Source organism: Neofelis nebulosa, chromosome 8 (assembly GCF_028018385.1).
Source record: "Neofelis nebulosa isolate mNeoNeb1 chromosome 8, mNeoNeb1.pri, whole genome shotgun sequence".
NCBI lineage: Eukaryota > Metazoa > Chordata > Mammalia > Carnivora > Felidae > Neofelis > Neofelis nebulosa.
Genome location: NC_080789.1, coordinates 134,655,410 through 134,727,498, shown reverse-complemented (window position 1 = coordinate 134,727,498; position 72,089 = coordinate 134,655,410).

Below are 72,089 nucleotides of genomic sequence, written 5' to 3'. Positions count from 1 at the left end.
GACATTGGAAAGAACTAGAAACATGCATTGTTACTTTCTTGGCTCCAGTCGTTGAAAATACACTTAAACCTTTTTGTTTGTTTAAGGAACAACTCTCTGTGTTCTCAAATAATTGAAAGTAAGCATCAACTTATTCTGGTTTTGGACATCTCAACTTCACTGAAACTTTAAAAAATATAATGGAGGTTGGGGGCCTTGGCATTCACTAAGGGGAGAAAACTGTAAGGCTCAAGATAAGAGTTTTGCTGATAGACCAATCCAGACTTTCATCTCTCAGTAACTACAGTAGTTCCCTTTTAACATTGGGATCCTTTACTTGTGGACACACAGCCCATCAGACAAGGCAATAATTCTGTTAAAGATATCTCATTTGGTTTTTCAGAGTATTGAGAGTAACAGTAGAGTTTGTGTCAAATTCCACTTTGTAAATACACTAGGCAACTAGATAATTGAGTCTGGTTTCCTTCCATTTATTCTCTGTATGTCAGTGAATACTAGTTCAGTGATTCCTTTCTTTCCCAGATTCATATGTCATATAGAATTTGATGTTGTTCTATGATGATTAAAACAGTTTAGTTTTACCAAGTTGGAAAAAAAAGGGGGGACCGCCCAAGATGATTACATTAGAAATAAGGACTAAAATCTTTGCCCCAAGCAACACTTGCCTCATAGCATGCCACTGATGTTTGAGACTCCATTCCACTCCAAACAATTGTTATTACATTTACCTTATCCATTTCATAAATCCAGAGTCAGACACTAAACTATATGCAATGGAAAAGTGTCAAACATCTGAAACTTTATAACAAATTAACAACTCTTCATTTTTCTCTCTGAAAAGTTTATCATGCTTTCAACAGGAAGTGTATGCTAAGAGATGTTTTAGCTTTCCCTAGTTTATTCCTCTGTTAATAAAATAACAATAGCAATACTGACATAATTAATACATCTATAGCCCTTTTTATATACCAGACACTGTTCTAAGCACTTTGCATGGAACAATGTCATTATCCCCACACAGTCCAATGAGCTAGGTAGTCTTTTTATCCTTATTTTACAGTGAGGAAACTGAGGCACAAAGGTTTGATAAGTTGCCCATCAATATATTCCATAGCGAAACCCCAGGCTACCAACAGATCAGCTAATATGCCAGTACATTTTATACAAGAATTAGCCTGGGGCGGAATCCATTATGGGACTCATGGTTTTGATGGCCCAGTGAAACAGTGCCAATATATTATGTGAGTGTGACTTATAAACATGAGCTCACTTCCTTCGGCTCTTTGTTTACAAGTTGTCTTCTAAGGGAAGCTTTTCCTGACACCCTCTTTAAGATGACCCCCTCCCCAGCTTGCTTATTCTCTTCTCTGGTTTATTTTTGTCCAAAGCCTTTCCCATATAAGTACTGGATGTGTTTTCATATTTTTTAAAAATTATGCGTCTCTTTGCACTAGAATGCAAGCCCCGTGAGAACAGCGTTCTTCAGCTCATGCCTCGCATAGTGCCTGGAAAAATAGTAGATGTTCCCTAAGTGTGAGTGGAATAAAACAATGAATGAATATGTTGAATATGTTAGCATCTTTCCTAATCTTATAAATACTATGGAGATTATTTTTGCCTCGATCTAGTCAGACTTTCATTATTTAACACTGCAAGATATTTTCTCTTTAGGGATAGTTCCTTATACATGAGTAGGGAGCCTCCGAAGATAATTTAATTTATTTCTGTCATTGGATAAAGTTAAACTTTGGAAATGTTGTTCCTTGAACCTCTGGAGACTTTCTCTGCTAATCCTTTGGCAGGATCATGTTCCCTTGGTCAACTTTAACACCTACCCCTCCTAATAACAAGGAAAAAGAGGAAGGAAAAAAAAAAAAAAAGAATGTTGACCTGTGCCAAGTAGCCCTTTGTCTTGCGTGTATATATGTCAAAAGCTGCTTCTATCTCTATCATTTCTATCTATAACCATATCCATATCCGTATCAGCCTTTTATAATTAAACTACAGCACAACGTGATTCCACTGTCAGATGGGTCCCGTGACTCAGGAAGGCTGAGGGTCCTGTCAGGAAGTTCCTGTTGGCTACTTAAGCAAACCATGGTGCCTTACAAGCCCTAAGAAAACCAGCGTTGACAAGTACATTTTGCTCAGGGCAAAGGGAGTAAGTGAGTGAGAGCAGAGGTGAGCGCTGGAGACCATGTTTTACAGACACTCAGAGAAAGAGTAAATTCAATAGATATGCAGGTGATCAAAACAATTTAACAACCCAAGTACCTATGCTCAATACAGATTTAATGTTGTTGGTCACATGTTTCTGAAAACACCACCAAAAATGTTACTTTTTCTCCTCCTCACCTCTTCATCCAAGAATTCTTTTTTTTTTTCTTTCCTATTTTTCTGCAGTTTATTTTACTATATTTCCATGAGGTTGTGATCACAGTTTAAAGAACATTTTTTTTTCCTGGAATACTTCTGACTTATGTTGGACTTCCCTAACCCCAAGAAGGGAGCACCCCTGACCAGCTCAGAATTCAGAGGCCAGGTACTCACCTCCATTTCCCAGAAACTTCTGGACAAAGTGTTAAGAGTCTGGAGGGACAACCTAGGCCTCAAAGAAAGATTATTTTAAAAAGCAACTGGAGTTCTTACTAAAGTCCATGTACCTCTCTCTTATGGAAGAACAGAAGAAAGGAGAGAGAGGGAGAGGGAGAGGGAGAGGGAGAGGGAGAGAGAGAGAGAGAGAGAGAGAGAGAGAGAGAGAGAGAAACCATCTTCTAAGGTGGTAGAAATTGGTCAAATAGTGCGTTATGACTTTGACATATATATATGCGCAAGACAAAGGGCTACCATTATGACCAATCTTCTTGTTTTCTTTTTCAATGATTTCAGTGTGTCACCAAGAATCCTAGCCTGTATCTTCCAGATGAAAAACTTCAGCCATCCTCAGCTCCTGTATTTCATCCTTCAGCCTTCTACCTTTGAGACCTGTTCTAGGCCCCATTTGCAATATTAGCCCAGCTTTATGATTCCTTCTTCTTTGCCCCTGCCAACATTTCCTTTATTCAGAAAAATGTGAATAACCTGTCAAACCATTGTACAGCATCCTCTCCTTCTAGGGCCCTCCATTTCTTTTCTCTTATCCAATCCTTAATAATCTCCAGTCCCTGTCTTTTCCCATCACTGCTCCTAGATTAGCCTTCCCTTCTTGGCTGTCCGCACCTATAGATCATGGTTACTTTCAGTCAGGCCCCAGTAATAACTTTTGTGAATGGCTCTTGAAGTTTTCCTTTTATGTAAGTTCTCTTCTGAGGGAGGCTGTGAGCTTTCAGGAGTCAAGGACCATATATGCCCTTTATGTGTCCCTCAAAATGTCTCCTACAGCTTGGAGCATGGAGAGAGTTCTTTGTGGGTGATTTTGGAATAGTCTCAACCATGTACGTAAATATTGTAAGAGATATGTTAGTCTTTAGTCTTCATTTCTATATTTTCATATTTAAAAACCATGTTTTGGGGCACCTGGGTGGCTCAGTCGGTTGAGCGCCGACTTCGGCTCAGGTCACGATCTCACGGTCCGTGAGTTCGAGGCCGCGTCGGGCCCCTGTGCTGACAGCTCAGAGCCCGGAGCCTGTTTCAGATTCTGTGTCTCCCTCTCTCTGACCCTCCCCCATTCATGCTCTGTCTCTCTCTGTCTCAAAAATAAATAAACGTTAAATAAAAAAAAAAAATTAAAAAAAAAACACCATGTTTTGCTAGCTGAAATCATTTATATTCGATTTACTTCTCTAGAAGTTGTGGTAGCTCGAGTTCCTTCATCTCTCCATTTGTGGACAGGCCTAGAGAACACTAATCTGGGTCATAGCAAACCAATTTTATGGGAACTACAAGAAGCACCTCATAGTCTCTAAATGCATTAATTTCCTGTCTCTGATTCAGCTCAATGGAGATACCTTTAAAATAGAATCAATGTCCTCTCTATTGTCTGATATTCAACTCCTAGGTAATTTTCCTCTAATTTAAACTTATCCTGTCATTTACTCTCCTCCTTTATCATGTCACCTCTTCTTTCTTTCTTCCTTTTTCTCTTTCTCACTTCCCATCTTTGATTTTTCAATTCCTACTTACTCTTTTCTCCCTCCTCAAGGTTTTCCCTTCGCAAAGCACCATGCAATTCCATTTTCCCAAGTGATACAACATGTAGACCTCCCCTATCACGTGAATTAATTCATGGATTCATGCTAGCTTTCTCCCAAATAAAGTCAGCTTAATTCTGAAAATGACCTACAGGGCTAACAACCGTTAGAACTGGGGGGATATTCTAACAAAGGAGATGTTTCTATGGAGAAATTTTCCTATAATTTATAATGATGAGAAAACATCACTTTAAAATACATGTACTGGGGGCGCCTGGGTGGCGCAGTCGGTTAAGTGGCCGGCTTCGGCTCAGGTCACGATCTCGCGGTCCGTGAGTTCGAGCCCTGCGTCAGGCTCTGGGCTGATGGCTTGGAGCCTGGAGCCTGTTTCCGATTCTGTGTCTCCCTCTCTCTCTGCCCCTCCCCCGTTCATGCTCTGTCTCTCTCTGTCCCAAAAATAAAAATAAAAAACGTTGAAAAAAAAATAAAATACATGTACTGAAGATTTATCTACTGAAATATTTGTTAAATACCTATCACATGTGTTTTACTGTATAATAAAAGTGTTTAATACATGTTCAGTGGGATAGAACTGAACTAAAGCTATTTTTTGATGTTAATTTTGAAACTATCTTATTTGTGAACTTTCATTCAATGACCAGTAAGTAGCCAAATTAAAATCCTTTTCCCCCCACATTTTTCTTCAACATTCCATACTTAACATTTATATTGATGAATGAATATTACCTCTAGTAAAAACACATAACAAAATTTATCATCTTAAGTGGTGCATAACATAAAAATTACGTAATATAAAATTTATCATTTTTAAGTGTCTAATTAAGTAGTGTTAGCGTTAGCTATGCTCACATTGTGCAACAGAACTCTAGAACTTTGCACCTTGCAAAACTGAAACTCTTTAACCATTGAACAACTCCCCATTTCCTTTTCCTCCTACCCCTTGGCAACCACCATTCTACTTTCTGTTTCTAAGAATTTGACTGCTTTAAGAAACACATGTAAGTGGGGCCACACAGTATTTGTCTTTTTGTGACTAACTTATTTCACTTAGCATAATGTCCTCAAGTTTCATCTATATTGTAGCATGTGACAGGATTTCTTTTTGTTTTTAATTTTTTTAATGTTCATTTATTTTTGAGGGGGGGGGCAGAGTGTGAATGGGGGAGGGCCAGAGAGAGAAGGAGACACAGAATCTGAAGCAGGCTCCAGGTTCTGAGCTGTCAGTAGAGAGTTGGAGCAGGGCTTGAATCCACGAACCATGAGATCATGACCTGAGCCGAGGTCAGACACTTAACCAACTGAGCCACTCAGGAGACCCAATAGGATTTCTTTTTTTAAGGCTAAATAATATTTCATTGAATGCATATACCACATTTTGTTTATCCATCCATCTGTTGATGGACATTTGTGTTCCATTCACCTTTTTGCTATTTTGACTAATACTGCAATGAACATGGATGTGTAAGTATCTCTTTGAGATTCTGCTTTAATTCTTCAGAAGAAATTACTGAATCCTGTGGTTATTTTATTTTTAATTTGGGGAGAAACTCCATGCTGTTTTCCATAGCAATTGCACATTTTACAATTTTACTAATAGTGTACAAGCATTCTACATCCTTACTAATGCTTCTTTTCTTCCTTCCTTCCTTCTTTCCTTCCTTCCTCCCTCCCACTGTCCCTCCCTCTCTCCCTAACTTCTTTCTTTCTTTCTTTTTCTTTCTTTCTTTCTTTCTTTTCTTTCTTTCTTTCTTTCTTTCTTTCTTTCTTTCTTTCTTTCTTTCTTTCTTTCTTTTCTTGTTCTGTTTTTGGATAGTGGACATGAGGTGATGCTTCATTGTGGTTTTGATTTACAGTTGTCAAATGATTAGTGGTGATCAGTATCTTTTCATATGCTTTTTGGCCACTGTATATCTTATATGAAGAAATGTCTATTCAACTCTTTTGTCTATCTTTTAGCTGGATTATGTTTTTCTTGTTGAGATATTACGGTTAATCCTTTATATGATTTGTAAATATTTTCTCCCATTCTGTAGTTTGCCTTACACTCTGTTGATTGTGTTCTACGGTGAGCAGATTTTGAGTTTGATGCCATGTTATTTATCAACTTCCTTTTTAATGCCTATGCTCTTAGTTTCAGATCCAAGAAATCACTACTAAACCCAATATCATGAAGCTCTTCCCTTATCTTTTCTTCCAGCAGTTTTATAGTGTAGGTCTTACATTAAAGTCTTCAGTCCCTTTGGAGTTAATTTGTGGAAAAGATGGGCCTTTCATCACTGTGCATTCTTGGCAACCTTGTGGAAGATCAGTTGATTGTATTTGCATAGGTTTATTTCTGGGGTCTCTTGTCACATTAACCTATATGTCTGTCTTTATGCCAGTACCACACTGTTTTGATTATGGTAGCTCTTTAACATGTTTGGAAATCAGGAACTATGAGGCCTCCAGATCCATTCATCTTTCTCAGGATTGTTTTGAATATTCAGGTTCCTTGGGATTACATATGAATTTATTTTTTTTTCTTTTCTTGCCCCCCAAAAACCCAAACAAAAACAAAAACAAAAAGACACACACACAAGTGCCATAGGGATTTTGAGAGGGTTTACATTGAATCTGTAGATCGCTTTGGGCAGTATGGACACTTTGACAAGATTGAGTCTTCCAATTCATGAACATGGGATGTCTCTATTTATCTGTATCCTCTGTAGTTTCTTCAAAAGCATTTTGTAATTCTCAGTGTGAAAGTCTTTCACTTCCTTGGTTAAATTCATTCCTAAGTATCTTATTATTTCAGATGTTATTTTTTAAAATTTCCTTTTCATACTGTTAATTGTTAGTGTAGAGAAACACAACTAATTTGGTATGTTGATTTTGAATACTGCAGCTTTCTTAATTTATGAGCTCTAACAGGTTATATATTTTTTTAGAATTTTTAGACTTTTCTACATATAAGAATCATGGCACCTTTCTTTCAGTTTGGATGTCTTTTCTTTCTTTTTCTTGTCCAATGGCTCTGGGTTGGACTTCTAATACTATGTTGAAAGTAAGTGGCAAGAGAGAACATCCTTGTTTTATTCCTCATCTGAGAGTTAAAGCTTTCATTGTTTTTAATGTTGAATATGACGTTAGCTGTGGAATTTTCATATATGGGTTTTATTATTTTAGGTACTTTCCTTCTATTTCTTGTTTGGTTGAGTGTTTTATCATTAAAGAGCATTTGGTTTTATCAAATGCTTTTTCTACATCTACTGAGACGATCATGTGGTGTATCGTATTGATAAATTTCATGCATTGAACCATTCTTGCAGGAATAAATTCCACTTTGCCCTGGTGTATGATCCTTTTAGTATGCTACTGAATTTCATTTGCTAGTATTTTTTGAGGATTTTTACATCAACATTCACCAGAGGTATTGGTCTGTAGTTTATTTTTTCTTTGTAATGTCTTTATCTGAAGTTGGCATCAAAGTTCTATCTGTAAAGTACACATACCCTAAACCATTATGTTAATAACTTTGAGAGCTGAAAATGTACATATGTTGCTATTAAGTCATGAGTATTAAAAGACAGTCGTCTGTAGGCCATTCAGAGATTCTCCATAGCTTGCCATTAAGAGGAACGTATGGAGATAGGAGCATGGAGCGTGGAGTTAGCCTGTATTTCTCAGCTTTCCTGGGGCTCCTGGGTGGCTCAGTCAGTTAAGCATCTGACTTGGGCTCAGGTCATTATCTCTCAGTTTGTGAGTCCGAGCCCCACGTCGGGTTCTGTGTTGACAGCTTGGAGTCTAGAGCCCGCTTTGGATTCTGTGTTTCCTTCTCTCTCTGCCCCTCCCCCATTTGTGTTCTGTCTCGGTCTCAAAAATAAATAAACATTAATTTTTTTTATTCTCAGCTTTCCTACATTGAGAAATTTACTTATCTTTGGAAAAGTGGGATCAATGTGCCTACCTTCAACGTTTGTTATAAGCTCTAGAGGTAATATATATGGATAGCTCATCTTTATTACTTACCAAAACAGGTGCTGCTTACATGCATCAGGCTTGTTATCTCATTTGATCCTCACTACAATCCTAGATGGAAGGCTCTGTGATTATCCGCATTTTGTGAAGAAGAGGAAACTATAGCCTGAGGCATTGAGTCACTTGTCTGAGGTCACAAAGCTATTACATTAGTGCAGGGCTTGAACCCAGGCATCCTACTCTCATTTTTCCTTTTTTTAATTGCCATGCAGTAGTACTTTCCATGTTCAGTGTGTAGCAAAATACATAGTTAATCACTCTCCTGTCCTACTCTTTCCCTTCTTTTCCTCCCCCTCCCCCTCGTCTTTCTTCTCCTTCTCTGCCTTCTTTTTCCTTTTCAAGACCCACGTTTGAAGATTCAGATCATTGTAGCACCTCTGCTTTCTAAGCGAGCTGGGGAAACATCGCCATCAAAAGAAAAATATATTCATGACAATTAGTTATTAAACTAAGTAGATTACACTTTTCATTTTGGTTGCTCTATCTCTGGTGTTTGAGACTTATTTTATGGTAATAATCTCAATTATACGTTCTTTGTGTCCGGGGCCTCAAACCATTCAAGGTCACACTCTGCATGTATATTGAGCATCTAATATTCCAAACCCAGTGCTCGGCATTCCACAACCATTGTTTTATCTGAATCTCACACCAGTCATGGAAAGGCTCCAAGTCAAGAACTTATTGTCTTATTCCACGCTGGTCTCATGTGGGCGTAGCTATTTAAAAACAGCCAGAATAAGGGCCCACTCTTTTAAAACTCCCTGACGAGTTTCTTTTCTGTGTATTTGGAAATTCAAAAATCCACAGTGGTAACTTCTTTAAGGGTTTGGTATAAACATATATACTTCACAGTTAAAATGTACACTGCGACACGAAGAAAGAATATGATTTTGCTGAAAACATTTTTTTAAAAACCGGGCATTTAAAAAGACTGCCCTGAAATCAATATTCATAGAATTTCAACTTCCTTCTCAGCAACTTTACTCAGTACAGACAAAGCCAATTCTTGTCCCGCTCAAAATAAATCCCCTTAAAGGAAGAAATGATGTCAGACAGTGTGGTCGTTATGGAATAAAGGTTTGTTGTCCTCAGGTGCAGATGGCTGCTTGGGAAACCCCTGACTCAGCTGAGTGTCCACAAGGCAGGTGTTATTTCTGTGTGCTCAATGCATGTACCCATTTACCAAGCGATTCACCAGCGCATTGCAGGCAAGCACTTCCCTGAATCCCTGGCAAAACTAAGGGTGTGGCTCTGGCCTTGGCATCAGCAGCAGAAGTGAAGCGGATTAGTAAAAAAGGAAAAGAGGGCCAGAACGAAAGTACATGCTGGAGATCTTATCTTCACTCACGAAACTTTCCAGCGTCTGGGTGCCCAAAACACACGACAGCAGAGGTTCACAGAGATATCAAAGATGGGGCAAGACAAAAAACAAAACAAAACAAACAAAAGACCACAAACGATCCAAATTCATCCAAACGGGAAGCTGCACTGCTCTGGTATGAGACAGTGCTGAGAGTCGACAAAAATCCTGAAAGTGAAAGTGGTTCCCTTTTAAGTTTTGCAAACTCTGGGAGGTGATGACAGCTTCCTGCGGATTGGCCTGTAGCTGATCAGATTTCAGGGGCTCGGTCGGCCCCAAGGTCAAGTTCTCATCCCGTGTCACAGTGGAGGGTGCACTTAGACAAGAGCCCATACGGCAAGGTAGCTGTACATTCTCCCTCTACCCACCCCACTGGCCGTTTAGGCGAGAGGCCAGCTTCTCTGATGCAGGCCTCATTCTGAGTTTGTTTTAGGCTTACAATTGCAAGTGAGTATTTTCATTAGACGGGCAATGGTGCACCAGGAGTTAATGTCCCCAACGTTAAAGACTAAAATCACCTGGCAACAGTGCTTTCAGAATGATAACTTGCAACATGGAGACACCACTGGCTTTGCAAGTCTTTTATTATAACTCATTGGCTCAGAGAAACACAAATTTAGGTGGCTAGAAAGTCAACATTCCATACTATTTCTCTTGTATATTGTATTGTATTTCTCTTATATGATAACTACGGGAAACAGATATTTTGAAAAAATATAGGAGATTCAATTCTATTTTAGGCGATGCATGATTCTTCCCCAGGGGGGAAGAAAGTGTGTGTGTGTGTGTGTGTGTGTGTGTGAGAGAGAGAGAGAGAGAGAGAGAGAGAGAGAGAGAGACAGAGAGACAGAGAGATAGAGAGACAGAGGAATGACAGAGAACATGTATTTTGCATGTCTGAGTTATGTCTTTCAAGACATGTGACGTTTCCCTGCTTCTAAAATTTTCCAGGGTTGCCATCCAGAATCAACACGCTCAGTGCAGAGACCATCATCACCATCTCGGGGCCGAAGGCCTAAACAGTCACAATTGTTCAATACGACCAGGGAAGCCTTCTTTGGAAATTGTCACTCACAGGCAAGAATCCCTGCATCTCAGACAAACCCTCCGAGATTCTCAGTCTCTCCTGCTGTAACTTCATCTTCCACTTCTGCCATGGGGTCATTTCCAAACACCGGGGCACCAGACATGCTACCTTCTGAGGCCCCAAAGCTAAGCACAAGAGAATGGAGTTTCACTACGGGCTCAAAGCCTTTCTACCTTGGAGACTTCACAGTCTAAGTCAGGACCCGGCAGTAACATGATCATTTGTTGTTTCAGAATGTTAATTGCTCCACTGAGTTATCTAGCTATTTAAAAAATAAAATCAGAACCCCATTAAAATAAATGAATCCATCTTTCCTATGCCATGTCAAGAGTTAAAAGATTATCGAATTACCGAATATGTTGCTCATTCTCTTCTGACTGTTCATGGTTTCATGTTTAGGGTTGAAGTCAGAAATAACATTTGACTAAATTTCCTTTTTCCCCCCCTAATGTTTATTTATTTTTGAGAGAGAGAATGAGAGAGTACGAGCCTGGGAGAGGCAGAGAGCGAGAGGGAGACACAGAATCCGAGGCAGGCTCCAGGCTGTGAGCTGTCAGCAAAGAGCCCGATGAGGGGCTCGAACTCATGAACCATGAGATCATAACCTGAGCCGAAGTCGGACGCTTCACAGACTGAGCCACCCAGATGCCCCTAACTGAATTTACTTTGATTCTGATTGTGATCCTGACTCGCATTTGCAAACGTGTGCAAATCACGTGGAGGCTGCCTTCGACGTCTGACTTACATGGGTCTTCTCCCTCTTATTTTCACACAGATGAAGGTACAAGCCACCAGTGTTTTGAAATCAAACTTACAATATCATCATTGCTGCTCATGAGGATGAGGAACTTGGGCCTTTGTCCCCAGTTGCTGGTTTTGTCCCCACTGACTGGCCCTGCCCATTCTTCTGGCTGGTTTGACAGGAAGGGCACATAACAAGTGTTAACCCCCAGGATTTGGATGGGAGATAGGATGTGGAGTTGGCTTTGTCTTCAGACCTTTGCAGAGAGTTGCTGAAGCCACGGTGACAGCAGGACAAGCCCCTAGTGCCATTATCCACAGTTAAGAGTTCACCCTGAGAACGTGTGCGCCCTCTCGTTCCTTGAAAAGCGAGAACCAGCACCCTTTCCGTGGCAAACCTGAGCAGAAAGGGCTGAGAGAGAAACAGCGAACAGGTAAGAACTGGTAAGAGGAAGAAAGGAACGTATTGTCAACCGTAAAAGTTTTGCCCAGAGTATATACCTTTTTCTCCCACTGTTAAAGAAAGAAACTTTATTCTGTAGCCATGTGGATCAGCCTTTCCCGATTTAGACTGAGATTAAGGCCCCTGGTTTAGGAAGAGTGTATAATGAGGATATTGCTGTGTTCATCACAGTGTTCTCTAGTCAAAACCTGGATTCTCATTCTAAAGAAAATTGACATTTCGTTAACTGGAAATGTACTCGTTAAGGGTCCGCTAAGGACGAGGCTGAGAGTTCGTGGGATTATAATATAATTGTTTTAAGTTTATTTATTTTTGAGAGAGAGAGAGACAGCACGAATAGGGGAGAGAGAGAGAGAGACAGACAGACAGACAGACAGACAGAGACAGAGAGACAGAGGGAGAGGGAGAGAGAAAGAGAATCCCAGGCAGGCTCTGCACTGTCAGCACGAGCCCAACTTGGGGCTTGAACTCACCAACCACTAGATTATGACCTGAGCTGAAACTGAGAGTCCGATACTCAACGAACCGAGCCACCCAGGTGCCCCTGGGGGATGTACTCTTAACCACTAAATAACTTAGCGGCAAGAAAAAAAAAATCAGATTTACTTCATAAATAGCATAACTAAACAAGTACTTTTAGAAGTCCGTAAATAGATTACGGAATCAGCTACAGCATATATGTTAAGCATGGTTTTGAAAATAGTTCCTTTAAACCTATGATATAGAATAGTTTAATCATATCCTAATTTTTTCCCATGACGTCCTATAACCAACAATAAGTTGCTCAAGAGATGTCAGCGCATAGAGCATGCACTGGCCTTCGCCCTTTACCATGTCCAAAAACCTGTTCCATGATTGTGATAATTACTTCCTCTTTGACTTTTGTGTCATACTGAAAGCCATTTTCTGCTAGATCATTGCCTATCTGAATATTAAAATATAGAAATTACTGCCAGACTGGTTAACTCTCAATAGCACACATCTTTCTCAGTTAGACTGAGGGTTCTATAAACTGAGGGGTTCTATAGGGGTTCTATAGACTGAGGGGTTCTATAAACGATGTGCAACATCTTAATAGTTCCTAAGCTGAAAACCTCCACATCTCTTGGTCTCCCCCACTGGGAACAAGCCACGGTCCTACAGAATTAGAAAGCCAAAGTTGGTCCAAAAAAAGCAACAGGGTGATGCCACACAATTTCTTTTTCGTTTCTTTTCTTTTCTTCGTTTTCCTTTTCACTTTCCAAATACTGAATCATGATTTTCCTTCTCAAGAATTTGGCCAAATCCCTAGGGAGGCAAGAACACAATGTTTTTACTTGCATTTAGATTCATGAAAGAAACATGGGGCATAGTTTGGAAGACCATCAAGATTTCTGAAACTTAACAACATGTTCCATGAAAATGAGTAGAGGGTTCTGACTCCCTACTGGAGGCACCATGTTGTTTCCTCCTGTGCCTCCTTCGGTTAATCATTAATGTCTTCAAGAGCCTGGTAAGGTTTCAGAGTTGATAGCCAGTGCGCAACCCATTTAAAGGAGATAGAACCTGTAATTGCATAATACTTCCCTAATTGCTTCGGTTGAAAATAATAGCATATTTCTCTTCTCTCTTATGCTTTAATACGGAAAGATTGGGAGATGCCACAAATTCAAAAAAATGTTTAAAACTAATTATGCCAATAACTTAATCTGAATACTGTCTTATTTTTGAAAAATGTAATATTGAAGTGAAAAGATGTTTCTCTTTTTTCCTAAAAATATCCAGTTATTTTTAGAGTTTAGAAAATAGGTATGTATTTCCTACAATATATGAGATATATCATCCATTTACAGTTTTTTTTTTCTACTTGGACTTTCTAAGTTTTAGAAAACAGAAATCATATCGTTAAGGTTAAATATACTACAAACATTGCAAACTTCTGTAGTAAATGGAAATTAAATATAAAGTGAGACTTTTCTTCCTTTTAATCTAGAGAAACTTTAAAATATATAAAACAGAGGGGAGAACCAGACTTTCTGCTCCTTTTTATTCGTCTTCCTAAAACACATTCTGTAAGTAGTACCATCAGTCAATTTATCTGAATGTATTTTTCCTCTGGCATCTTACAAATAGGATGTGTTAAGACTTTGCCTTAAGTGGAACTTGTAAATCCACTTTGACACAAGTGCTAATTTCAGCCCAGATCTGGCACTAAAATGCATCCACTTGATTTTCTTTATCCTTAGTATCCTACCCATTACTTGAAGTTGTCCTTCTAACTATCTACTTAAAAATTTTCAGTAGAATTCTCATTTCTCACACTGAGGTCTGGGAACTAACTGCTGAGACTCACCTTGAGTGTTCATTCACTGTCACTGACTTCTCCCTCTCATCTGAAGCTAGTGAATCCCCATTTCTGGGATGCGTCCTGGAACGTGCATTTTTCAGACCCTTAGAAAATTGAGAATTATCGATCAATCCATTTCAGTTTGTCCATATCAGTTGGTTGATGTAACACGAGACTAAGTGATTATGCCCGTGGAAACTAGTACATCATCACTGGTGTCCAAGCCTATTTTTCTTAACCTTCTTCTGCTGTGTTCTCATTCCACCTTCTTGTCCTTCCTTAAACTGGACTTTGCTCAGATGATTGAGTATGCTCTACAACCTTCACCATGGAGATTTCACCTTTCCCTATTTTCTTCAACTTGTTGTATACTGTGTGTCTTCTCTGGTCCAATTAAGCTCTGTGACAGCAAGGATTTTGTCAGTCTTGTTCATTTTCATATCCATGGTCCCCCCAAAAGGGTGTCACACATTATTAGATATTCCATAAATATCTGTGAATGAATGAATGGATTGAGGAGAGGTTTTGCTCTTGGTTCTCACATGCTTCTTCTATAACCATGTGTCTCCTCATTTGAAGTACACCACCAAATTATATGGCATCCCTCTTCTAATTTAATTAAGGCACCAACGCAAAAGGACTTTTCCTGCCTAGGTACTGTGGATATAAAGATGAATAGGGCACACTCCCATGTGCTGGAGAGGTTCAGAATCAAAAGTGAAGGCTCATGACCCCCATCAGCTTCCTCTCACCTTAATTCAGCACCTGATTCATAGTTTGCTCTCTGTTACATCCTTGAGCAACATCTCTGATGAACTTTCTGAAAGCTTGAGCTCAGTCTTCTGCTCCAGGGACACTTATCATCCTTTGACACTGGTCACCCATGGACAGAATACAGCTCATGCAATTCAATAAAATGTGTAACTGTACCACAAGATCTCAAAATACAACGTTCCCCCATTCCAGATACGATTTATGAATTCAAATAATTTTAATAATACTTACTAAGCACACAGTATTTTTAAAGATTTAAAAAAAAGTTTATATATTTATTTTTGAGAGAGAGAGAGAGAGAGAGAGCGAACAGAGGGGGCCAGAGACAGGGGAGACAGAATCCCAAGCAGGCTCAGGGCCGTCAGTGTGGATGGAGCCTGATGCGGGCATGGAACTCACTGACAGAGAGATCATGACCTGAGATGAAACCAAGAGTTGGATGCTTAACTGACGGAGCACACAGTATTTTTAATGCATCATGCTAGAAGCAGAATGAGAGAAACATGTATGTAGTGTATAGTATATACGACCATTATAATATATAAATCTCTCGCCATACAAATTTGCTATCAATTTTAACATAAAGATTTACATAGATATCTACATTAAATATCTCATTTGATCTGTAGAGTGGTCTCATCGTACAGATGGTAGAACAATGGCTGAAGTGGCTGAGGGCCCACAAAGGTGTCACTTCCGTTACGGCGTATTGCACCCCCTCGTTGCTTATTTCTTCTGCTAGTCCTGCTGAACATGCTCTTGACTGGCCCTTTGGGTCACATGGTCCCAATGAATGTATCGAGGATTTGAGGTTCTCTTCTGGTTTTAGTTTTCTCCCTTCCTGCCTTGTGCCACCTGGTGTCAACTTGGCCACAGCCCTGGCTGACTCCCCGGCCGACACAATCTATTCATCTTCCCCGGTGACAATTCTCAGACCCAGGTAACCTCAATCGTGGGCCTTCTTTACACATACACTTGAAGGTACAGCTGATAAAATGAACCCATTTCATTGTCAATGTAAGCTTTTGAAATTGAACCAGTCCATTTTTGCTGTTCAAAAACCCTTTTATTCACGATCTCTTGCTGATTCTCTGGTGAAGTCATCAACTTCTGACTCTCATACCGGCTGTATGTCTCTTCACTTTCTCAGGTACAGAACTCTTGTCTTTTTCTGCCCCATGAAAACGCTGCTCGAATATAACGTTGTGTAATTCAGTAGTCGTATTGCATCAGGCTGGTCTCCCGCCACACGTCCTTACTTTTGTCAGAGCACCGCTGTTCTCATTTACATAAACTCAATCTGACATATCCTTAGCCAAGAAGTTCCCTTACCTGCTCCGCATTTTCCCCAAGTGCCCATCTCATTAGTCCAGAATTGCTTCTTCTGTCATGTTCACACTGATGTCACCACCCAAGAATTATATAATGATTTCATAACCGCTAAGGATATATTCAGACATTCTATTATAAGACAGAAGGTGGACATATTTGTGGAATAAATTAACGAGCACCCTACTGAATACATATTTGACATATGGACAAATAAATAGCTGTGGTACATACCCCATGCCCCAACCCCCCCAGGCATTTTTACGCTAGGCCTTTTCTAGGTAGAGGTCACGTCTTCTTATTAAGAAATTTTCTCCTTTATTGCCCTCAATCTCAAGGTTCCCTGTTTCTTTTTTTTTTTAATTTTTTTTTAACATTTATTTATTTTTGAGACAGACAGAGACAGAGCATGAGCAGGGGAGGGTCAGAGAGAGAGGGAGACACAGAATCCGAAACAGGCTCCAGGCTCTGAGCTGTCAGCACAGAGCCCGATGCGGGGCTCGAACTCACGGACCGTGAGATCATGACCTGAGCCGAAGTCGGACGCCCAACCGACTGAGCCACCCAGGCGCCCCAAGGTGTCCTGTTTCTAATAAGCACTCCGGAATTTCATTTTATTTAGTTGATTTTAGTTTTGAATGTTCAATGACCTTGCGGGAATGGAATACAGTGTTTGTGGATTTTTATTAAACTCAAAACAATCCAGAACTTATGTATCATACAAAATCCAAAAAGACCTTGAAACTTCTTGTGATAAAGAGGCATGAAGATAAATTAATAACTACTGGTAGGTATCTTGCAGTGAGTAAATAATGAATATTCGGCGGGGGGGGGGAAGTTGAATCATGTTCTTGGAAGATGCTTGAAATCACCATGGAAGAATCCCTAAACAGCTCTCAGGACCCCTTCAAGAAGCTAACTCTTTACGGTTCTGATACCTGAAGTTTAATACTTTTTGCTTTAAGTGCAATCACTTTCCGATATATACTGTGTCCAAATCTGTGCCTCCAAAGGGTTCCCTCTTCTCTGTTTCTTTCTCTCAGATCTTTATTTTGCTTTTCATTTACAATTGGCAGTTTCATATGAAGAGTTATTCAATCAAGTATCTTAAATGAATTAGGGGAATGATGGTAACTATTGAATACAAATGTAACTCACTCCATGCCCTTTTTTACTACCAGTTACAGAGTTTTGCATCAAATCAAACCTGACTACTCCAAACCACATTCTTGAATAGCTTACTATTTTTAGTTACTTTACATTTTTGCAGAAATGAGCCAGTGGACCTCTTGACTCTCCAGCATTCTTTCCCCAAAGCGGGCTGCAGAGCTGTGGCTGATCTTTGAGTCACTAAAGACATGTTGTTATGTGTGGGTGGTTTTTTTCTTTTCCTTTTTTTTTTTTTTTCTTCCCAGAGACTGGTAAAGTCGCACCGGCTCCAGAGTTTCACCCTCATGCCCTAGCAATAGAGGTCATCAGTAGTGTGGAGTCAGTTTGGGATATCTCCCAATCAGAAACAAATAACACTGACTCCTCTGGGAATCCACTGAGACCATGGCAGGCCTTCCAATGAACAGTTAAGCTTTGTAGTGTGCCTCCTTGAGAAACAGCTGTTTGCCTAACCTTTGAACTGACCGATACATTAATCTGAAACATAATTTAGCTCTGTCTGAGCTTCTGGGGATGGCATAGCTTCCTTACATTCTACCAGACTCCAAAATAATACTTTTTGTGCTTTTTTTTTTTTAAAGGCTTTTTCCCTTTTCCAATTTAATTATGTATGATTATTTGATAAGGGAATGTCAGTGCTGGTGTATACTCCCTATACCCCTGCTCTGATAACTCTACCTCTATCTTTTTTCTGATCCTGCTGTTACTGATACTCATCAGAATCCATAAACCAGCTATTGCTGTCTGTCTCTGGAGCCCCTTTTCACACCAAAGAGAAGGCTGTGCTCAGGGCTTTCCTCTGGTGAGGAGAGGTTGAGAGGAGTGGCCCATGTATACAAGTGTCTGCATTGTCAAGTGGCTGTGTTTGTCAAAGAACACTGTAGCTTTCCACAGGAAAGCCCCAGTTGGAGGCAGCCTCCTGTGGAGTCTCCTTTTCCAAGCTGGAGAAGGTTTAGAGTGCTTGAAACTACCCAATTCTGTGATTCCTTTATTACAGCTAGATTCCTATCGGTGCAGGGGGAAGAAGAGGAGAGAAACCCTAGCGACTGGGAAGATACTTAGACAACAAATGTGTAACCGGAAGACTACAATCCCACTATTCTGTGGTTGGAGGCAAAGGACATTGTAAAATCAGGAAAAACGAGCCTGTGACTTGAAACAGTTTCAAGTGAGAGAGAGAACAATGAAAACGCAATTGTGAGGTCCTCCCAAACCTCAGAGATGCGGTGGTCTCAAAGAGTCAGGGTTCGTTTGTCTGCGTGCTTTTAAAGGGAACCAGGAAACACAACTCTGTATGACTGAGTAGCAGCTGAGAGCTGATTCAGAGGTACAAAAGGGTCCACAGGCCCTGAGTGTTACGGGCTGATGAAAAGATCGGGAGCACAGATTGGGGAGACCGCACGCCGCCTGTCAAGTTTGAATCTCAGCCCCTCTGGAGCCACAGGAACTTTTGTCAACCTCGCCCCCCACCCCCTTGGATGTATCATCTGTAAAATGAGAACTGTCCTGATTCACTTCTCTTATAGAAATGCTGTAGGCATCAAAAGAGGTAACGCGTGTAAAGGAAGAGGCTGGCATAGAGTAAATCTCAATAAAATACTGACTAGAGACCTTTCATTCACCATCCACATGGCGGTGGATGAGGCATTCCACATTGCTTCACATGTAACAGGTGAAGGGACTAGATACATCCCCAAATAACTTCTAGCCACAGAATGCCACGAATCCCATGAATGTTTTCAGTGTTCAACATATCTACTCGTTAATATTTATAACGGTGACAGTAATCATGAATGTTAGTGTTGTATTTATCAGTTTAGATTACGCGTGCTCGTACTTTTTTATTCTTACAATAGTCCTTCAGGATGGGCATTCTTATATTTCTGTTTTGCAGATGAGGAAGTTGAGTTTCAGAAAGTTTACATGAGCTGCTCAAGTAAGGTTGTATTCACATTTTTGTTTTGACTATAATCCCAACAATTTTGATACCCTTGGGGTTGGCTATATTACCACAATGCATTTAAGATAGGTACACACCAAACTTAAATGCAAAGCAAATTTAATTGTCTCTGTGTATGTAGGATTAAAAACATGCAAAAGGCCTGAGCCCTGTATTCCTAGGACCTATAGTTCAGGGCCTCAATTTTCTCATCTTTGGGATAAGGAGGTAGTACCAGGTATTTTCTAAGATCCTTCACCTTTGAGAGTGAGTTTTGCTGTTGGAGCAGATCTCTCTGCCTTGCAATTTACCCCTGTGTTTTCTTTTCCAACGAGGTATGTCCATTCTAGCAGACTCTATGCATTAACAGACCATCTTGCTCATTTCTAAGGATTTGGGTGAAAGACTATGGGGTCTCCAAAGAATCAGGCAGAGATTTCTCAGAGAAGATTCACTCACTGTTCACTTGAAGAGCCCCCCCCCCCAAATCTTGGTACCTCATTTGTTTCATTTCTATTATTTCCACACACGATCTTCCTGGCACTTTTTCTTTTCTCACAAGGAAAGAAAGTTTGATTGCTGAGGTATTATTAACTCTCCTTTCCTGGAATATAGGCTTTAATTGTTTTTGGCAGGAAACTTAAAGAAAGGTCTCCTTCTGGGAACTTGGGTTGTGAAGAACATTGGAATGAGTGGAAGTTTCTATTTGCAATTAAGGGAGGTGATCTCCCATGTTTTCCCCGTCTAATCTGAGAGCTAGTATTTCCCATGAGAAAACCAACGTCAAGATACCCAAACACAAATATCACCAACAAAATTCTGTAGAATCTTGAAATCAGTGCCATTTTAGCTTCTGCATATCCTAACAACAGTACTATTTTCTGTTTGCTTTAAGGGGCCGGGGTGGGGGCAGGGGGGACAAACAACAACAGCACCAAGGAAACAGCCCTGGTATAGACTTTATATAGACATTAGTGAAGGATGGTTTTAAAGTCAAAAACCCAACTCCATGTATCGGTAGGATAATTTAGAGTTGGCAGATTTATGGATTCTTTGGATGATCCCGTTTTTAGTTTAAATCCCATTGTCTACATGGTAGCTGTTTCATTTTCCTTTAGACCCTAATAAAAAGGAAGCCATCAACGATAGCCTCATACCAATCAGTTCCTTCAGGGAGTGATATCAACAAGATGGCAGAATAGGAAGTCCCAGGCCTTCCTTCCTCCCATGGAGAAACCAACGTCGTCAATACACAAATCAATTCCTTCTACGACAAACCCAAAAAACAGTTAAGAAGGTTTGCACCCCAAGGTGAGTACAAAACCCACCATGTGGATGGTGGTTAAAAAAAAAACTCATGGTACTCTCTCCCCAGCAAACAGTGCTATATCATTGGGAGAAACCTCACAGCTCTTTGCTTTTCCCCTGAGGAGTAAAAGAGTGGACTGTACATCCAACATTCTGATTTTTAGGGTCTGCCCAACGGACTAACTTTTGTCTTCACTGGTTTGAAGCACTGTCACAACCCAGCATATACCAGGTGCCTAGGGGGAGACTGTACTAATGGTGTAAAAAATTTGTAATTTTAATTCTGGTGTAGAAGATAAAAGACCAAAGTATAAAAATAGCCATAACAATACAAATATGTTAATGGATACAGACCACAAAAAGGTATAATGTGTAACATCAATAACATAAGTGGAGAAGAAGATATAACGGTTGTAAATTGTATCTGCACCCAACATCAGCACCTAAATATATGAGGCAAACTGACAAAACTGAAGGAGAAATAGACAAGCAACACAGTGATAGTAGAAGATTTCAATAACGTTCGAAACATCCAGACAGGACGTCAGTGAGGAAACAGAGGTCTAGAACACTACAGGTCAAATGGACCTGACAGAATATTCCATCCAGCAGCAGCAAAACATACTTCCTTCACGAGTGCATGAAGAACATTCTCCAAGAATAATGGTAGGGGACAGTATAAACCCAAGAAATGTAAAGAGACTGAAGTCATACCAAATACGTTTTCCAGCTGGAAAGGAATGGAACTAGAAATCAGTAGCAGAAAGAAAACTGGAAAAGTCACAAATATGTGGAAATTTGATAACACACTGTGGAATGACTAGTGGGTCAAAAAAGAAATCAAAAGGGAAATTGGAAAACAGCTTGAGGAAACAAGGAAAAGGAACACACAACATACCCACACATACGGGATGCGGCAAAAGCAATAATATGAGGGAAGTTTATAGCGATAAATGCCTACGTTAAAAAAGAAGAAAGATTTCAAGAAATACCGTAAGACTACGCTGCAAGAAACTAGAGAAAGAAGAAAAAGCAAACCCCCAATTTGACAGAAGAAGGAAAATAATAGAGATTAGAGCATAAATAAACCTAATAGAGAATAGGAAAAAAAAATAGAAAAAAAATCAGTGAAACCAAGGATTTGGTTTTGTGAACACCAACGAAATTGACAAACCTTTAGTAAAGTATCTAAGAAAAAAGAAAGAAGACTCAAATAAAGCAAATCACAAATGTCAAAGAAGACAGCGTAACTGATGCAGAGGGTTCAAATACATACTTAAACTGATGCAGAGTGTTCAAATACGTCTGTAAGAGGCTCTTCTCTAGAGGCAAATGGAGAGGGGGCAGTTTGGAGGTTGGGGACAGACTGCCATGAAGACAAACCTTTGAAGACGCTATTGGAGTGTTCCAGCAAGAAATGCCAGTCTGCAAGATGGCAGTGGTGCAAGAAACAAAGGGAATACGTCAACTCCAGTGGCGCTAATAAGGTGATGATATAATGAATACCCTCTAAGTGCCCCTAGTGAGGGATAGACACCGAGGAGGCAATAGGAACGTGACCAAACAGCCCAGGCCTGTACTTTCTGGTGTGGTAGGAAAACAAAAAGCACAAAAGCAAATACGTTAAGAAGAAAATTATACATGTTGAAGAGTATCATGAAGGAAATAAGTTGGGGAGTAGTACCGTGAAGACATGGAAAAATATTAAAGGTAGATTATGTCAAAGAAAAACCAAAGCTAGATGGGAAAGTGGTGAAACCAATTTACTCAGGATTATTGCAGTAGGGGAAAAGAGACCTCAGTATAGAATCGGATATAGAATTTAGAATCTTACTAAAACTAGTTTTACAAGGGAGTACACAGAGGGGTGTAGGAGAAGGTTCTGGAGCCTTGACTAAAGTTTGATCAGGATACAAATTTTGTCAACAGTAAGAATATTTGTTGTATTACATTCTTTGTCTAACTATCTTTTAAAATGTTTAAAAATGGACACTGATTTATGTGCTTATAAAGGAAATGTTGCACCCATTTTGTTAAAACAGAAAAGTGAAAGAGAAGAAGAGAAAGAGAAAGTGAGAATCACTTCCACCTGGTTTCTAGAATGGAGTATTTTTATACTTACACAATAGGCCAGCGATTCACTATGCTGTTACTTAAACATGTCAGATCAAACATATCCTTAGATAGATTAATTTTGTATTGGTTACACTATACCTGCAAATTAAAAAATTTTAATGCAAAATATGAAAATTATGAAATATGAAAACTTAATTCATATCTTATTAATTAAAGATGTAAAGACATATCTGACATGCAACTATATATTCCATTTTCAGAAAACAGAACGTGGGGAGGCTGCATAACGAAAGAGAGGTCTTAATGAGGGTTAAAATGGAGGTGGGAAAACCTTTAATTCAAATCAGGTCCATATTTATTAAACCTACTCTTGCAGAAAGTGTGCTCAGCCCTGGGATATAGGAAATCCCATCACTGTTCTCTAGGAATAGATTATCTGATGATTTAGGATCTGATGACAGTACATCAAGATATGATGTTACATATAGTTGTCAGGAGACTTCCTTTCTCCCCCTCTCTCTGTCTCTGCATCAGACCTTCCTTCCTCATCATGCTTATGCTTATTACCATCTACAGGTCAGCTTGCGGGTGTTTACGGGGAAATGTAGGGTGTTGCTGATTCCAAGTTTGTGATGGATGCTCCTTTGGGTTGAGAGAGCAATTCTCATATAATTTAGAGGGAAATTATGACTTTTGGTTCTATGGTGCCCATTTATAAGGGATTGGTTAGAAATGTCAGACTGGGAGCAGCAGCATGCTTATAAATGTTTAACAATTCATTCCCTGTGTGGGAGTAGGAAGGAAGCTCCGATTGACAGCATTTGCCAATTCCCATCGTATAAACACTCCCACTGTGGTTTATTTCAAGTCACCAACATGGCATTACTGAATGCATGGAAGGGAAGAGGTGACCCTTGTCAGCTTTTGGAAGCTTGTAGGGGCAGCTCTGCACCCTGCTGAAGAGTGGCAAATAACTTGCAAAATTTGGTGGCCTGAATGAATGTCAAAGATAGCCTTTGTCACTAATAACTCATTATGGGCACCTAAAACTCAAAACAATACCAACAAGTGTATGAAGAGGAAACAGTTTATGATGAAAAATGAATCATTCACAAGGCAGTGTAGATTTTATATAGGCAAAACTAAAAACTTACCAATGTTTCATTTTCAGTATTTTGGTTGGGGCACATTGCCAATTCTTACTGCCTAAAGCAAGGCTTTCTCCCCCTTGCCAGACAGGATTCAAAATATTGTCTTAAGTGCCAATGTGAAATAATATCTAGTTACTATATTCTAATCTACTAAATATCATACACTAACAAAATCACTGACAAACTAGATTTCATACACTAACAAAATCATTTGTAGGCAAAATTTAATGTTGAAGATGATCCAGAAACACAACAACGACAAAGGTACAGTGGTTAACTATGTACTTTCACCCTGGAATTTCCAAAATCTTGATATATCATCATTAGTTCCTAAATTATCAGATAAATTAACTCCTGGAGGAAAAGGCTGAGTACGGCTCATTCTTAGATTTCAGTGGCTAGCACAATTTCTGAAACAGAATAGGTTTAATAGATTTTGAGTTCATTTGGACTAGTTTTCTCTAGCTTCCAGTATCCAAATTGATTCTCTTATTAACCCTGGATTAAGGAATGTCTTCCCTTCTTATTCTTTCCATTAGCTTGGATTCACAGAAGAAAATACAAATCTATAAAACCTGACAAAGTAAGCAACTGGACCATTAACATATCAGCAAATGCAAATGTTAAGGAAATACATGAAAATTTTTCAAGAGTTTTATTAATCAAATATATGCCAAGCGAATAAATGCTTAGGTTTCATTTTAGCTCACTTAATAAAAAATTAAAACCTAATATCTAATTGTAGGGATCTAGAGGTAAAATTCTGAGTTCCAACACTTTCTGGTAGCACCGGAAGATAATTCAAGTGCTGTGCAGAGCAAAATAGATCAAGAGATGTAAGCCATCGGAAAAATACATATATGTATATATATAGTTGACGGATATATGTATCAGATGGGTAGCAGAGAGTCTCCTATATGACTTAAGGTGCTCATTGACTATTTTGTACAACTCAAGACATGAAAATAACCAAATATTTAACAAAGAGGGAAGACTAAATAAATGATATGATTCCATGCCAACAGACAAGTAATGGATAATTTAAAAAGGGTTCATCCATGTTGCTACAAAAGGCCATATTTCATTCTTTCTCATTGCCACGTAGTATTTCATTGTGTATACAAACCACAATTTCTTTATCCATTCGTCAGTTGATGGACATTTAGGTTCTTCCCATAATTTGGCTATTGTCAAGAGTGCTGCTATAAACATTGGGGTACACGTGCCCCTATGCATCAGCACTCCTGTATCCCTTGGGTAAATTCCTAGCAGTGCTATTGCTGGGTCATACGGTAGGTCTATTTTTAATTTTCTGAGGAACCTCCACACTGTTTTCCAGAGCGGCTGCACCAATTTGCATTCCCACCAACAGTGCGAGAGGGTTCCCGTTTCTCCACATATTCGCCAGAATCTATAGTCTCCTGATTTGTTCATTTTAGCCACTCTGACTGGCGTGAGTGTGGTTTTGATTTGTATTTCCCCGATGAGGAACGACGTTGAGCATCTTTTCATGTGCCTGTTGGCCATCCGGATGTCTTCTTTAGAGAAGTGTCTATTCATGTGTTCTGCCCATTTCTTCACCGGATTATTTGTTTTTCGGGTGTGGAGTTTGGTGAGCTCTTTATAGATTTTGGATACTAGCCCTTTGTCTGATATGTCATTTGCAAATATCTTTTCCCATTCCGTTGGTCGCCTTTTCGTTTTGTTGGTTGTTTCCTTTGCTGTGCAGAAGCTTTTTATCTTCATGAGGTCCCAGTAGTTCATTTTTGTTTTTAACGCCCTTGCCCTTGGGGATGTGTCAAGTAAGAAATTGCTGCGGCTGAGGTCAGAGAGGTTTTCTCCCGCTTTCTCCTCTAGGGTTTTGATGGTTTCCTGTCTCACATTCATGTCCTTTATCCATTTTGAGTTTGTTTTTGTGAATGGTGTAAGAAAGTGGTCTAGTTTCATCCTTCTGCATGTTGCTGTCCAATTCTCCCAGCACCATTTGTTAAAGAGACTGTCTTTTTTCCATTGGATATTCTTTCCTGCTTTGCCAAAGATTAGTTGGCCATACTTTTGTGGATCTAGTTCTGGGGTTTCTATTCTATTCCATTGGTCTATGTGTCTGTTTTTGTGCCAATACCATGCTGTCTTGATGATTACAGCTTTGTAGTAGAGGCTAAAGTCTGGGATTGTGATGCCTCCCGCTTTGGTCTTCTTCAAAATTACTTTGGCTATTTGGGGTCTTTTGTGGTTCTATACAAGTTTTAGGATTGCTTGTTCTAGCTTCAAGAAGAATGCTGGTGCAATTTTGATTGGGATTGCATTGAATGTGTAGATAGCTTTGGGTAGTATTGACATTTTAACAATATTTATTCTTCCAACCCATGAGCACGGAATGTTTTTCCATTTCTTTATATCTTCTTCAATTTTCTTCATAAGCTTTCTATAGTTTTCAGCATACAGATCTTTTACATCTTTGGTTAGGTTTATTCCTATGTATTTTATGCTTCTTGATGCAATTTTGAATGGAACTGGAGAGTGTTATGCTAAGTGAAATAAGTCATACAGAGAAAGACAGATACCATATGTTTTCACTCTTATGTGGATCCTGAGAAACTCAACAGAAGTCCATGGGGGAGGGGAAGAAAAAAAACAACAACAACAGAGGTTAGAGAGGGAGAGAGCCAAAGCATAAGAGACTCTTAAAAACTGAGAACAAACTGAGGGTTTATGGGGGGTGGGAGGGAGGAGGGGGTGTGTGATGAGTATTGAGGAGGGCACCTTTTGGGATGAGCACTGGGTGTTGTATGGAAACCAATTTGACAATACATTTCATATTAAAAAATAGAATATTACCAATAAAATAAATTGAAAGTAAAAATAAATAAATAAAAAGGGTTCAGATGGTAGAAATTAAGAAGTATTTTTGAAGCATTAACAAAAGTATAATGCAAAATCTGTAGCATTGTATCATAGTTCTAAAGCAGGAGTTAGCAAACTTTTCTTTTAAACTTTATTTACTTATTATTGAGAGAGACAGAGAGAGAGAGAGAGAGAGCACACATGTTGGGGAGAGGCAGAGAGAGAGGGAGACACAGAATCTGAAGCAGGCTCCAGGCTCTGAGCTGTCAGCACAGAGCCCAACACAGGGCTGGAACCCATGAATTGTGAGATCATGATCTGAGCTGAGCTTAACTGACTGAGCCACGCAGGGGACCCAGGACATATATTGTTTTCTGAAGCATACTGTGAAAATGTACCTCCAATAATATGGAAAAAATAATATGGAAAAAAAAATCACACAAGACTGTTCATGGTGACATTATTAGTAGTAATATCAAAATACCTAAAATAATATGGATCTCTAGATGCATATGTTTACACATGTATGTGTATATATACATATATATGCATATAATATATATTTGGTATACACACACACACACACACAAACACACACACACACACACCCATATATATACATATAGTAAAGTAGCATTTAACTAAGAAAGGGATTGTTTTATAAAGCTTTACTTTTGAAATACTTTCCATTTCAGAAATTAAATTCTACTTTTGTGATGGTAAATTGAATGTCTAGATAAACTATTAATATATATCAAATAGATAACATAGCAACATACACACACACACAAACACAGAAATCCAAGTAACTTTGACTGCATCACTCTTTCTGAACACCCTAAGTGGGCTATATTTGGGGGACAAAAGTATTACAAATAAACCTCATTGGGGTGCCTGGGTGGCTCAGTCGGCTGAGCATCCAACTTTGGCTCAGATCATGATCTTGCGGTCTGTGAGTTCAAGCCCTGCGTCTGGCTCTGTACTGACAGCTCAGAGCCTGGAGCCTGCTTCATATTCTGTGTCTCCCTCTCTCTCTGCCCCTCCCCAACTCACGCTCTGTCTGTCTGTCTGTCTGTCTGTCTGTCTGTCTCTCTCTCTGTTAAAAATAAACATTAAAATAATTTTTAAACCTCACAATATCTTTCCTTTTCTCCTTCTCCTTCTCCTTCGCCTTCTCCTCCTCCTCCTCCTCCTCCTCCTCCTCCTCCTCCTCCTTCTTCTTCTTCTTCTTCTTCTTCTTCTTCTTCTTCTTCTTCTTCTTCTTCTTTTTCTTCTTCTGGTAGGCTTTCATTTTACAGTGTTTGGGAAGTAGAAATCCCCCAAAGTTTGTGTGTTATAGGACTGTGCTAATAAATGAGTAAATGTATTGGTTGTGCTAGGACCAGTGTTATCTCTGCAGAAAAAAAGGAGATACAAAGAAGACACAAATAGGAACAAAGAAAGAAAATAAAGAACTCAGTAATTTATGTGCAATAGATTAAAAAAAGAAAAAAAAATCTAAATGAATAAGCAATGCTACAGCAACAATGTTAACACACACACAGTTGAGAATCATGGACCTATATAAAAGAATGAGAACGTTCTCAATGAATTGACACATTTTCATGAAGGGGCAAATCCGTATCGAGTGACACCATACAAATAAACCAGACTGGACTCTTCTGAATGTCAAAGACAAGAAAGACAAAACATATCAACGAATCTAAGAAAACTGAAACGAAACAGAACCACCAAATATAATGCACACTTCTTTATGGGACTTTGGATGATCTTGAATATACACAGGTGCAGAAGGCATTCTTTCACAACGAGAGCTCAAGTATGGACTATACAGGACATGTATCAGACTGTATTATGTCAATGTTAATGATCTGGAGTGCAATCATGGTTTAATGGTTTTGAAGGAGAGTATCTTTGTTACTGGAAAAAAATACGCATACGCAGAGGCAGTGCAGGAGTAGTTAGGAGTGAAGTGTTCTGGAGTCTGGGAGAGATTCCAAGAACTCAGGAGAAAAAGTCTGTATGGACATAAGTAGATGAATCAATTCAGCAAAAGGAAAAAAAAATGTCGAAAACTGTGTTGTGATTCTCGGTAATCCATAGACCATGTTCATCGCACTTCTTTGAGACTTTTCTGAAATTTTGAAATTGTTCAAAATAAAAAGTTGGTGTAGGAAGTAAACACTACTCTATTTTCCCTTTAAATCTGAATGACAGTTCATATAAAATTCTCAGAAAATCATAATACCATTATTTTCCCTGAGCACTTTGAAACCATGATTCTAATTTTTGCAGACACTAACTTGTTCTCAGCCTGTTATATATTATTTAAACACGTAATCCGTTTTCTTTCTTCAACTGTTACAACTTTTCTCTCTGCCTTTGAATTTCTACTTTTTGTTCTAGCTAGGCGTGTTGGTTTATACCGACCCTACTGGGCTTTGGAGCAGCCTTCAACTAACGAATTTATTTCTAATTTCAGATACGGAAAATGAGGAGTCATTTGCCTTAAAACAGTCTTCATTCGGGGGCATCTGGGTGGCTCAGTTGGTTAAGCATCTATGATCTGACAGTTTGTGGGTTTGAGCCCCGCGTCGGGCTCTGCGCTGATAGCTCAGAGCCTGGAGCCTGCTTGGGATTCTGCGCCTCCTTCTTCTCTCTCTCTGCTTCTCCCCTACTCACATTCTGTCAACCTCTCACAAATAAAAAACATTAAAAAATTTAAAAAAAATCTTTTTTCAAAAAATGTTTATTTATTTTATTTTGAGAGAGAGAGCAGTGTAGGGGCAGAGAGAGAGAGAGGGAGAGAGCAAATCCCAGGCAGGTTCTGCACTGCCATTGTGGAGCCTGATGTGGGACTCAATCCTACGAGCTGTGAGATCATGACCTGAGCCAAAATCAAAAGTTGGAAGCTTAAACCACTGAGCCACCCAGGCACCCCGCCTTAAAACAATCTTTAAACTTACACCGTCTCTCTTCAGCTGTGGCTAGTCTATTGCTTAAGCACATTGCTCAAGCAGATATGTCATAAAGTCTTTAAATTTCTTTGTCTTTAGTTGTTAAAGGATACCTTCCTAGTATTTGCTTTACTGATACTCCCTAAAAATGCCCTCGTGTATGATCTAGATTCTATGCCATATATTTGCTTTGTCTGTAGCACTGGGGAATGTATCTGTGTCTGACCAGTGCTCACGTCAAATTATCAGTCTGATGTATGTAGTCACGTATGATGCGATTGGACCTACAGCTGGTTGTAGCACCGGCTTGGGTTCCCTGATTTACAAGGATGTCTTTGCAGTTTCCCCAGATGGGAAGAATTTTTTGTTTCTGTTTTGGACACAGATCAGTATCTTGTGACCCTGCACTTTATGCATAGCTCAGTTGTAGATCCCCATATTTTAGGGCCTAAGGCTCTGGCTTTCATTATTGAACTCCATCCTCCGTAGAATAGAAGGGTTTAGACTTGCAAAGTAAATGCACAGGAAGTGATCAGGCAGGAAGCGAGCAGAATGAGATCTATAGAACAAGTTAAAGGTCACAAAGTGATCAAATGAGGCAAAAATATTTTTCTGACATCATCTCATGCACATGAGGAACATCACTCATATATAGCTTTATTGGCCATCTATATGTATAACTTTACGTCCCTTTTCTGTTACGGCCACTTGTGTGCAATAGAATTGGCTCAATTATATTTATTTAACAAAATCTTAAATTTTCAGTTTGTAAAGGCACATTACAGGCATAATGCTCTTCCCCCTTCGCAAGAAATTACTCCTCTCTTCCAATGGTGAGGTCAACGTGGGATTTGCTGTGTTCTTGAAGCTCCTTCCTCCATGACCACACTATCTTGGCCAGGAGGGTAAGCATCTAAATTGTTCTTTCCCTGGAGTTCTGTAGAATCTGCTACTCGCTAAAAGTGATCCAGCCCCTTTCTGGAAGTGAGCCTGAGAAAACGGAGACATTTGGAGAAGATCCGAGAATAACAATCCCGGAAAGAGAGAGATAGACCAAGAGACTGTCTTCAGAATGGATTGCCCAGCACTGCCTGCCCTAGCTCAAGTCACACGAATTGGTGATGAGCTACCTGACCAAGCTCCCTTCCAATTCTGACCCGGAAATCATGGGCAGAATGATCATTTATAGGGGGCTGTTTTTCACACAACAATAGACAACTGGACTATTGAACAGAAAAAAAAAAAAAAGATCCTTTATGAAAGAACTATTTGCGATTAATAGACACATCAGCTTGCTCATATCCACTTTTTGACGCAAAACTACATTGAGAGTAAAGGGGACAGTGCTCATTAGCCGAGTGATACTTACCGACAGAAGTTCTGTTAAGTGACAGAAATGAAGACATGCCTCATCTCATTACAGACTGACACACTCTCCGAAATTCTGAGAATATCACACCTGGATGCCGAATTCAATTTGAGGCCTCTAAGCCCCAGATGGCCTGGAAGCAGTTCAGAGAAGAGTAATCCCATCTCTAAGCCACACCTCCCCCAATTAGGAAATTTTTTAAAAAATGAGTAAAAGAAGAACCCCAACGACAGTCTACCCCACACATAAAACCACAGCGATTAACGAAGGAAGGTTTGGCTAGAGATGAAAGATAAAGCATGGAACTAACTACATGAAAATACACCTCAGGGCCAGCAACTGGTAACTGCAGGAAAGGGATGATCTGAGGCTAGAAATATTTGAAAGTTATTTTGTACCAGCAATAGAACAACGTTTTATGAGGTGTTACTAATAAGGTAAATACATACATATATGTGCATTTTTTCAAATTCTTTTCTTTTCCTAAGCCAACATTAATAATCTTGGAGCAAAAATGTAAACTTGTGGGAGTAGCAGATTTTGCTGAAGGTTGCAGGAGAGAAAACACACATTTGTGTCATGATAACACCAGTAAGCTAATCAACGTTCCCCCCTAATTCCTACTTGGACAAAATTTTCCACAGGCCCCAGCCTCTCCCAATCTTGCCCATCACCATGTTTCTCCTGACTAGGCTATTGTTTGCGTGTGACCAAAAACTAGTTTTTAAACTCCTCCTTCTTAAATTGTGCACAGCACTTTATCCTAGCCCCCAAATTTCCCTCTACTTCTCTCTTCACATATCTACAGACCCCTTAAGGTAATTGCCTAAAGCATCGTCAACTTGCTGCAGGTTTGACTGCCACTTTTTACAGCCTGTGCAAGGAGCCAAAAATAGATTTGCCCAATTACGGCAGCTTCTTAAAAAACTAGCACCTTCAGTCAATGTTGGTTTTAAATAGCGCTTTCTCTTTTTTTTCTGTGAATCTGTAACAGGCTATCTGTTTGAGGTGTTTATTGTGGAGTGTCTCTGGAATCAATACCTCCATGTGGGGTCAGGGGAAGGATTGCTAATTGGGAGACCTTTTCACGATGGAGTGTGAGGTGGGGATCTAGCGAGCATGATGGTAAATATCATATAATGCACAGGCCAGCCCCTGATAAAGAATTATCCGGCCCCAAATGTGAATTGTGCCAAACTTGAAAAACCCTGTCTTTAGTTGATCCCCAGGATCTAAACTAAATGTGGAACTCAATGTGGAACCAAATGGCCTTTATAGCCCCTCCTCCATCAAAAAATGAATACGGACAGGCCATCGGAGAAGAGGCTGACAGCTGAAGGCTGTCCAGTGGCCACACTCCCAGAAGCTGGACAATCACAGCTTCACTGGAGAGGGAAGAAAGCAGCACACTTCTGTTCCTTTGGTTCTTTGCCAAGATCATGTGGAAGAGTGCAGAAAACCAGTATTTCATGGTACTCTCCGTTTTGCTGAAATAAAGAAAAATCCATGCATAACTGAATGATCAATTTCTACTGGAGCAAAGCTAACTGTGTGACTGACAACGTATTGAATTTTGATTGGTCTGTAGATGCTTTATCTGTCCACCATGCTTCCTGTATCTTTTCTTGGGATCAGGCAGGGAAAATTAGAACCAAAAATATTTAGTTTTCATTTTCAGTGTTGTAACACAATAAATAATTTATTTTTTAATAAAATAAATAAAATAAAGTAAAAATTATTACTATTTTTTTAAGAGAGAGAGAGAGAGAGAGAGAGCGTGAGCAGGGGAGGGGCAGAGAGAGGGAGAGACACAGAATCCGAAGCAGGCTCCAGGCTCTGAGCTGTCAGTACAGAGCCCGACACAAGGCTCGAACCCATGAACCACGAGATCATGACCTGAGTCCACGTTGGACACTCAACTAACTGAGCCACCCAGGCGCCCCTAAAAAATACTTATTTTTTAATAAATACTACACATCATGTATCTTGGTGCCGACCATTCTGAAATCTGGTAACAACAAATCTGTAAGTACTTGATAAGTTTTCTATCTCTGGCCAATTCAGTGCTACTCTCATAAAACCCTTAATCTTCATTCTGTGTAATCAAAAGCAAAATGTAGATGTTCTGGCTTTTAAAACCATGGGATGTAAGTAGAAGGGACCCTAGTATTCGAGTCCAATTTTGCAAGCAAACTACACATATATCCACAGCACCTCTCACAAATTATGATCTCCTTAATTATCCTCAGTGAATGCAACTTGCTACCTCGGTAGTATCTCATTCCATTTAAGACATATTGGTTTTATTTTATTTTTTCTTTATATTAAGTCCGAAAGTTCCCATCTACAACTACTTTTCACCACTCATAATTATGTCTATGGATACTTGTTTTCTATGAAACAATGCTGACAACTATTTTGTTTCCAAATTGATTATTTTTTCCAAATGTTTTCCTGATCAAAAGATTTTCCAAACTAAATATCTCTTTTTTCCTTCAACCTATATGCTTCATAAAGCATGGGCTTGACTCTGCTCATGTTCCTGGCTCTGGTAAACTCCAACAAGATATATTTTTGTTCTCTAATATCCCTTTGTCTTTCTCTACACTGAACAATTTTGCCTTATTGTTCAGAAAAGAAATTCAGAGTAACATTTTCTCTGATGGAACAAATCATAGATTGACAATCGAACAAAACTACCTTATTACATAATGTTATCGTAAATTATTGTTCAACATCATTTACAAAACAATAATCACTGTGTTTATTTTTATAATGTCTATATTGAGAAAGTAATGTCTGAAAATAACACAAAGATAGAGACAGAACAAATAATGGAAATTTTGTTTTTGTCATTATTTTCATTAGGGCAGTTTTAAAATTGCCCTTGAATATGTTAGTTATTTCTCTGATATTTTAAATGGTTAAAGCCCAAAGCATACAAATGATATTTGAATGTAATGAGGTTTTCCTTTCTGGAATGTAGTCCCTGTTATAAAAATATGAATGATAGTAGCAATGAATAGAATATGTTAATAATTATTCATAATGGTTAATTCTAGGTTTAATAATTAACATAAAATTGCAAAAAGAAATATTTGGTCATGTATAATGTGCATATTGTAAAATGACATTGCATAATCAATCCAGAGGTAGTTAATGGGTTCCATTTGAAATCCCTACTCGTTTATGTTTATGCTTATTAGTATATAGTAATTAATAAAATAATTGGTGATAAGAAAATGGAGCATGCAAATAGTTCTCTATATGTAAGCCCCCAGTGATGACACTTTCTTGGGAAAAATGATTCTCATATGTCACATTTTTAAGAGTCCGAGTTTAGTACATCCATTTCGGTCACCAGAATCAACTTTTATGGAGTGGATTCAGGACTCTCATTTTCTATTAAAAGAAATAAACATGTTTCTCCTCTTGGACTTTAAGAGAGTAGTAACCACAATGTATTATTGGCATAAAGAGAGAAATCCTTTTTTCTACAGTTCTCCAGGTTTTATGAATTTGGTGTCTCTTTGGCTCTAATTCCTACCTTCAGGGAATAAAACTAATGTTCATTTTCATCACAAATATTTAAGAGAGAGAAGAGGCTCAGAATGCTGTATCACAAAGGATAGGCCACCCGTTACAATCAATGATCCCCAAATCTTAGTAGATTCATCCAATAGAGAACTATTTTTGGTTCTGAGACAGTCTAACAGCATGTTTGTTGTAGGGAGGGATGTCATGCCGTAGGACCTTGAGGTCTCTGATTTTATACTGTGTGGAAGATTTTAGGGATCTGGCCCAAAAGGGACATATGTCACTTTCTCCCACACGAACAGAACTCCATCACTGAATGCTAGGAAAGCACAGGAAGGTCTAGCTGTGTTCCTTCACAAAAAGAAAATGAGATTCAGGGGTGCCTGGGTGACTCAGTTGGTTAAGCATTGGATTCATGGCCCAGGTCATGATCTTCCAGGTCCTGAGATTGAACCCCGCATCGGGCTCTGCACTGACAGAATGGAGCCTGCTTGGGATTCTCTCCCTCCCTCTCTGCCCCTCACCTCTCTCTCTCAAAAATAAATAAACATTTTGTTTAAAAGAGTGAGATTCAGTGAATGGCACTGTCTCTCCCACAGACTGCTTTTGGAGAGTTATTTCCCTCAATTATGTTTTGCTGTAATTTCATCACCTAACTCTCTATCCCACACTCTATCCCTGGCCCTGGAAGGTGTTACAACCTTGGGTTATCCTAGCCTCCCAGTCCCCAGCCAGTCTGCAAGGAGAACTGGGACCAAAGAGGACCACTGAGGATTGTTGAGGGCCACCCTGAAGCAGAGTGGTCTCCCGGTCTTCAGAAAAGTGCCGTTCTGCCTCACCAGCTCTCTCCTGGTTGCCACTAACCTGTCTGGCCAACGACAGTCGCCACCAACACGTTATCTCACAACCTGATATCTCTGTCAGCTCACCCACCCTTTTTAAACCTAGCACACAAATCACTTTGTGTATGAACTATGAGTGAGCTAATTTTTTATTATCTTAGGTTACCTGATAACCCAGACAGTAACTGAGACAGAGGAGAGGAAGTGGCATCACTGGAAGAGGAAGGAATTGATACATTGCTTTGTCAGCATTGACTGAAATTCAAGAGAAAATGACAGAGGAGGAGGCAAGGACATGAATTCTGATTCAACCTGCCCATCTAAACGATCTCCAAAAGAACTGAATGACAGACCAGAACAAATGAATGACATTTTAACCTGGATTTTTATGATGTTTTGTCCACTTTGGTGATTATAATATAATCTGTGTCAAATTGACAAAAAAAAAAAAAAAAAAAAGCTGAATCTGTATTTTTCATGCTCTACAACTTTTACCCCACAGAACAGAATATGTGAACTTGAAACAACAAAAGCAAAACCCACATGGTTGGCCAAAAAGTAGTTCAGTTAACTGTTCTTCAAATACTCATACAACGTCTTAATAATATTAGAGCCTAAAGCACACATAAAAGTATTGATGTTATTTGGAAAGTCCAAGCTCAGCTGGTGAGAGACAGGAGAAAGGTCGAGGCAAGATAAAGATAAAAGGCATTGGGATGTCATTCACTACTGTGATGAGAGCTCCTTTAACACAAGCCATGAATAGATACAACTCTGCTCAGAACATATGTTTGCTTGGCAGGTAGGACTTCTTTTTGTGAAAGGTTTGCGAGGAGATTTCACACACAGAACACCCCATGAAGGACAAAAGGAGGGGAAATGTATCTATTCGATTTCTTCTGGTCTTCCATTTCTCACTGTCAAAATTTACCCGATGGAGAGCTAGCTTGCTCAAATGTTGAAAATGGGTCATTCAGCTCCTTGTCACCTTCTGAGGCAACTGAATGTCGTGTTGCCTCTTGGGACGTCGCAGGAAAGTGTGGGAATGGAAAGGAAAATCGGCACAGATAAGTTGTGGACCATGAGAAAGAAGAGACAAGGAAGAGGGAAAAGGAGAAGGTCTGGAAGGCTTTCACCCCACATGTGCCCATTCATACTTCTCATACCCATCTATGCCCTTCCAGTGCATCAGCTCCCTGGGGAAGTAACCACAAGGTGAGCCCATAGACCTGTGAAATGACCTCAGACCAGAACTGCGTTTATCACTTGATCTTCATCCCCATTCTAACTGGTGAACCATGGTGGCATTTTCAGTCTCTGGGTATCAGTGTCATCTAGAACCCCATACCTAGCATTCTTTTAAAAATCTCAGTATTTCCTATTCTCCAGTACACAGTGATCTTGGCAACTAGCCATACGGTTCTTCAGAGGAAAAACTGGAGGAATATTTACCATAAATTCTTGCTATGGAATTGCAGAGGTAATCTGCTCAAAGTCACTGCTCAAGGTAGATAAGCTTCCCCTTCCATCAGTGCGCCTGGGTATCTGGCACAGCCGAGATTTGGAAACTGGGTAAATAGCTCTGGCTTTTCATTGCACTAGTTGTCATTAGCCCTCTGCTAACATGATCCTGATTTATTTTTCTAATTGCATAAAACATATAGCATCCTGGGGCAGCTGGGTGGCTCAGTCGGTTAAGCATCCAACTCTTTGTTTTGGCTCAGGTCATGATCTCATAGTTCATGGGATCGATCCCTGCATTGGGCTCTGAATGACACAGTGTGGAGCCTGCTTGGGATTCTCTCTCTCTCACTCTCTCTCTGCCCCTCCCCTGTTCATGAGCACACACACGTGCTTTCTCTCTCAATAAAGAAATAAAAATACAAAAGAGAAAATATACAGCATCCTGTTCAGCTGCTTGTCAGTCTCACTCTCATGAGAATGCCATAATCTGTTGGCTGTTGGGAGAGATCTCTGTGGGTCAAGGTCCTGTTTGCCACTTTGGCCCTACTGCTTATGGTGATGATGAGCTCCATCTGGGTCCTGAGCTGGTGATTCATTGCTCCTACCTGAGCTATGCCATTCCAGAATCCCATCTTGCCCAGAGAGACTAGAGAGGCCAGGTCAATGGCGGAATTCCCTACCAAAAACCTCACCCTAGAGAGGACAGTCTCCCAAACTCTCAAAGACTCTGGTACCTATCACCACTGCCAATGGTACATACTTTTACTTCCTGGTGGACAGAAGATTCTTGATCTACTCTTGGGGAACTTGGTCATGTGGTGCATTCTTGAACTATACGTTCAAAAGAATCACTATAACATCCTCATGTACTAGAATTTTCTGATTTCCTAACATTTTTTCCAAGGAAGTTCTTATATTTCCACTTCATTTACTTCTGGCCATCATAAGACCGGGGAGCTAACAAAACAAATCATTAGGGCCCACTCCTGTCCTTTCTAAAACATTAAATCCTGATTCATGAGATTCTGAGCCCATCTAGTCTTATGTTCCAGACTAATAGTCTCAAGATCCAAACCCATACATAATTTCTGGTTTCTTGCTCTTACATAGCTAGGCACTGCCATTTCTTTTCCAATATAGGTTATCTCTACCTGGAGCAAGGCTTTGATTTCCCCTTTTGAAACCATGCTGAGACCTGACTTTGGGTATGGCCCATAGACAACGTGTGGTGATGGGAGCACATCTCTAGGGGAGTAAGTGTCTTATTGCCACACCTTTCGTGTGTGAGATCATCACATTGCCTCCAGGTAAGAGGCAACTGAAGTATATCCTATGACAATTGACAAGGGCTGAAAATTTGGGGTTCTGTGCTGGTAGGTCCATCCACCCATTACCCCATCCCATGTCTCAGTGCCCCACTCTTTCAATGCCCTAACTTTCTCATAGAAAAACTACCTACCAAGCCTGCAAATGTAGTGTGTTCTAGGTTTCTGAGTGTGGATTACTTTGGAAAGTATCTTCCCTGACTCTTTTAACCTAATAGTTAAGGTCTGTACTGTTGACATAGGTGATTTCTTCATTTCACAATGCTAATAAATATCATGGCTCCCCAAATTATTAAGTTCCCTTGCCCTCCACCTGCACATCATCGTTAACCACAGGTGGATGCTTCGGTAATTATGATACCACTTAATGCCAGCAGTTTTTGTTTCCAGAGAGCTGAGTAACTTAACTCCAAAGCCATATCCTAAGGTACCAATTGTGTTGACCTTGGGTCTCTGGAAAATAAAGCCTAAGGCAGAGAAAAAAGTGCTGACAGTTCATGGGGACTTTCAAGCACAGGGCTCTAAGACAGGAGGGCACAAATGCACCTGAGTGAGGAAAGAAGCAAGCCAGGGAGGTGGAGGAGGTGTACAAATACTGGAACCCACAGATTTAAAGCAAAATCAAATATTGAAATGCTTAGTCATTTTTAATACACTTTCTGTGGTCATGATCTTCTTGTGATCTGAATCAATATAGTTATATTTCGGGCGTATCACTTTCGTGCTCTGCTTTACACAAGAATGAACAACAAACCTATTTACACATGAAAGCAGGAGACGGCGCATATTTAGGACCAAATTACCTAGAACCTGAAACAGACGCAATGTCTTCCGGGTCATCTGAACTAGAGGCAGAAGTTCACACACATAAAGGGGTGAGGACAATTACACACGGTGCGTTATCCAGGAAATGCCTGTAGTAGTGATTTCCTTAGATGACACATCATCAGTATAAAATCAATAAAACGGGCACTTTCAAGCTGTTCCTAGCATCTTCAAAACCTCCCTCAAAACATCCCTCCTTTTGGAAACTTGCCCCAGATAGAGCTGATCACTTTCTTATAGGTATTCATTTAGCACGTATCACATCGTGTCATGGATTTCCTCTCTCTTCCCCAACTTGAAAATCAGGACGGCATCTTTGATCTGCCCTTATGCCCAAAACAGGAGCTCATCTGTGCAATGTTTTAATAAATGGACAAATGAAAAAAAAAAAAGACACTTTAATTTTCAAATGCCTCTAGCTGTTGGGTCTTGCACTTTTGGCCTTTGTCAACAATTTCCCAGGCATTCCTCCAGGCATTCTTATACTTTATTCTGGCAAAATATTTTCTCAAGGGAGGATATTAAAGTCCGTTTCACTTAAACATAAATGAATTACAACAGTTTGAGGATAACATAATCTATAATATATATAATCAATTTGAAATCTATTACTATTTCAAATACCTTGAAAATGCAATAGACAAATAAATAAATAAATAAATAAATAAATAAAGATCATCTAGAAAAAGGAGGGAGAGAAATCAGTTCCAAAGCATCCGCATGTACTGCTTTGCATCTGAGCTTGTGTGTGTGTGCACGTGCATGTATATAGAGAAATTAGCTTTTCCCTAAACTGGAGAATTAGAATGCTTCGTGAAATTAATGAAAAGAGTATCCTAGAAAGAATAAAGGAGGCCTGGATAAATTAAAGATTTTATCTTCAACCAAACTGGAGTAATTGGCTAAATTAACTTGTCTTAAAGAGACACGTACTGAGACATTGCAAAATAAAGAAAAGATAAAAGGAAATTAGAGAATGTAATATGGAATACAAACAGCAACAGTTAGAAATGAAGGGGAGACTGAGAATCCCACTGTGGAGGGGAAAAGGTTTACATGTGTATCAGTGACTAAACATGTCAGTCCATCATGGGAAAGAATCCCAGCTTCTTTCAAATGACATATACGCAAAAATCTTGCATTCAAATTTTCTTCCCATCCCTATGTGGAAAAAGATCTATATATAAGTTAAAACTAAAAATGCATAAATATAAGAAATGGCAACTCTTTCCTCTTAGGCTATCCAAATTGCCCAAGATTATGCTCTTTACAGACATTTATATATAAATTTGTGCATAAAGTTTTTTGCATTTTTCAACCGCTGCCTGATGACTTTGGTGCTCTTTCTTTTTAAGTCTTGATTACGGAGTCATCATTGTAATTCTTCAGAGTTAGTTAAGGAAAAGGCACTATGAGAAAAACTGAAGTGGTATTCATGAATCATATGTTATAGAATAGACTACTGAGTAATATTTGTAAACATGCTTCTCTCCGTAAGAATCTCACAAAATGGAATGAACATGGGAAAAAAAAGTAATTAAAACTGTATGTCCTAATACTACCTCATAAAAAAAAAAGATTCAACCTTTGCCTTTGAATTTGGACTATTCCATGATCCCAAGGTCATGTCTAATGTCTATCCCCTTAGTGTAGCAAGGAAGAATAATTTAAATATTCACTTCACTACTTAGCCATTGTATTACTACTTACTGCTTTAAATTGAGAAGCTAAATGTATCTTTTATTTTATTAGAATGATCACTGCAAATTTAGATTTCATAGAAATATTCAATTTCACATACCTCACAATTTAAAGGACAGAAGCAATCTTGGTTCTCATTTAAAAAATATATTTGTGATGAGTTTAAAGCATGAAGAAAGGCAAATCATGACCCTTTTTCATGTGTGTTGATACGGAGAATTAATTTACCACTTAGTCCTTACCTGTAAAGTTACCAGCCTGATAATCATACATCCTTCCTGCCCTTTCTCTGCTTTGTATTACCCATGAACATGTTTCTTCCTGGCAGTTTTCCCAAGAATCCTATCATTCCTCTATATTTACCCTGTGCAGGTATCATAATGGTAGCTCCTGGAGACAATGACCCAGTTTTGCAATCCAATGCTTTTGTGACTCTAAGAACGAGAATTTCAGTTAAAGGTGGTATCATGGCATTATGTTAAGAAAGCTAACATGACCCTTTTGTTTAGGGCTGGCCTCCCAAAAGAAAACCTGTGAATCAAGTCATTGTTATTACAATATGAAATATCCCAGGTTTCTAGTGGAACACATGATTAAATGTGGTTATAGAGTTCACACAGTCAGTTTCTGCCAGGTTCTTATGATGCATAACAGATTACAAAGTCATAGAAATTTGCATGGATAACAAAAAATTTTCAGCCAAAGACATTGCACCCCTCATTGTCCCTGGGAGGCAGCAAAACTAGTCTCAGCTCCATCGGGGCCATGTGATCCATCGAAGCCCCACAGATACTCCCAATGTTGGTGTTAGGGAAACGCATAAGGGGAGAGTGCTCAAAACTCTTTTTAAACTTTCCAAACTCTTTCTTTTTTTGTCCAGCTTGGGTAATAACTTGTGGCAACCTTAATGGGGTCCCTAAACTATTCGCTGTTCAATTTTGAATAATTTATTTAAATTCTTCTTGACTATTTTTGCCCTAATATATCAGCAAGAGCTATTTTCCTCAGGAAAGGGGAGAAATACCATTCACATAACTTACACACCTCTGACTTACAATATTGTTATGGGTTTTGGTTGAAACGAGGCTTGAATATTCTAAAAATATGTTTAGATAACCTTCTCTTTCGGTCAGACTGGGAAATAGTCATGTCTATTCTCTTGCACATTGCTTAAATTTTATATTATGAACTGATTTGAGACATAGTATAAACACAATCCAAATGCTACGAGAGCCAGAGCGTGGATAGTGTAGTATAGGCAGGGCAAGGTCTTCCTGAAGGAAGCAGGGAATTCATGCAGATGTTGAATGGTCACTAGGATCTACACAGGTAGATGTGGGTGGACAGAGATATGAGCGTGAGCACAGAGGTAGGAATGGGCATGTACCAGGCATGATTGTAGCTCAGTATTATATGGTCTTGATTTTTTTTTCTTTTGGATTGTAATGAAAAATCCTAAACGTTGCGTGAGGCTCGATCTTAGAATTCTCTTCTCGTCTGTTCAGGAGAGTAACTATTATTGTGAATAAACCTAGAGAGGAGGCAGTTTTGGATAACACACTGGTGACTCTCCACTTTGCTAGGAAGAAGATAATGTCTGAATATCTGCATGCGTATACATTTATTTGCTAATGTGATGATGATTAAAACAGGTACAACATACTGGTTACTAAATGCTTCGTATGAAAACTCATCTCTAACATACGAAGTAAGTACTGTTTTCATCTTTATTTGAAGAGAAAAAAAAACAAGCAAAAGAAACAGAGGATTAACTTTTTCATGGCAACACAATGTCAAGTGTCCAGCTGACCTAAAGACCCTGGCTCTTAACCATTCTGTAGTCCTTCATGTGTGAAAGACAGCATTTCTCTAGTACAAAGTTCTGTACAGTAATGCCTGTTTCTCTTCACCTCACACATAAGATCATACAGACCAAGCATGTCAAAGGCACATGATTGTAATTAGGGTTCTTGCATGATTGTAATTCCAGGAGCACTGGAAGGAGCTTCCTTCATACATGTGTCTCATCGGAAAACCGGTGATGAATATAATAGCAACAAGCATGGAATAGTGCCTTTGTCACTCAGACGCCAGGTATATTTACCCCAGTACATCTCAACCCTGACTGTACATTTTTATCACTTGATTCACTGAAAGAGAGAACAGATAAAAAAAATTTTTTATTATTTTTTTTTTTATTTTTTTATTTTTATTTTTTTTATTTATTTTTGGGACAGAGAGAGACAGAGCATGAACGGGGGAGGGGCAGAGAGAGAGGGAGACACAGAATCGGAAACAGGCTCCAGGCTCCGAGCCATCAGCCCAGAGCCTGACGCGGGGCTCGAACTCACGGACCGGACCGTGAGATCGTGACCTGGCTGAAGTCGGCCGCTTAACCGACTGCGCCACCCAGGCGCCCCAAAAAAATTTTTTAAAAAGCTTGGGGTGCCTGGGTGGGTCAGTCTGTTGAATGTCCGACTCTTGATCTCAGCTCAGGTCATCATGATCGAGCTATTGGGATCGAGCCCCCAGTCGGGCTCTGTGCTGAGTGTGGAGCTTGCTTAAGATTCTCTCTCCCTCTCCTTTTGCCCCTCTCCCCTGCTCATGCGCTCTCTCTCTCTCTCTCTCTCTCTCTCTCTCTCTCTCTGAAAAAAAAAAAAGTGTTGGGGCCTGTGCCTACAGACCCTGACTATTTGAATATTTGGCATGGGTATGGCCTGGTTATTGATATTTTTAAAACCTCTCCAGTTGATCCAAATGGAAAACTAATAACACCCACCAATGTATCTTTAACCATTTGCATATTTTTTAACCATTTGCATAAAAGGAGGACAATATCTGGCCGCCTGGGTGGCTCAGTCAGTTCAGCTTCAGACTCTTGATTTCGGCTCAGGTCATGTTCTCATGGTTTCTAAGATCAAGCACTGCATCAGGCTCTGTGCCGACAGCTCTCTCCTCTCCCTGACCACCACCTCCCCCCAAAATAAATAAATAAAATTTAAAAACAAAGGAGGATAATATCTTTACTGAATTTTCTAAGGAAAGATGGGAAACCAGGAAGTAAAATAGTGAAGTCGGATTGTTTGCTTTCACTAACCCTTATTTTTGTCACAAGCCCCTCATCCGCCATAAATTATAGCTACATGCTTCCTTCAAAGACCATTCTAGCTAAGCAGAAGAGCAACAAACCCAGCTTAGGGCAGGACTAGTATCATTTGATTAAAATCAAAATTCTATACCACTGAATTCTTGAGAAAATATAACAGATTTCCCTTTACCGGTATGTAACATGCGGTTGAAAAGATTTCTGGTGAATACTTTTACATTTAGATAGGTATACGTATTTTTGCACATGCAGAAACAAATCATGAGCTTAAACAAGTTAGTAAAACATTACATATATTTTCCCTTATTGAAAATTTACAGCGTGCGATAACTAAAATTTTGATTGTGAAGCTAAAAATTGTATTTAATGTTAAATTTCCCAAGATAATTTGACAAATGCTTTTCACATGAGAGTTAGCTTATATTGTGAGGAATCAGTATGCTATGGAGAGAAGATTGTTCAAAGCACACATAAATGATGCAGAAAATCATTCAGGTGCCAGCACTATAATTAATACTAATAATCACGTCGCATTTTGTTACAAACTTCTAAGTAATGATGATATTCTGCCCGGGAGTTTCTAGGTCATGGATAACAAAATGAATTATAGATATTTGCAGGATTTGTTTCAGTGTAGTACGAAAATCATTGATAGAAGTAGAAATGATACTCCACTGTGAGTTCAATGGGATGGTCTTAGATTATAAGAGACTGAAAAGCTGGGTTTATATCTCAGATAAAAGATTACAGACCTTGTGCGATTTTTTCTTAATCCTTGCTGTCGTATTCACTGATTATCTGTTATTATTAGTGTAGCCACTGGACCAAAAAATGTATTTAACATTTTTTCCATTCAGCTTAAATGAATGCTTCCTATTGTTAACATTTCAGTTGATAATATAGCATACTTTTGCTATGAATTTTATAGGTCTAGAATCAGTCATTGAATACCATCCGGCTAAAACGCCTCAGTGACAGAAATTAGTTAACATTAAAACCATTGAGACCGAATATTGAAATTTAACCAGGAACATATGGTGTCAATTCTTAGCTCAAACATTGTTTAATAAATCCTCCGAACTATAAATTCCTTCCAAATTTTAGCAACACCTTTCCAAATACAGATCTAAATTACTTTTCCAGTGTCCTTACAGATACATTCACTTCCTTCTCAGAAAGCTTACTTTTTGCCTCAGAAAGCCCTTTGTACCTTTTTCCTGGCTCTTATCAACTTCTGGCTTATTCCTTCACTGGAAGTAAAGTAAACTCCCAGAGGATAGACGCTAGCTAGCTTTTGGTTCTCTAATTGTGCCCAGCACAGTGACTTTCAAAACAAAAGTGCTTAGTAATAGCTTTTAAAGTTAATTGAAATAAAGTAATTGTGACCTAAGTATGTAGAAATTTTGTCTAACCATTGGCAATGAAAAAACTCACAAAAAGCCTGTGATTGTGACTTAGTCTTTAATTTTACTTCCCCCAATATGATCGTCAGTCCAGGTGTATTTGTACCTTCTCCCCAAAGATCCACAAGAAGTATGCTTCACGACCCTACCCAAAATAGAGTGTTTATGTTTGGGAAAAGATGCAGTGATTTTTCCGAGATGCTGATGTGTCTAGTGCTTTTTCTTTTGGCAAAATATTACTTATAGAAAAACAGATACTGTGTGTCACTTTCTAAAGGAAGAGACAACTTGACAACTGTGTGGCATACGACACAATGTAACTGGTTTAACGTATTTATCTTAAATGAAATCTGATTGCTTCAAGACTAAAGCTGTAGCAACACTGCTGATCTAATGGCACATGTTTCTGTTCGAAGGAAATATAAAGCACACCCAAATTAATTTTAAAAATCTAAGGAATATTGTCTATGATACTCTCCTGCTCCAGCTTAGGATGTGAATTTATAGTAGTTGGCACATTAACCATGTAGAAATTACAGATTGAGCTGCACTGGCTTAGTTTATCTTGATATTCCGAAGAAAGAGGTTGACATATGCCTATTTCTTCATTGATTTTAAATGATACATTCTTTAAAATTTTGCCAGATATTAATATTCTCATTATTAAGTAATCTCTCTCTTTAAGTAACTTTATTTTTTAATACATATAAAATTACTTCATATTTATCTAAGCATATCTACTTTATAATTCTAGCTTACTTTTGGTGTTATGATACTTAGGTAATTCTGATAAAGAAAGAGTGCCTCTTTATGGAATCCAATCATGAATACAAATACAACAGGCAGTTTTACTTCATGAACATTAATATCACAAATGGATTTGCAAGATATTGTGAGCGGGGACACTTTTGGTTACAATTTGTAACTGAAAAAGACGTATTGTTCATACAGAGAACATATTGCTAATGTAATGAAATACTATTAAAAATTACTTATGGGATGTGTGGGTGGCTCAGTTGGTTGAGCGTCGGACTCTGGATTTCAGTTCAGGTCATGATCTCCCAGTGTGTGATATCAAGCTCTGCATGGTGCTTAGTATTCTCTCTCTCCCTCTCTCTCTGCCCCTCCCCCTGCGCGCGCGCGCTCTCTCTCTTTCTTTCAAAATAAATAAACAAACAGTTAGCCAAACAACCAAAACAGTCAGCCGAACAAAAATTATTCAGGAAAAAAGCAGCAGCAATGTAAACTGGGACCTATTACTCTCACTGTAAACTCTAATTCTTACGTTGTTACGGAGCGATAAGAAATAGATTAATTCCAACAGGCCTCTCAAATTCTCTGTGTTTATGGTCATAGAAATACTCTGTCTTTAATTTAATAATTAATAACATAACTGAAGAAAATATAATCTTTGGTTTAAGGCAATGGTAGAAAATATCAAAAGAAACCAAGAGAAAATTATGTATTAATTTTCTGCTGTTGGATGAAAAATAAATATGGCACTGCTAACAAGGTTTCTTTATTTTCTGAGATCATATATACTTTTAAGCAAAAGTTAATTATGACTGCAGCATAACCCAAGGCAATATACTTCTTGTGATCAGAGTAAATATCCAGTGCACACAAAGTAATTTAAAATGCAAATACTATTATCGTTAAATACTAGTTATGCATCAGTAGAAGGGGGTATTATGGGAGTTGTTTAGAAAACTGAATCAAATGATTTCTCTTTTAAGACACATCTTCTATTTACATAGTCTCTTTCTTAAAGAAGTTCAAACATTTAAGACCTAACAAAAATCTTTACCTAGTATCCTTTGGGTAAAAGTATGTATTAACGTCTCGCATTTTATGGAATAAAAAAATTAGTCCCAGCTTAAGGTCACTGACTGAATCAACAAATCCTTCAGTTAACAGAGCACCCTCCAGGCTATTCTCCACTGGCTACCCTTGTGTTTGTTCATCCTATTGAGGTATAAGTTTAAGTTCTACCCACAGAGCCAATCTCAGATAGATTCCATTCTTGCTATTTTGATAGATACATACATAGTTTTACAATGAGACATCAGCCTTTCCTTTGTGTAATTCACCAGGAATAAAGGAAGGGTCTTTGTGGGCTTGGTATACAGCCACTCTCAGAGAAGACTCCACCAGAAAGTGTAAGCTACTGTAGAAAATAGAGATTCAATTTATAATATACAAACAGCAAGATAAGAAAACTAAAGAGTGTTTCATAAAAAATATTAAGATGTAATATGAGATGAAGAGATTATAGTAACACGATAATTTATTTCCCTAATAATTATAAATATGGAAATGAATAATAACAGTAGTTATTTTGCTAAACAATATATAAAGCAAAATATGAGAAATAAACCTATACTCGAAGAATTAAATTACTCTTATTACAGTAATTTGTAGAATAAGATAATCAGTAAGGATATGGAATATCTGAATCACATTTATTAATCACCTTGAGCTAAATAAAATTTCTCAAATATAAACCAAAACACTGCTGAATATTATTTCTGATGCGGATGAAATGTTCACTGATTTAGACCATATGATGTACCACAACACAAATTATCATAAATTCCCAAGGATTCTATGCTTGCAGATAATGTTATCCAACTGCAATGAAATTCAATAAGGAAGAAATAATGGATATTACCCCCTTATAGGATATATCATTTGCAATTATCTTCTCCTATACAGCAGGTTTACTTGTCATTTTGTTGATGGTTTCCTTTGTTGTGCAAAAGCTTTTTATTTTGGTTTAACTTCGTTTTTTGTTTTCCTTGCCTGAGAAGACAGATCTAGAAAAATGTTTCTAAAGCCATTGTTAAGGACATTACTGCCTATGTTTTCTTGTAGGAGTGTTTTTGGTTGGTGAGAGTCAAATTGGTGCAGCCACTGGTGAAAACAGTATGGAGGTCCCTCAAAAAATTAAAAATAGAATTACCATATGATACAGTAATTGTACTACCGGGTATTTACCGAAAGAAAATAAAGATAGTAATTTGAAAACATATATGCACCCCTATTTTTATTTCAATATTATTTACAATAACCAAGATGTAAAACCAACCCAAGTGTCCATCCATAGATGAATGGATAAAGATTTGTCATACACACACACACACACACACACACACACACACACACACACACGACATATGACTCAGCCATAACAGAGAATGAGATCTTGCCATTTGCAACTTGGATGGACCTAGAGGGTATAATACTAAATGAAATAAGTCAAACTGAAAGACAAACACCATATTACTTCACTCATATGCGGTATTTAGGAAACAAAACAAATGAACAAAGAATAAAAGAAACAACAACAACAACAACAACAACAACAACAACAAAACAGACCCTTAGATACAGAGAACAAATCAGTGGTTGCCAGAGGAAAAGTGGGTGGGGGGAAGGGTGAAATAGATAAAAAAGAATTAAGAGTACACTTTTTGTGATGAGAAGGGAGTAATGTTCAGAATTGTACAATCATTATATTATACACCTGAAACTAGTATAACACTGTGTGTTAATTCTACTTTAGTTTAAAAAATAAAGCAATAATGAAGAGGTATATAAAAAAGCCTTCAAATATTGGAAGGTGAATAAACTGCTTCTAAATAATGCATGAGTTATAAAAGAAATTACAAGTGAAATTAGAAAATGTGGAATGATGATGAAAATATACCATATCCAAACGTGCAGAATGCAGGTTAAGAGGAGTGCAGAAGAAAACTTAACAGGGTGCCTGGGTGGCTCAGTAGGTTAAGGATCTGACTTGATCTCCACTCCAGTCTGGATCTCAGGGTCATGAGTTCAAGGCCTGTGTTGGGTTCCATGCTGGGTGGGAAACCTACTTTAAAAAGCAAGGGTGGGAGGGACACCTGGGTGGCTCAGTCCTTTAAGCATCTGACTCAGGTCAGGATCTCACTGTTTGTGAGATCAAGCCCTGCGTTGGGCTCTGCGCTGATAGCACAGAGCCTGATTGGGATTCTCTCATGCTCTCTCTCTGCTTGTACTCTAAAAGAAAAAAAGAAAAAGAAGAAAACCTAACATCTTTACATGCTGCTAGTAGAAAAGAAGGTAGGCTTCAACCCCATGCTCTTAAGTTTCTAAGCTAAGAAAGTAGAAAAAAAAATTACCAATATAAAATAAGCAGAAGAAAAGAAATCTTACAGAAGAGAGAAGGAATCAATGAAATGCAGAACAAACAACAGAGTAAAATAATAAAGCAAAAACTGATGATTTGGAAAATATTAGTAAAATTAAAAACCTTCTAACAAGACCGATGAGGAACGTAAGACAAAAAATACAAATTTCTCCTATCAAGAATAAAGAGACCTGGGGCACCTGGGTGGCTCAGTTGGTTGAGTGTCCAACTTTGGCTTAGGTTTGAGCCCACATTGGGCTCTGTGCTGACAGCTCAGAGCCTGGAGCCTGTTTCCCATTCTGTGTCTCCCTCTCTCCCTCTCTGTCCCTCCCCAGCTTGTGCTCTCTCAATCTCAAAAATAAATAAATAAACTAAAAAAAAAAAAAAAAAAAAAAAACCAGAATAAATAGACATGAAAAGCACACAATTTTATGCTAATACATTTTAAAACTTAGATGAGGAATACTGTTTAACAACATGAATGCAAAAGAAGTAGAAAATTTGAAGTAGACACTAAAGAAATTGAATTTTTATGAAAAAAAGTGAGGCCACAAAATGTGAAGAAAATAAGTCTCCATGCTCAGATAGCTTCACTGGCAAATTCTGTAAAGGTTAATTTAGTTAAGGAATTAATAATACCAATCATATACAAATTTTTACCAGATAATTATTCCAAGTCCTTTTATGAGATAAGCAAAACCTTATTAATGAAACCTAATTGAAATATAAGAAGAAATAAGCTTATTGGGGCACCTGGGTGGCTCAGTCAGTTAAGCGACCGACTTCCCCTCAGGTCATGATCTCTTGGTTTGTTAGTTTGAGCCCCACGTGGGGCTCTGTACTGACAGCTCAGAGCCTGGAACCTGCATCAGATTCTGTGTCTCCCCCTCTCTCTGTCCTCCTGTGCTCATGCCCTGTCTCTCTCTGTCTCTCAATAACAAATAAACATTAAAAATTAAAAAAAAAAAGAAATAAACTTATAGATTCTCATGAATACAGTTTAAAAATCCCTAATGAAAAATTAGCAACTCTAATTCAGCAAACATGCAAAAACCGAAACAAAACTCAAAAACTCATAATACAACGTGAACATATGCCTAGGCTGGATTTATTCCAGGAATGCAAATTTATTCAAATAATCACAAATCAACTTAAGTTATCATAAACAGAGGTGAAGAAAAATATGTTACCATTTTAATAAAATTAAAAAGCATTTTTTAGATTTTCAACATTTATCACAACTACAAACTCTCTTTTTTTTTTTTTTTTTTTTTTTTAAATTTTTTTTTCAACATTTTTTATTTATTTTTGGGACAGAGAGAGACAGAGCATGAACGGGGGAGGGGCAGAGAGAGAGGGAGACACAGAATCGGAAACAGGCTCCAGGCTCCGAGCCATCAGCCCAGAGCCTGACGCGGGGCTCGAACTCACGGACCGTGAGATCGTGACCTGGCTGAAGTCGGACGCTTAACCGACTGCGCCACCCAGGCGCCCCACACAACTACAAACTCTCAATTAAGCACATGGTGTCTTTGTTAATTTCTTTTAAAAATTTTAGTTTTGCTTTACATATTTTGAGGCTGTGCAATTAATGCATATAAATTATAAGTTGTCAAGTGTTCCTTTTGGAATATAATTTTTAACGTAATAGTACTTATGATTATAAAGTGCTTCTCTGTCTCCAGTAATGGTTGTTGGTTTACAGCCTACTTCTGATATTAGTATTGCTATACTAGATTCCTCTTGGTTTTTGTTTATATCGTATGTATTTTTGTCCTTTATTTTTAACCTTAGTGCATCCTGGTAATTTAGATTTGTGTCTTATAAGCAGTAATTTTTCTTTCTTTTTTTTTTTTTTTTGTAAAGTCAGCCCCCAAAAATCTTTGCCATTTATTTTTTTTAAGTTTATTTATTTATTTTTTTTGAGAGAGAGAGAGAGAGAGAGAGAGAGAGAGAATAAGAACATGAGCAGGGGAGAGGCAGAGAGAGAGAGGGAGAAAGAATCCCAAGCCTGCTCCACATTGTCAGTGCAGAGCCCAACACGGGGCTTGATCTCACAAACCAGGAGATCATGACCTGAGCAAAGTCAAGAGTCAGAAGCTTAACCAACTGGGCCACCCAAGGGCCCCAATCTTTGCCATTTAATTACAATATTTAGTTCATTACATTTAATTTAATTCTGTACATATTTAGCTTTGCATCTGCTATATTGCCATTTTCCATTTTCCTCACATTTTGTTGTTTTCCCTAACTTTCTTACCTTTGTGCAATTAATTATTTTTTTGATATTCCACTTTTCTATCTCATAATTCATTACTTTTATCTGTTTCACAGATGTATCCATGGAGATCCTAGAGATTAAAATGTGCATTCTGGATCTATTCAGGTAACATAAATTTGTATTTTTACTAATTTTCCACAGATTTCAAGAACCTTAGAAGACTAATTCTATTATTGTCTTGTTTCTGCTTTAGTGTTCATATATTCTAGTTTCCACTAAATACACTACATTTCCAGAATATACTACAGTTATTGTTTTATAGCATCATCACTTGTTAGCTTTACTCACATACTTACACCACAGGTAGTTCATTCTTCTCTGAGTCCTTGGGCTTTTTACCTATTTTCCTTCCTACCTGAAAAGTTTTCTTTAACACAGATCTGCTGGTGACAAATTCTCTCAGCTTCTGTTTGTGTGAAAAAGTCTTTATTTCACCTTTATTTTTAGCAAGGCACTTTTGCTAGATATAGAATTCTAGGTTGGGAATTATATTTTCCCTTCGCTGCAAAGATAATGAGTCCATTGCCTGTCTTATGAATTTGTTTGAAAATCAGCGCTTAATCCTATTGTTACTTATTTGAAGTAAAAATAAAAATTGTTTTTTGGTTCCTTTTAATTTTTTTAAAATTTGTGCTAGACTTTAATGCATCTAATTGTGCTTTTCTTTAGACCTGCTTGATGTATTACAACTTTCTTTTTTTTCTATGTTTATTTTTGAGAGAGAGCGAGAGCAAGAGTGAGTCGGTGAGGGACAGAGAAAGAGAAAGACACAGAATCCGAAGCAGTCTCCAGGCTCTGAGCTGTCAACACAGAGCCCAACGTCAGGCTCGAACTCACAAACTGTGAGATCATGACCTGGGCTGGAGTCGGACACTTAACCCACTGAGCTACCCAGGCGCCCTGATGTATGGCAACTTTCAAGATTATCTGTCAATATCTTTTGTTGATTTTAGAAAATTCATTGCAATTTTCAATTCATACAATTCAAATGTTTCCCCATCCTGTTTTCTTTCTCCTTTCTTCTTACGACTCCAGTTGTACGTGTAATAGTCCGTTTAAATTTTTTGTCATGTCCCCTTGTCTTGCTTTGATCTATTTCTTTGATATTTCCTGGCTTTCCTATGCTTCCACATGGATACATGTTTAACAACTCAGACTCTTCTGTTGTTAGGTTAATTCTAGTTACTGACTTCTCCGTTCTAGAATTTCTATTTGCTTATTTTTAATAGTTAATGAAATTCCCTGTCTTATCACTGAAGTTCTTAAACCTATTAATCCCTGTCCTTTCACTGTCTGCATCTGATAAATCTATTATCCAGATTCCTAGGTGTTTTTTCTTTTGCCTTTTGTCTCTGCTTTCATTCAGGTATTGTTTTTCTATTATGCCTTATTATTTTTAAGTGAATATTGGCCATTACATATTACAATTTAGAGAGGGAATACGAGATCTAGGATCACATTACCTTCTCCTAGAGAAGATTTACCTTTACTTTGTGCATAAGGACCAAGGACACTAGCAATCCCAAATCAACTTAGTCTAGTAGAGATGAGGGTGATTTAAAGAGGGGCCTCAATCCTTCTAAGAGCTATTCTACTGCCATTTCACCCCTTCTTCCTTTAGAAGAGCACCGTGCAGTCCAACTGAATGACCGCAGTGTTTCTCTTGTCCTGAAACTCAAACATTTATTCCTCCAGCAATGAGCTGATAGATGCTCTTCTCAGACTGAGCCTCTTTGTGATTTTGGCACAGTTTCTCCAAGTATCAGAGTTCGCTCTGGAAACATAAAATGTCTTGAAATGACAACCAGTACTGGGAATGGGGTCACCACCATTTGGAATCTTGGCCCCTCAAGTCTTCATTTCCTTAGCTGCTCTCCAGTGACTTCAAACACATTAAGCTCCCGCCTCCCACCCACCCCCTGTTTTCCTAATAGTTCTTTGGGACAGATGGGTGATGTCCCACTGCCATATACAGAAATTCTCCTGAAACTGTTGGCTCTTCCTTTGGAGGTCTCATTTCATATCTCTACTCAAAGCTCAGACATTTTCTGACTCCACTACAAACATGTAATCAACTATAACCATACCAATTTGGGTTGACATATTAAAATTCTTTGAAATGCCTAGCATTAAGGAAGCATATCAGTACATAGCACCTCTGTTCTTGTTATGTCTCAACCCAAATAGCTTGAATCATTCTTGACTCACCCTTTTCACTAACAGACAAAATCTCATGCATCAATACATTTTTTTGGGTCTATCTTAAAATGTATTCAAATTCTTTTTAAAAAAAATTTTTTTAACGTTTATTTATTTTTGAGACAGAGAGAGACAGAGCATGAACGGGGGAGGGTCAGAGAGAGAGAGGGAGACACAGAATCTGAAACAGGCTCCAGGCTCTGAGCCATCAGCACAGAGCCCGACGCGGGGCTGGAACTCACGGACCATGAGATCATGACCTGAGCCGAAGTCGGACGCTCAACCGACTGAGCCACCCAGGCGCCCCAGAATATATTCAAATTCTTACCACTTCTGTTGCCTCATCCAACCCACTATTATCTCTTGCCTAACTGTGATATCCCCATCACGAGTTCCTTTGATTCAGCCTCTTTTTTAACGTTTATTCATTTTTGAAGGAAAGAGAGACAGAGTGTGGGCAGGGGAGGGGCAGAGACAGAGGTATACAGAATCTGAGCTCTCAGCACAGAGCCCGACTCGGGGCTGGAACTCACGAGCCGTGAGATCATGACCTGAGCCGAAGTCAGATGCTCAACCAACTCAGCCACCCGATTCTGCTCTTTATCACTGTCTGGCCAGAGTGATTTCGGTGGCAATAAATTATTCATGCCACTGTTTTACTCAAAATCATCTAATGACTTCCCATTTCACTCAAATAAAAGCCAAAATCATTGCAATTGTCTACAAAGCCTTTCCCCATGTACACTCCTTATCATCTCTTACCTCTGAATTCACTTGCTAATTGCTCTCTGGTTACAGATTTCTCTTCCTGAATACTCTCCGTGAAGACATTCGTATATGTTTTCCTCCCTGCCTGCGGAAGTTTGACAGATACCTTCATGGCTTTCTCCCTTACTCTTTTACATCTATATTCAATATCTCCTGCTCAGTGGGCCCGGTACAGAGAAGTGATCCAATGGCCAATATATGAATATATGTTTAAACTTAATTTTCTAGAAACAAATTAACAAAAGAATAAAACATCATTTATACATGGGTAAATAGATGGTAGATAGATAGACAAGAAAAGTTTGATAACACCAAGTGGATCTCTCACAAACTGCTAGTGGGAATGGAAATTAGTTGACCATTTTGGCAACAAATTTGACAATACTCAATAAAAACAGAAGAGGTACTATAGCGCTCAGAAATTTTATTACCAAGTCCATAACCTACAACAACCTCTGCATGGACACGACGCACACACGTACACAATGAGAAATGTGCTAGGATGTCTACAGAACATTGTTTGTAATCAAGAAAAACTAGAGAGTTTTTCTGTAGAGGGGTGCCTGGGTGGCTCAGTGGGTTAAGCACCCAACTTTGGCTCAGGTCATGATCTCGCGGTTTGTGAGGGTCATCATCTCTCAGTCAGTGAGTTCGGGCCTCGCATCAGGTTCTGTGCTGACAGCTCAGAGCCTGGAGCCTGCTTGAGATTCTGTGTCTCCTCCTCTCTGCTCCCCCCTCCCTCATGCTCTGTCTCTCTCTGTCTCTCAAAAATGAATACACATTGCAAAAAAGAGAAAAACTACAGAGGAAAAACAGCAAGTTAAATCAACAGGGGAAGGAAAAAAGCCTGTTTTACCCTTATACTATAATAAAGCAGTTAAAAGTAAGGAATCCTGTGTTACATTAATCGACAGGTATGCATCTCCAGAATATTATGTGGAATAAAAAGCAAGTTATGAAAACATCCATATAATATGGCATCCTTTGTGTCAGTATTTTAAAGAATTAAAACACTGGGGTGCCTGGGTGGCTCAGTCGGGTAAGCATCCGACTCTTGGGTTCAGCTCAGGTCATGATCTCACGGTTCATGAGACTGAGCCCCATGTCATGCTCTGCACTGAAAGTGCGGAGCCTGCTTGGGATGCTCTCTCTCCTTCTCTCTCTGTCCCTCCCCTGCTCATGCTCTCTCTCTCTCTCTCTCAGGACAAACAAACTTTAAAAAAGGGGAAATCAAACTACCATATTCAGTGTATGCATGCCCATGAAACAAAAGTGTAAGAAGGTAGATAGGAAAGAAAAACATCCACTCAATATCATGGTTGTATCTGGGAGGAAGGAAGGAAGGATGGGAGGATGACAAGGCTTAAATTGGATCTTTTATGACTTGATTTTTTAAGAGAAAAAAAATTAGCAAATATGGTGAAATGTTTCCATTTGTTAAGTGAGGCAGATGTGTGCTTGGGTGAGTGCTAGTATTTACTACTTAAGGTTTCCGTGCATTTAATGTTTTTAATATTAAAAAAAAAAAGACCATAGGAGTATATATTTCATTTCCTTTCATATATGTACAAGACGAAATCATTCCAGTAGTTTATCTGGAACAGAGTAAGAGAAGGATGTAAACTTTAAACATTTCAAGTAATACAGGTATTAGTTATTTGCTGATATTCCAGGTACACGAAGTTTTGTAACAGATAAAAACCAAGGATCATTGAGTTAATACACTGAGCTAATGTACTCAAACAGTTAAGGCACCTCATGTGGCAAAAGGCCTAGTTAAGTTGGGAGTCTGTGTATTTTTTCCCAGCTGAGAAAGGTCCTACAACCTCAAAATGCATTAAAGCATTAATTTCTACTTTGCAATCAGTTCCCAGCTTTCTAAGTTAACCTCTCCCTCATTAGGGTTAAGCTGAAAGCAAGACATAATTAAGAGATTATATTCAGAGAGAAATTGATATCTGTGGCTCATCAATCCCCTACACATTCCTGAAAAAAAATAATTCTGCTCATAAAGGAAATATCCACAAAAATATTTTAAGATGATACAGCATTTTACGAAATCGAAAAGCATTTCTTTGGAACATGAGGAAGGATCATTTTGCCGAAAGTAGCTTACAGATTTCAGCTATCATAATAGAGTGACATTGTTCTCTCTGCACCGAGAATTTTTAAAATATGGTTTTAAAGGTGTGTCAAAAACATTAATGCAATATACTTTTATAATAAAAAGCATGAAGGGAACTTAAATGCCATCTGGTACATACATTAATATTTTTAGGTTAGAGATCTAAGATCTAGAGAAAGTTGAAAGTCTAACTTTCATAAGAGGCCGTGGTAAAATTTAAAACCTCAAAGCCTTCGTTCCCTCCTAGTTTCACCTTTCTGCTCTCTCATTGCTTCAATTAATAAATCCAGGAGTTTTTGTTTAACTTCAGATACCTTTATTCTTTGTTATTTCGCTGCTTCCAACACTTCAACAAATTTAAAATTCTGTATTTCTTTATTGACAAATATCCCTTTACCTTTAGAATTAAATGTGTTCAGATAAAGAAGACATAGCATTTACCATGAGAACTCGAACAAAATCTCTCCTCTAATAATCTTCCTGAAAGAGTCTTTGCTTTACCTTTTCATTTTTTTCTCAAGAGAGATATTTCATCATCCCAATATGAAAAGATATATCCTAAGCACAATAGAAGTAGGACTCTGAATATACATATTTAATCATATATGAAGTGTACTCACTGGAGTTTTCAAAGATGAGATAGTCAGTGCTTCTAGAGATTCTGGAATAGAATATTCTAGTAATAAAATGTTACAGTGTTCTCTTCATCGATGCCAATTACACCTCTACTGTTACGTTCTTTCTGTTGTTCCTGATACTTGTTCCTCTGTATGAATTGTCTGGAAATACCCCAATTTTTAAGCTGTACTTTTTATACAAAGTAGTTTAGGTTTTCTCCAACCCTTATTTGCCAGAAAGCTGAGCAAAATGAATTACTTCTTTCTAGATGAGCCAGATGGTCACCTTTATGTTAGAACAGTGATCTGTAAAAGTTTAAATTAATTCATCTACTCCTGCTAATTATTTTGGGATAACCAAACTGTGTTACTGTTAGTTATACTTTTATCTTGGTTTTCTTCTGCCCTCCTTTACAGACATTATTAAAACTTACATAAGACTTAGACACAGACTCAAGTTATTTTTTCTATGCAAAAATTAATATGGCTTCTAATTCTTGAAACGTTTGGCCTTTAATAATAATAATCAAAAATTCCTTAAAAATAATGATGTTCAGGGGCACCTGGATGGCTCAGTTGGTTAAGTGTCCGACTTTGGCTCAGGTCACGATCTCACAGTTCATGGGTTCAAGCCCCGCATTGGGCTCTGTGCTGACAATGCAGAGTTTGCTTGGGATTCTCTGTCTCCCTCTCTCTCCGCCCCTCCCTCACTCTCTATCTCTCTCTCAATAAGTAAATAAAAACTTAAAGATAATGATGTTCAGAGTTTTTACACACTACTTTTTATTTCTCCCGCATTACCATTTTGAGTTTCCCTTGGAACACGCATTTCTTCAGGAATCTATATCCACGCAGATGCACAAGGATCATGCCATGGGCGCCCTCTGGACAGTAGCCAATACAGTCAAAGTAAATAAGTCAATACATACTGAGCTCTGTCGAGCTTCCACAGTCTAAATCTTGGGGCAGCAAATCCATTCTGACCCCAAAATCACTTCCCTGTGGCCTGAGTATACCAACCATAGTACATTATATCAATAAAATCTTTTTGACTCCCATTCTTACAAGGGATAGAAGAAAAGGGCCTTATGTGATATAATTCCGACCATTAAAAAAACCAAACTTGTAAATTCATTGTATCATGAAAGACAGAAAGGAAGCTTCGTAATTGCAGTATGGTGCACTGCTTGACTAAATTTCAAAATTCTAAAATCCATATATGCAGGCATTTGATGACCAGATGAAGAGTGCATAGAATGGAAAATAAATAGATATTGAATAGAAGGGAAACAGTGCATGGTTATGGTATAGAGGAAACATCAGTGAGCATTAGAAAACACAAGTATTTTTATTGGATAAATTGGGCAGGTGACACCGTGTCAATTTGAGGTGTGTAGTGTGTTAGTTTGATACATTTACATGTTGTCATATGGCTTCCATTGTAATGGTATTTTTCTGCATTCCATATTTATGGTATGGAGTTACTGTCCGGATTCAATCTACTGTGCATTAGATATCTATGGCTTATTTCATACTCACTACGAGTCTGTACCCTTAAACACCACCAGTCTTACTCCCTCCCATTCCCTGGTAACCACTGTGCTACTGTTTTGTTTTTGTTTTTTACAGGTGTGACTATGCCAGATTCCACATATAAGTGATATCACGAAGTACGTGTCTCTGTCTGTCTGACTTAATTCACTTGGCATAATGTGCTTGAGATCCATACGTGTTGTCCCAAATGACAGAATATCCTCCTTTCTCATAGCGAATAATATTCCATTGTGTATATAAACCACATCTTTTTTTTTTTTTTTAATCAATTTATCCTTTGACAGGCATTTGGTTAGAAACCATGAATTCAAATCTTGGTGCTGTTACTTACTATTCACTTACTAGTTCTCTGACATGGCACAGATTTCTCTCTCCTTTCTGAGTATCAGTTTCATTGCCTGCAGGATGAAGGGAATATCTATTCTATAAAGGAGTAAGATTGATTGAGATCCTACAAGAGAAAGCCCCCAAAATATCTATACAATTCAGGTTGACAGGTTTCAGGAAAGGGAAGTTCCTGCTTTATTGGTAGCTATGAAAACTCCCTTTTCTCTGTCAATCCAAATTGGACAAATTTATACATAAAAATATAAGTTTTCTGTTTCAATTAAAAAATTTTAAAATATTTATTTATTTTTGACAGAAAGAGACAGAGAGAGAGAGAGAGAGACAGAACATGAGCAGTGGAGAGGCAGAGAAAGAGGGAGACACAGAATCCGGAGCAGGCTCCAGACTCTGAGCTGTCAGCACAGAGCCCGACGTGGGGCTCAAAGTCGAAGAACCGCGAGATCATGACCTGAGCCAAAGTCGGACACTTAACCAACTGAGCCACCCAGGAGGCCCTAAAAATTATAATTTTTAAAACGGGATTATTTTTGTTTTGCATATTTCTTTGTACTGACTAGATGTCTTTCAGACTTCAGCCAATGCCATTCCTTGCCTTGGATAAAGGGTGGACATATCCTGAAACAAAAATCCCATTGAATATCTCAATAAGGTTTCAAACATGTAATAACGATAATGATCTGAAATCCAAAATGCTTTTCATTTGCAAACACCACACATTTGATAGAGGGAAAAAATGTGACCTTCTAGATTATTTTTTTGAGAACCAAGAGCCACGTCAGACAGTGAGGGCATGGTTTAATAGATAAATCACTGAGCAGGGAAAGATAATAACCATTAATAGTCTCCTCTTGGTGTGAGACAGTATTGTCATTTTATAGCCAAGGGTTAAGTAGTACTAACTATTTGCCAAACACTTCCTAAAGGTTCACATATATTTACTTATTTAATCTCAAACAACCTATCAGGTAGGAGCCATTGTTTCCCCACATTACAGACAGTCAGAGTTCAATAATATGCTCGAGATCATTGAGTCTTTCAGGAAAAGGTTTTAAAGCAAATAGTCTGACTAGGAAGTCCTAATTACTACACTTGACTGTTACAACAATGTCTCTCACTCCAAAATGGCAGCATTTCACCAAAAGTGAAGAAAAGATGCATCTAGGGGGCAAAAGATGCATCTAGAACTCAGGGTTAAGCAGGTGCCTGAGAAAGGTTCTATCCTTTAGGTCAGGTTCCATGGGGGCAGGGAGCCACTGACAGGATTGGAATACAACTGACAAATTCAATGGAGATGGGGTGTCCCAGGGACCTCCTTCCAGTGCCAACAGAAATTTCTCTGAGGGGCGCCTGGGTGGCGCAGTCGGTTAAGCGTCCGACTTCAGCCAGGTCACGATCTCGCGGTCCGTGAGTTCGAGCCCCGCGTCAGGCTCTGGGCTGATGGCTCGGAGCCTGGAGCCTGTTTCCAATTCTGTGTCTCCCTCTCTCTCTGCCCCTCCCCCGTTCATGCTCTGTCTCTCTCTGTCCCAAAAATAAATAAAAAACGTTGAAAAAAAAAATTAAAAAAAAAAAAAAAAAAAAAGAAATTTCTCTGAGATATCCCACAATGGGAGCAGCTGATTGAGGTGTAGCGGGGAGTGCCCTAAAGACAATCTTGGGGAATTTTGTTCATCCTGGTGGGATAAAGAGGACACGGGATATGACAAGATTATTTACCCAAACCAGGTGAGATGAGTTATCCCTCCGCTGAAGCCACTGTAAAATCCTTTTCACTGACTTGCCTGTTAAGGCCATTGTATTTAGATGGCAAATTATAAGTGTTGTCTTCCTATTAGTATCTTCTTTATTATATTTCAGCAATAGGAAATAAGACCACTGTGTGGGCTCAGGGGGACTGCTTAACAGGTGCCAAAATGAGACGTTCTATATATCCAAACACACAAAAATTAGTATTCCTCACGCTTCCATTATTTTAGAATTGGGGGGAAATGACATGCTCTGTACATGTGTGAAAAAAATTAGCTTCTCATTCTGGATGCAGACTGCTACTTATAAAATGTTACTGCTTGATTTTCAATGTCTGATAGGCTGAGGCGCGTTATGGAAACTAAATGCAGCTGACAAATTCCAAGAAAGATCTTTTCTCTGTGGAGTGTTTCATTTCTCAGGACATTTCATTATGTTTTAACAAACATCTCAATGTATGCTCAGAAGTGGAAAAAGTTCTACTGTAGACTTCCTCGCAGGGTCAATTCTATGGGCATGTAAAGCACAAAGGAATTGTGTCATTGGGACCACGTGTCTTCACCACCAGCTCAGTCGTCACCAGCATCCCTTCAATTTTATCTGCATGAGATTTGTTTAATGAATACAGAGACCTGACAGCCAGGATAGAGACCTGCCTGCTTGCCTTGGCTGTGGGTGCATTTTATGCAAATTTTCTCTAAAGTATTTGCCTCATTTCAACTCCATCCATTTCAGTGGCACGCCTTGATTCTTCTGTCCCTCCCAATCTTGGATGAAGTTTGCAATTAGTGTGCAGTATCTGAGAGATAAACCAGGAACCAAGGAAGGCATATTTCCCCTTCTAACAAATGGGCTGTAACTATATACGTATTTGTCTGTATAGACATATTTTATTACTAAAACACCAAGGAAAGAGTCCAAACCTTAACTGTTGATATATTCTTCCCAATATGAATATAATTGAAAGTTACATTTTCAACTGTAGATGTTCATCTGTACACACAAAGAATAAAACAGAAGTAAAGCAATAATCCCAATATCTCAGGCAACAAATTTTTGCTTAACGTGTCCATCAAATATTTTACCACAAGTAGTGAGAGAGATTATAACGGATGTGACAGATATCTAATTCCTCACCGGTGCAACTCTGTGTCCTTGTCACATGAAGTTACCTGCCAGCATTAAGAAATTCCTAATTATGCTATAATAATGTAAAAAAAAAAAAGTCTTGTGGCTTACAAGTGCCAAGTGATTTTGAATCTTTAGCTACGTCATCACTTTACCGATGAGTTAGAGATATTATACATACAGATAATTTTTTCTAAATCTGGACTTTTAAAAAGGATGCCATAATATGTCTCTGAAGGAAAAATGGGTACCAGAAATAACTACGGAGATCTATTTGAGTCAGCTTTTGAGCTACCCAAGGTAAGAAACTTTTTAAGAGATGCTTTGTATTACTGCTTTAAACTTTTTTTTTTTTTTACTACAGCTACAGGTTTTAAAGATTTCTTTGAAACAACTGAAGAGTGAACTTTAATTCATGTTTTTTAAACAAAGGTTATATGAGACTTACAGCAGTCTCACAAAAGAAGAATATTGGCGAGACTTGCACACTATGCTCGGAGGGCAACTGACTTTCAAATTTCTCTACAGGTATTATTTCCCATGAATAGGAACAAAGAGCAAAAACAGTTAAAAAAGCATATTCAAATGTGTGCATAAAAAGGCATGGTAAATGAATACTGTTTAGTTTGCTGACATAATTACTTGAATGTAATTTTTATGAGTCGTAGAAATCTTGGCATTTTCACTGAACCAGATAATTAGACTCTGAATAGAACAGGGTCAGAATAATTAATACATCAAAACTAGATGAACTTTTTCTAATTATTTTTATTTAATCTCTATTATAATTATTGTTATACTCTGCTGAGCATGACTGCCTCATGTTCATAGATTTGAATGCAGTCTTATAGTTGCATCCTGGGACTTTGTGGAATATTAACAAACCGTGGCATGGAGAAATTAGAATGGTGTAGTTTCATGATGGAATTCTAAATTGGAATTTCATATTTTTCTATATAGTTGCACAAAATTTGTTCCATAATCGTAAAAATATGAATTTTAAAACAAAAGTCTACTTTTCTTTCAAGTTATACTTCTCCGAAGTTCAAGAAAAATTATTTTCATGGTTTTTTTTTTAAAGGCATATCATCAGCTATTCAATTCATGTGAAATCTTCTAGAGGGGGATGGCATGAAAATTTACCTTTTTGGGTTTCTAATATCATGATAAATCTTCATTATTAAAGCAAATGTATCCACAGGCAGTAAAGAGTATTACCAACAATCACTAAAGACTGAAACTCGTGTTAGAAAGTAATGGTGTAACTTTCTGATCATAGCTACCTACTTGTGCCAGACGTTTGGTATACCCATGGAGATACAGAAAAATACATCACTACAGCAAATGAAGCCAACACTGATAAAATATTTTTAAATCTAAGGATTGAAAGATTATAGAGGCCGGTTACTAAATGATTGGTAGCTAATCTACTCTTCATATCTGAAGTAAGAATGCTCTAATACAGACAGGAAGAGTTTATCCACAAAAATAGCATCCACCGAAGACTGCAAACCAAGGTGCCAATGAGAAGGTCTGAGGACCCTCTCAACTCTTAGTTCTCATTTCAGTGTTGTCAGGACCACCTTCTCCCGACCTTGCCATTATCTATCTCCACTGTGCAAAAGTCTATGACTTTCCCTTGTACAGGACTGAAAATGGATGGTCTCAAGGAGCATTGTGCCCTTGGATATAAAGGAGGCAGCAGGAATTAGAAAACTATTGCAAAATCCTGAAAATAATCTGTTCTGAGAATTTACAGAATACTTCAAATTCCCTAGGAACTAACTTATCTGCTAATACTTAGAATGGAGGCCAAGAGACACAGAGTAGTGTTCTGCCATAACTTCTGTGGAACCAAGCTATTTAAGTGTTTCCATGACCCTGAAATTTGACTGGGGCAGATACATCTCGCCACAGAGAGCAGATAAACTAATTAGGAGATTCTGAAAACACTAACGTAGAAAGCAATATCCATCAAAGGGAATAATGCCCTTTGTAAATGTCAACAGTGTAAAAGAGTTTACCTCATTAAAAACAACAACAGCAACGACAACAACACTGATCTTGAGCCATTGAAAGCCATTTTTACTCAAGGAAGAATATTTGTCACAAATAACGTCAAGTAAACATAAAATGGGAAAAAAATGAGAGAAGAGGGCAAATGTTGAGATGTAAATGTCGCTGGCAAAGATACAGAAAAACTATGAGAGACAAGAAGATACTACGATGGAAAAATTAAAGTTGCCTTCAGCTGTAGGAAAGAACATAATTGACATGGCAGAAAATGAAACCACTGATGAAGACGACAGCCTTCTAAAAATAAAGAAAAATAATACTGATGGGTGCTATAGAGCAAAGAACAAAAATAAAATATTCCCATTGGGAATGAACTAAGACAAATGAAGTAAACCATCGTTCATTAAAAGAGAAGACATTGGGGGTGCCTGGGGGGCTCGGTCGGTTAAGTGTCTGACTTCGGCTCTGGTCATGATCTCACAGTTTGTGAGTTCGAGCCCCATGTGGGGCCCTGAGCGGACAGCTCAGAGAACATTTTCTATGAATTTAGCACAAATAAAACAAAACACCAGAAAGACATTACCTGTGTATATAAGACAAAGGGTTCACTAAGTACCCCTCTCCCACAACAAGCACAGATAAAGTGATTTAGAACAAACTTGGCAAAGTTTTTGAATTTCAAGATTTAAATGAAAAATTCCACAACTATTTGGGCAAAAACTAAAAGAAGTCACACAGATCTCAGATTCCATTTAAGTCAAGAGTGCCAGGATATAATGTAACAATGAGAACAAAGTTTTGAGAGAAAAATACTGTGGTCCAAAAATGCTTTGGCCAAAGCACAAAGTAGTTAATTTGCTGGGATAACAGAGTGACTTCCACGTTTAAATACACAGAGTTCAAAACACAAACTGCACACGGATACATTCCTTGAAATTTTTACCTAAAAATATACGTAGGCAGGGTAAAGACGCATAATACGAGCATTAAAGAATGAGGTATTTGAATCAGAAATTACTGTGTTGTATTTTGTTATTCGTTTAAAGTGTATTTGCTTAATATTAACATGAGAAGCCACACCACAGATGCTCACACTGAAATGCTGAGTCTGTATATATACTAGTAACATAAGTATTAACATAAGTAATACCAAGAATGATCTAAGTAACAATGTAACTCCTATTTCTAGTAGATATAAACCTTTAGTGTATGATCATGAATATATTCTGAACTTTATATGAATAGATGCCATAGTCATCAAATAACTTTGGGATAGCTGGCTTCTTGGAAAATAGCTCTTAAATCAGATCCTTACCTTACACTTTAAAATGAATTAAAGCAAAATAAGTGATAAAATTTATAAAATAAAAATATCTTAGAAAAGCTGAAAATATAAGTCACAATATTTCTGCTTCTGGAGTGATCACTGAACTTTTAGGCATAAACAGCAAAATTCACAAAGTGCAAAATTAAATATTGAAATATTCCTCAGAAGGAACCCATAAAATTTTCTCTTCCCAAAATCAATAAGTAGATATGTGGTATAGTTTTCATTAATAAAACAATGATATGTCACAAATATTTTATCCAATAGCTGTCATACAGACCATCCTAACAGAGTGCATAACAACTGCATTACAGAAAAAAATGACACAATTTAACAGATATTAAATAATATATAACTTCCTTATACTGTAAGGTGTATATCTCCCAACACCACATTAAGAGGTTTACCTTAAAAATGTGACTTTGTAATCCAGTGAAGAAATGGGCAGAAAACATGAATAGACACTTCTCTAAAGAAGACATCCGGATGGCCAACAGGCACATGAAAAGATGCTCAACGTCGCTCCTCATCAGGGAAATACAAATCAAAACTACACTCAGATATCACGTCATGCCAGTCAGAGTGGCCAAAATGAACAAATCAGGAGACTATAGATGCTAGTGAGGATGTGGAGAAATGGGAACCCTCTTGCACTGTTGGTGGGAATGTAAACTGGTGCAGCCGCTCTGGAAAACAGTGTGGAGGTTCCTCAAAAAATTAAAAATAGATCTCCCCGATGACCCAGCAATATCACTGCTAGGAATTTACCCAAGGGATACAGGAGTCTGATGCATAGGGGCACTTGTACCCCAAAGTTTCCAGCAGCACTCAACAATAGCCAAATTATGGAAAGAGCCTAAATGTCCATCAACTGATGAACGGATAAAGAAATTGTGGTTTATGTACACAATGGAATACTATGTGGCAATAAGAAAGAATGAAATATGGCCTTTGGTAGCAACGTGGATGGAACTGGACAGTGTTATGCTAAGTGAAATAAGTCCTACAGAGAAAGACAGATACCATATGTTTTCACTCTTATGTGGATCCTGAGAAACTTAACAGAAGACCATGGGGGAGTGGAAGGGGGAAAAAAAAGGTTACAGAGAGGGAAGGAGGCAAACCATAAGAGACTCTTAAAAACTGAGAATAAATGAGGGCTGATGGGGGGTGGGAGGGAGGGGAAAGTGGGTGATGGGCATTGAGGAGGGCACCTGTTGGAATGAGCACTGGGTGTTGTATGGAAACCAATTTGACAATAAATTTCATATTTAAAAAAAATAATATGATTTGGCATTTGCAATAAACCTCCTAGGTAAGTGTTACCCATCTTTTTACTAATGAATTAACAGAAACAGAAACAATGATGTGATAGGACCACATAACTCACAGGAGTTGAAGCAGGATTTGAACTCAGATCTAAGTATAAAATCTGAATGCTTGATCCATTGTAAAATACCTTTCCAAGTTTTTTATATGCAATGTAATAAAAAGTTTTTCCCGTGTGGTTCTTTCCTATACCTTTTCCTATACTGGGCTAAGCATAGTGACTGGCTTATCATAAGCGCTCAGTAAATAATTGTTGTGTGCTGATTATATGTCTATAAGAAACTGTATTACAAACTAAGAAATATAATCCTGAAAACAGATACTTTAGCCCAAGAAAGTTTTCATTGGGGTTTGGTGGAAGGATATGGAAATGTGGGACATGAACAGCACAGAAATAACTATACTCCAAGGCATATTTGTAAACATGCACCACAAAGTCCACCAATAAAGTGCTATCTCAAAGGAAAAGAGGCTGTGACCACAGGATAAGTGGAATCCCTCATACAAACTCTGCTTTCCACATGATTTAGTTTTTCAAATATCCAACATGGCTGTTTTGGATACTCTTCCATTCTTATATGGCTAATAAAATCAAGTGTTCTTGGTCACCGAGGGTATGATGAAAATATTAAGATTTCTGCTTAACTAAGAAAAATATTAGTCTGGCTTAATCTGTTATGCCACTAAAGTTAATATGTTGGGCAAGAATATTGGTAGGAGAAACGGGGATACATTCACGTCAACTTAAGGTAATCCAAAAGAACTACTAGCTGGCCTAAATTATGTCAATAGAAAAGAAGCATCGATATAATCTTGAGCTTGCTATTCTATGTAGCAGGCGAAATAGTAGTATTATATATTCAGCTATGATGATGTTTAGTCCTTGTAGATATAAATTTAGGAAGTGACCATGTATGAACTTAAACATTCTGACCTAAGGTAAATAATAAGTAATAATAAATAATTGGAGAAAAATGTCACCCAAAGAGAACAGATTCAATCTACCCCAAACTTTTATTTACAGTAACCTTTTTCTTAAACCAGATTTTATTCTCATTGTATAAACTTGTCCTTGTTTTTTCCATTCTATTCCTTATTTCTATCCCTATTTTTTTTAAATGCTTGTTATTTTTGAGGGGGGGCGGGAGAGAGAGAGAGAAAGAAAGAGAGAGCAAGCATAACAGGGGAGGGGCAGAGAGAGACAGAAACACAGAATCCAAAGCAGGCTCCAGGCTCAGAGCTGTCAGCACAGAGCCTGACATTGGGATCAAACCCAAGTTGGACGCCTAAACGACTGAGCCACCCAGGTGCCCCTACTATCCCCATTTTATTGAAAAAAAAAATCCCGTTTTTATGTTTAAAATACAGAATCTGAAATTGCCCATTAAACAACAACAACAACAACAAAAAATTAACGAAATTGTCTATTAAAAGTCCATAAACCACACACAAACACAAATCCTTAAATTGGGTCATTTCTATTTAGAAAGAGTCTAGAAATTTGTCTGCAAGTTAGTATCTGCAATTCTTGTTTTTATTATTATTTTGTTGGCATTTTAGTCTCACTTAATTGATCTATGCATAAGAACCCTGATTAGGGAAAAAAAAAAATTAGGCATACATTGTGATACTCTCTTCCAGTCACACAACACCTTATTTGCAACTATCTTTCTGTTGCCAATCTCTTGGCAGTTCATTCCATTGCCTCAAATGCTTGATATGCTTCCTGGCATCTTAGTATTTTATCAGTGACTATCAACTTACAAGCGATACAAGGAAATGGAGTAAAGAGCCGGGCTCTCCATTTGGCAGGTCTTGTCTACCGGTGCTCATGTCTGAATTGTTGACGATTCTTAAAATCATGACAGGATTTCTGTGAACTTTTTAATGAGCTTAGTTACAAACATTTTTGTTTATGCAGTTTGGAGACATCTAGAGAAAGCGAACCTTTGGGAAGACTTGATTCAACACAGGGAATGAGGAAATAGCCGAGAACAAATATTAACCAAGTGAAATAAGTATTAAGAAGGCAAGGTAAGAACGCAGGCCATTCTGGAATCTGTACATTTCACTGGACTGAGAATTTCCCTTTGGCAATGCCTAGAGGACCATGAAGACTGGGGAAGGAGGGCTCAAAGATCTAAAAGAATGACAAGAAGAGCCATTTGTGAAATACTGTTAAGAGTATGCCTGACTTTAATCACTTACTCCCATCAGAATTTAAACTCTTACTTTGACCTCTTAAATAGTTGATATTTAAATACATAAAACACTCTGTACAATTAAAAAAAAAATCCAAACTCCTGCTTTTTTCTCTGTTCTTAAAGCACTTTTCGAAAACATTATCTGGCACAATTCCCTTACCGCGCTGACAACCAATGCCGTCGGAACACACACCGAGTGCAGGAGAGCAAGACCGTGGGGCAAATCTAAATTGCACTCTTTTTGTTTTTATTTTCAGGAAGCAAAACGTTTTTGCTTTATAAAATATTCAGTCCCTGAGAATTGATTTCTAATTTGAACAGTTCCCATAATTTCAACAGCAATTTGGAAATATTGCAAGATGATTCTAATTTTTATTTCAATAAGCTTAGGAACCTGTCTAAATCCAAATCAATAATACATGTAAAGAGGCTCAGGTACCAGATAGCCTTCGGTGAATGTTAACCTTCCTTCTCTTTCTCCTCTTCAGGTGTAAGTTGAAGTTTAGGTGTTTGGAACGATCACATAGAATTACAAAACCTGAAGCCAACAACAACTTCAATACCTTTCCCAAGTTTTTATATTTATATATATTGAATTTAAGCATAGTTTAGAGCCAGAAGTCTAAGGATTTTATTATATGGCTAACATCCGTCTTTTTTTTCCAATAAAAATTGTTGGTTCACCTTTCATGTAATAAATTGTCCCCTTGCCTTGCCTTCATACCTAAGATTATCTATCAATCATCTTTCTATTTATCCATCATCATGGACTTCTGGGAATAATAAGTTCAAGTTAATCATCTCATGGCTATTTCTGTTTTAATGTGCATATATTCACAATGTACAGATTTGATGAAAAAATATTTGCTCACAGGTGTGACTGATTTTGAGAAGTGTATTTTTTTTTTCTATCTGAAAACTTTTACAGGCTAGTGACAGACTGGAAGATCTTTTTTTTTAACTGCATCATATTTAAAGATATGAGACACTTCATGAATGTGTGTACGTCCTTGCTTAGGGACCACACTAATCTCTTAACATTCTAATTTTAGTACATGAACTACTGAATTGAGCACTGCATTTGTTTTTAAGGCCTTAGAATATAAGAGTCGTATGCTATCTTCTTTTACGGGGGAGGTGAAGGTGTGTGTAGATGAGCCACACAGTCCCCGCTTAGGATAAATGTTAATATTCTAGTCCTAAATGACTTATATTACGTGCAACTGACATTCCTCATTGTGTATTAATTGACATACACACAGGTATGGGGAAATGCCATCTTGTGCAAAATTTAGATATGTTTGCATAGCATCATCTCTCACTTTTCAATACCAAACTATAAAACCATATAGCCGTGCTCTGAATTAGATGGTCCCAGAAGACCCGTGTCCCCTCTGGTCTGTGTGAATGCATGTATGCACATACAAATTCAAATTACCCTTCACTCTGTCTTTTACAGCTAACCAAGTTTCAAAAACGAGGAAGAAATTCTTGCCTATAACGTTTCACTGATAGTTGTTTCCATTGGAATCGGGAGCTATTTTTATCTCAGAAATGTTAAAGTTACATCTCAGATAGAAGGTAAATAGATACTAATACATAATTTGTCAGGATTTTACTTTCCATTTCCTTTCCTTAAAATTCTTATACAAAAGACTTTGGCTAACTTTCCCCTAAATGACTGAAATTGAAATGTAAGACTCCATAATAAAAAAAAAAATACAAAAAGTGGAACACTAAGGTGTTATTCAAGTTTTTTGATCGATGATTAGTACATACAGTCAAAAGAGTGGATGCTAGTCGCAAGGGGAATTATATTAGCTTGAATTATCTGTATATGTATGTGAAATACTGCAAATGTATCTTACTTCATACGAAGTCTAGTTGGTACAACTTTAAACTTTAAAACGAATGGAAGATTAAAGCACATTTCAAGTTCTTCATCTCTATTCATTTCAATCTGGCTGTGTCACGAAGGAGAAACAAATTTCCGAAACTGGTTATTTTAGAGTCTGGTTATCTGAAAGCACAAAGTAAATTTGTTTAGATTATCTTCAAATGCTACTGAATTGTGCCATAGTTTTATGTGAGAATCTGACGGATCTGTGAAAAGACAGACGCCTGTCCTTCCCTGGTTCTTAAATATTTCTTTTCTCAAATGTGCTTGATTTTTTTTTTAGTTGCTTCCTAACTATGGGCTAGATATACAGATATCTAGTCCATATATCTGGTGTGTTTATGGGAAGGAAACAAGATATAAATATAAGAAACTATCTTTAGTTTTGATTTTTGCAGGTCCACAAATATATTCTTACACTGCCTACACAAAATATATCTCTCCATTGAGACAAAATTTATTCCTACAAAATTAGAAGTACCTTATTTTAATAGAGATTCAAGTCCCTTTTATATCCTTACTCCTACCATTGAATACTATTTCCTTACTCAGTTACTGTGTTAAGAAACATTAAAAGAAAACTTAATTGGAAATTTAGTATTTAAAAATTTATTTTTCTGGTGCTTGCAAAGTTTAAACCGTATTACAAAATGCTCCGGAATTCCCACGCTGGTGGGTTTTCTGTTGTTGTTATTGCTATCCTATAATATTTTCAACCATTTCAGCTTCCATCAAAGGGGTATAAAAGTAGCCTTAAAAGAATAAAAACATATATTAAATTTCTTTAATATAAATTTCTCTAATACCTCCCATAGATGCTAATTTTACAGTTTAATGTTTAAGCTTTATTTACTACACAACATGGCATAAGCCAAGTTTCTTAGAATTTAAAAATAGGAATACCTAGGAATCAACATGTATGTTTTCTGAAATAAAGGTAATTATATTTATCTGTATTGGTTCATTGTATTTATTTATAAAAGAATCCATCCCTCTTTATTTTAACTTCACTGATACAATCATCTTTATTTATTTATTTTTTATTTTTTATTATATGAAACTTATTGTCAAATTAGTTTCCATACAACAATCATCTTAAACCACTCACCAGAAAAGT